Below are 72,089 nucleotides of genomic sequence, written 5' to 3' on the forward strand. Positions count from 1 at the left end.
TTCATGATATTACTAGTGTGAATGGGAGTGGTGTATCAACCACTTCTTCTCATACAAAAGAGAAAAGCGAAGGTAGGAGCACCACGCCCATTGGCATCATAGTTATCCGCCGTTAACTCGTTTGCAAACAGCTTTCACGTGTTCTGTGCAAAAGTGTTCAGATGTTCAAAAAAGCTAGTTTCATTCACCGAGGTGCTTGAGGGTTCCCTATCCTATGCAGTTGCGTTTAAGTTTTGGAAAAGACCTAAAGTTCAACTTGATGCAGGGACTTGCTGCCTCGCAGCTTCCCTTGTTTAAGAGTAAGACCATCAGGTTTTTCTGAAGTTTTTCTTGTGTTGTATATCATTGTTATTCAATCATTGTGAACTTAGAGTACACGATGGAAATGTTGGATTTCTTCATTTGTTCAGTGGTGGCATTATTTGGCCTTCCGGCGACTCTGTTGGGTTTCGTTGCAGAGGACGTCTGTATCCAGTCAATGAGCCTTCACTCCTATTTTATTTTGTTTTCATTGCACTGAGGCCAATGATGCTAGTTGGCTGTGAGTTGATTCCTCAATTTCCGTTTTTTGTTGGTGTTTGTGAATGTTTTGGATCCTGTTTTATCTCACCGAGCTGAATTTGTACGTTAGCGAGACTTTTTTAACCTTGTTTATCTCGTAGAGTTCAATGGAGGTTTTATTTTATTTATATACCCATGAATGTATATATATATATATATATATATATATATATATATATATATATATATATATATATATATATATATATAGATATATAGATATATAGATATTCCTGGTCTTGCACTTGTTTGGTTTTATTGATTCAATGCATTTTTGGCCGTGTATGCTTTTTTTTGCCAGGATACAAACCTAAGTGTATTATGTGTTATTGTTTAATTATTTATATTTATGGATTTAAGAGATCTGTGGTTTGTACTTTTCGAATTATTGACCGGAGAATCCACAGTATGAGTATTTTTGTACCAACGTTTCAAATCCCAAATGGGGTCCATCATCAGGGTTTGAGAATGATGATAAAAGAAGAGCAGAATGGATAGAATAAATACTTAAGAGGACAATTTTTAAGGAACGGCACATGGTCGGCTTGAATCTGAAATTATTTTAATTTTATTCTTATTTTTAATTTATTTTTATTTTTAATAAATTACCTTTATTTTATTGAAATTTTTATAAAATTTTTTAATTTTAATAATTAGGTTTATAACCTATAGATTAAAAAGGAAAAAGAAGAGATACTAAAATTTTTCGATAATACATTCAACTAAAATATATTAATTTCTATATAAATTAATTTAATGTATTAAATTAATTCATATTAATAATTATAAACAATAAATTAAAAATATTTATAATTTATCAATATAATAATTAATATATTAATTAATAGTTATATAGAAATTATTATATTAAAGAAATAAAAAAGTTAATTATTAGGTTAAAGGAGCTAAAAATGAAGGGATAATAAATTAACTATTATAGAAAAACTAGGGAATATATCAATTTCTACTAGGGAATATATCAATGCTAGGGAATATATCAATTTCCATATATAAATTAAATTAAGATATGAACCAAATTATATTAACAATTATAAATAATTGATATTTATAATTAATTAATATATTAATTAATCATTATGTAGAAATTAATATATTAAAGTATTTTTATGTTAATAATTCTAATTATGATATAGATAAAAAGTACTGACCAATAATAATAGGATAGGAGAGGGAGGGAAAACTTACCTGCTTGAAGGCTTACCTCGGGATGGGTTGATGCTTTTTGATTTCCCTGATCAGGGGAAGCCAGCTCCCACTAATCTCCATACCACTGTCTCTGTTCAGATTACAAGGATGCTTAATAATTTCAAGTGCTTCTCTGATCTTTCGTCTCTGTTGCTGCTCTTCTTTTGCGATAATTGATGCATTTTCCAGGCATATGTGGTGCTTAGTCTTCGAGGAGTGTTCTGCCAAGGCTGAGGTACGAGATCTTCCATTCCTGATGTCAGCGCCATGTTCCTTGAGTCTTGTCTGGAGGGAGCGACCTGTTTCGCCTATGTAGCTTTTTCCACAGGAACAGTCTATTTTATAGACTCCTTTAAGTTGCTGCTTGTCAATATCATCTTTAACAGACTTCAAACCTTGCCTGATAGTACCAGGAGCTAAGAATTTTGTTATAATGTTTTTCTTTCTTAGGATTTTAGCGATTTTGTCTGTAACCCCATGGATATACGGTAGAAAAACCTTGCCACATTGAGGTTGGTCTTGATCCTTATGTTTGGGAGATGACAACTTCCTTTCAGCTTTCTCCATGGCTTTTTTAATCTCATGATCTTTGTAGCCAATATTCTTAAAAGTTAAAACTAAATGCCTCTTTTCTTTGTTAATATGCTCTAAGTCAGAAATTCGAAGGGCTCTAATGGCAAGAGTATTCAGAACACCAAACTTTTGGGCTGGGTGATGGTGGGAATCCGCATGGAGGTAACTTTTGTTGTGGGTAGACTTCCTGAAAACCTTATGGCCCAAAGAGCCATCCTCTTTTCTGATGATTAGAATGTCCAAGAATGGGATGCTCATGTTTTCTTCAAGCTCCATTGTGAATTTTATTTCAGGAGAGATGGAATTTAGGTGAGTGAAAAACTTGTCAAGTTCTGCTTTACCATGTGTCCATTTTATATTGGTGTCATCGACAAAACGATTCCACCAGGCTGGCTTTAAAGGATATTGGGTGTTTATATATATATAAGCACCCAATATAAATATATACAAAATTTCAATGTAGAGTTATTTCTTTAAAAAAAATGTTTAATAAATTTAAAATTAGAATTTAAGGAAGTGTGGGAGGGGTAATTTTTAGCCAGTTTCCATTTTTTAATGGAGTCTTGGATTCATGTCTACCAACTAGCAAGAAGAAGTTAAGTTGAATTATTCATGAACTTTACACATGAGCAAAACAATAGGTCAAATTATCCATCAACTTATAAAGAAGGATGTTAATGGTATTTGATAAATAAATATATGGTTCAATATACATGTGGGGAATTGAAGCACTGAAGTGTTTGTATCTTTTAAGTGTTTAATTTAGTTGTTGATGAAAGAGAAAACAAGGATAAAAGTGAGAGTTCTATATATTAATAACCATAAGTATGATCATCCAATTCCATATCATTCACTTAGCATTACATGATTTTGAATCATATCAATAGTTGTCTTAATAACGTATATTAATAAGCATCACCCACTTAATAAAGTCAATGAGGACAAGATATAGTTATTTGTTACATGCTCCAAATTAGCTCCAAGTGATATAGTTACTTGTTATAGGATATAGACATAATATTATTAGCTTGTAATTCAAGCCAACACTATTTACCTTAAACAAAATAATATGTTTTCAATTATTTCTTCTCATGGTTTTACCAAAAAAAAACCATTTCAATAAATTTAAAAAGCTTATAATTTGCATATAATTTGAGTGAATTCATAAAAAGAATACAATAGATAGTTATTGTGAAACAATCATGCTTAAAGAAAAATTGTAAAAAATAATGTGAAATAGGATCCTCTATCTTGCATTTCTTTAACCCTATCAATTTCCATAGGGAGAGTTCCATCCAAAATAATCATAAATCATAAATATAACTTCAATATTTATTTGAAAAATTAACTCTATCAAATATAAAAATGTAATACTCCTTAAATCATTTTGTCTCACTTATTTACATTTAATTATTGACATTTAATGACCACTACATCCATGAAAGAGTAATTTCCACTACCTTAAATAATTTTCTTTCACTTATTGACATTTAATAACCACTACATCCATAAAAGAGTAATTTCCACCTTATTTTCTTCCTTACATGTCATCAAGGGAGAGTTTGAGTTTAAACCTTCAACCTATACTTTTAGATGATAATTAATATCCTTCTCCATATGTAATGTGTGTTATGTTTATACATTTTTTTTTCAATAATACTAACTCATATGACTACCATGCTTTTGGTTTGGGCTTTCTTCCCTTTCTAGATGAGATGTTACATAGAAACAAGAATTTTTTGTCTGTTCTATTTGATAATAAATTTGACACTAGAATAATATGTTGTAGTCGTGTAATAATTTACTTCAACAAAATATTTGTTTTAAATATCCTTTTATTTGGAAAAAGTTTATTAAAATTAATTTCTAACACATAATTGAATGTATATAAAAATACTCAATATAACTATCTCTAGATATAACTTAATAAATTTTTCTTACTAAATTCGTCAGAGTTTGATTATTAATCTCACCCAGAAAAGCTTCACCAAAAAAAATATGGTATATTCAAAATAGTAATTATTTTTTAGTTAATTTTATTTAGGATTCTTTGTAAAGACTTAATGGGTCTCTATCAATGTCTAAATTTCTTGATATTAATTTTTGTGTCTAAACTTCTTGATATTAACTTTTCTTTTATTGATCAGTGTGTTACATTGCTATTTTAATCATTTCTATTTTAATAGAATGATCAAATATGTTTTTTTCCGGAGAAAATAATCAAAACTTTTTATTAATGGTATAAAAAGTTACATTTTTCGGATAAGCATCATCGAACCACCAAGAAGTGGTATCTAAACTGATAGGTCTGTTCCCTATTTTAGAACTGTGAACAGAGAGAAGAGGGACCCATAGTCAACCTCCAACTTACAAAACCAAAAGTAAAAACGTAAGCAGAGGATCTGAAACTGTCGCTAGTGAGCAAAATTAACTGTTCTGGTTCTCTGAATCCATACAAAAACTTCTTCATGATCCATTTTGAAAGGACTATGTGGCCTCCTTCATATAAACATATAAACAGCCACGAATATACTGTAAACTTTTTTATGAATGTACAGGATGCAAAAACTCTGTTTCAGCATTTTATGAATGTACAGGATGCAGGAAAAAAACTCTGTTTCAGCATATTGTGTGAGAGATATAAAGAACGCGTCCCTCCTGAAGATGACACCATGGAAAGAAGATGACCATAAAGCATAAACGAGTTTCAGCTGTGAAATGTATTAGTAAAAACCATCAAAGAGGCGGAGCAAAAGGAGGCAGCTGTGATGTGGTAACCTGCCCCTGACATGTTTCTTCTATAGACCAACTCCCCGTCGCTTGCTGAAGGCCATTTTTTGAAAGCTGGTCTGCTGATGCATTGTGTTCTCTGTAAATATGGCAAATAGAACAGTTGTTAAAATGAGATTTTAGAGAAACTATATCATCTAGGATAGTCTTCAATATCTGGTTTTGACACATGGAATTGCCATTAACCCATTTGACAGCGTTCATGGAGTCACCAAAGATTTGAATGGACAAGATATTCTTTTTTAAAGCCCAGCACATGAGGAGACGTAATGCAGACATTTCTGCATAATTATTTGATCCTTGACCCAGACCCACAGAAGCTTTAAAAGACTGATCGTGGTTCAAATGAATACATATTCCAGCACCTGCCCTGTTTTCTTGGGATGCACCGTCGAAGAAAGCCCAAGGAGAACCTTCCTTTATCGTTGGAGGACTGTTTCGATTTTGTGCACTTTTTGGTTCAGGAGGAGGGATAGAAGAGTATATGGCCACACAGGTTGATGCAGTTGTTGTTGTGGTTATGGCCTGGTCTTGAAATATGCTATTATTCCTTGCAAGCCATACACCCCAGAAAAAGATTGGGGGGAGGTTTCTGAGGTTACCTTCGGGGTGGTTGATCCACCAATTTCTCCACGCATCTTCTAATGGAGCGTTTCCCCAGTGGACTTTTAATTTTAACAGATCTGTTATCTCTCCCCAAATTTTTAAGGAAACAGCGCAGGTTGTGAAAAGATGGTTAATCGTTTCCTCATTCGCCTTGCAGAGAGGACATCTCCCCGGCCCTATGAAGAATCTGGACTGAAGAGTGTCCCATGTTGGGATTTTCCTCTTCAGCATACACCATAGAAAGATCCTGGATTTCAAAGGACATTTGAGTTTCCATAAATTTTTCGACCACCACTCCGCGGCAGACCATCCTTTCTTCTCCATCAGGAAAGAGTAACCCTCTTTTGGAAAATAATTTCCTGTTTTTCCATGTGCCCACATCAGCTTGTCATGTTCATTATTTATTCTAACATGGGAGCGATGGAGTTCTTCAACATACGAGGACCATTCAGGATGCCATCTAATATTTAATCCAAGGTCTTCGGCACTTTTCCATGCCTGTCCCCATATGTTTGACTGACCCACTTTCTCCACTTGATTTAGAGTGAAAATGCCTCTACTTCCCAAATGTCTCAAGAGGCCAGGGGAGAGGGCAAATGATTCGTTACAGCCAACCCAAGGATCCCTACCAATTTTTACATTATTCCCATCGCCCACTTTCCACGCCAAACCCTGTTCTATCACTGAGAAGGCTTCAATTGTTGCCTTCCATATTACTGAGGTCTGTTTCGACTTCTTCTCCTGACTTCTGATCCATTCTTCCAGGGGGGTTGGATCAATATATTTTCTTTTGATCACCCGGGTCCAAAGGTTTTCCATTGTGATAAGTCTCCATCCAGATTTTGCTGCCAATGAAAGGCTGAATTCTGGTAGTCTCTTGATACCCCATCCGCCCCACTCCTTTGGTCTGGCAATCTTGTCCCATGCCACCCAAGGGAGAACAGATTTTTCATTTGAGCCTGCCCATAAAAATCTGCAACAGAGCCTTCTGATCTTCTCCATTATGCCCTTTGGGATCCAAGTTAGAGCAGCCCAATAAACAGGAATGGCCAATAAGACAGATTTTAGAAGTGTCGTTCTTCCTGCTCTCGAAAGCCATCTAAAGCTCCAATGGGATATTCTTGCTTCAATCTTTGCTATGAGCCAATTCCAGTCCTCATTTTTGTAAGCATCCGGTTTTAACCAGAAGCCCAGGTATTTAAAAGGAGAGGCCAAGGGCTGTAAATGGAAAGGGAAAAGATCGGACATTGTATTGCATTCTCTCCTGTTATATCCTGCAACACACACTTGTGATTTTCCATAATTTATCTGCATTCCTGTAGCTTTCATAAATAGATAATTAATAATTTTATATTCCTTGAGTTCGTCATAAGATCCATTAGAAAAAATCAGAATATCATCAACAAAGAGCAGGTGGGTGATATAGAGGTTTAAAGCCACCTCAATACCTTTTATCTTGTTTGTCCTTCTGACTTTGTGGATCAGTCTACTAAGTCCTTCTGCCACAAGCAGGAAGAGGAGAGGGGATAAGGGGCACCCTTGTCTGAGACCCCTTTGGCTTTTGAAAAAAGGGGATGCCGCTCCGTTGATCAGCACAGCAAAACTCACATTGGTAATGCATCCCATAATCCAGCTGGTGAAAGAGTAGTCAAAGCCCAAATGTGTGAGCAGCAATCTGATATATAGCCAGTTGATACGATCATATGCCTTTGAAAGGTCTATTTTAAGGACTACCCCTTTCTTCTTCTTTTGTTTGATGCTATGAAGAACCTCTTGGGTGACACCAATCGCCTCATGTATTTGCCTGCCGTCCAAAAAGCCAAATTGTTCCATTGAGATATTTCTGGACAGAATTGGAACAAGTCTTGTTGCTATCACTTTGGCGATGATTTTGTAAATGCAGTTACAAAGAGATATGGGTCTAAAGTCTTCAAAGGTCTCCGGCTCGTCTTTTTTAGGAATCAGAGCGATGAAAGTTGAATTAAAGGGTTTGTATATTTCCCCTTTCAACCTCGATTCCTCCACTACTTCAGTGATATCAGACCCTATCTGATCAAAAAAATGAAGGAACAGTTCAATAGTCCAACCATCCGGACCAGGGCTTTTGTCCTTACCCATGCTTTTCATTGCCGCCTCAACCTCCTCCTTGGTGACAGGGCTTGATAGCTCAGCTGCTTCATCCTCCTCCAGGAAACTAGGAAAACATTGAGCTGTCCTCATAACCTCAGCTATTGTAGCCTCTCCTGAATCAGAAAAGGTTCTTTGGAAGTGCCTCTGACCCAATCCCGAAAGTTCTGAGAAAGTTTTTACCACCCTACCTTCCTCATCGTTAAGGCTCCAAATTGTGTTAGCAGATTTCCTCCCTTTTGCATAGTTATGGAAAAAACTTGTATTTTCATCTCCTGATTTTAGCCATATTGCTCTGCTCTTCAGTCTCCATTCCTCTTCCTTTGCTAGAAGGATCTGATTTTGGGCTTTTTCCAGAGAGAGGATTCGGTCCTTAGAGTCCTGCGTGGAGTATCCATCTGTATCAATGCTTTCCAATGACTTCAATTCCTCCCTGATTTTTAACAGATCTTCATTTTGCTGTTTTTGTCTTTCTTTTGCCCAAGAGATGGTTGCTTTCTTTAATCTCTTCAGAGTTTCCATAAATAAGAAACTCTTACAGTCATTTGTAATTCTGTCAGGATGGATCCATGTGGATTTAAAAAGATTGATGAAAGAAGTTTCTTGCAGCCATGAGGAATTAAATTTGTAAGGTGCAGGAGGCTTTGGGGGGGGGAAAGAGAGATCCAAAAAAATCGGGAAATGATCAGAATTCCCGATCTCGTCAATCCATTGCCGAAAAAGAGGCACTCTTGTAATAAAGCCTTCAGAAATCAGAAACCGATCTAGCCTTTTTGCAATCCTGTCCTCCCCGGCTCGTCTGTTTCTCCAAGTAGGCTTTAAATTTATCGGGATTGGATCGATGAGTTTATTATCTGTAAGGGCTTTGAAGAAGAAGTCCGACAGGGGATCCTCCCTAGCTGAGGGACCCCATGCCTCTGCTCTGCCCAAAGAAAAATTAAGGTCCCCACCCACAACCATCAAGGGCTTGTTCATCAAAGATTTTGACAACAAATCTGTCCAGAAATGTTCCCTCCCTTGACATGGGCCATAAATATTTACAACCTGAAAGGAAGTAGGAAATTCTGGGCAGACTACTTCCATTCCCATAACATTCTTCAATCCCCACATGTTTAAACATTTTATTTTTCCTTCTCTATAGCCTATGGCTAGGCCCCCCGAATGGCCTGAGGAGTCAATAGCAGAGAAGGACCATCCTGGCAGCAATGTTTTCAGCACCAATTCCACCTCTTGTCCTTTCCCCAAGGTTTCTTGTAGGAAAAGGATGTCTGTTTTTGAGGTTTGAAGCCATTCCCTTAAAGCCAGTTTCTTGGGCTTGCTGGCTAAGCCCCTGCAATTCCATGAAGAAAAGATCATTTTTTAACATGTTCAGGGGTCTGCACTGCATCTAAGTACTCCACAGGAAAAGCTTTTGATGGAATTGACCATTCCCTTGCACATGAGCGATTTAATGTTCTTTTAGACCCTTTAGAATTTGAGATGCATTTTGTCATATTTCGTGGAGTCTATGGTTTCCGCCCGAATTGGGAAAAGTATTTTCAGCATGGAGGGGTCCAGTGCAGCTATGGTCCCCATCCAAATCTCAAGAGCCCTCTAAGCCTGAACCTTCCTCTGGAATGGCCATAGTGTCTGCAATAAGGGAAATTGACTAATACAAAGGTGACCCTATCGATTTTTGAGTAGACAAGGAGAATGGCCGAGTATGAGGCGCAGAGCCGAAGTGTAGCACCAGTTATCAGACCTTCCACCGCATGTATTTCTAGATTGAACAGCAACAGCCACCAGTTCGTAACGCCAAGATGTGTCCTTAACTAATATGTCTTCTAGAGCCGGGTCTAAGCCATACCGGAACGACAGCAATTCCCTTCGCACTGTCTGCGAGGAGAATGTTCTGTTATCCGCCAATAGCCACCGATCAGAATGCAATAGATTTACACTACTTAATTTTAATTGAATTCATTAAACATTTATATCAAAAATTATATTTTGTTACTCTTAGTAATATTAGAATTTAAGTATTACTATAGTGTGAATTTAAATCTATATTGTAAAAAAATAAGAAAATCTAATATATAATAACAAAAAATTTTAGATAAACATTATTAATAATTAAATTGAAAAATTAAATAAGATAATGTTATTAGTATTAATAATCAATTTGAAAAGTGTTCGATTTTTATTTATCTCTTTTTTATTTAATGAGTTAGTTAGTGTTTAATTATTTGATGAACCTAATTTTTTATGCCAATATAATAACGATTTCTTTTACAGGCTCATGCTAAGGCTACACTCGGAGGCGATGATACCACATGCTTATTTCCAAAGAGTCCTTCAAAGTTTTATGGAACAGGTTCATTATAGCTATTTTAGTGGCTCAGGTCATCATAAATGTTGCAGCTGGTTGGATTTGTCGTGGTGGTCAATATCGATCAAATTGGAAGAAGGTTCTCCCCATCATTTGCTTTCTATTTTTCTGGTATTTAACAAATTCTTCTCACCATTCTAAAGCTCCCTCATTTTGGGAGTTAATCGGAAACGCTCCAAAATGGTAGGAAGCTTCAATAGGTATTTTGGAGCTTCACTACAACTGATTTTTGACATTTTGGGAGCTTCACTGAGATGAATAAGTGCAAACTTAGGTGTATTTGACGTTGCCAGCTTGGGTGGAACTATGTGAAGGGAAGGGTATGCCACTGAGTTTAGATTTGGATATGGATCTCAAACTAAAAGAAACACCCTGTTTATGGAAAGCCCTTCTATTCAAATGAAGATGAGGCATATGGCCAATCCCGATTTTTGTCATTGGAAAGCTATTCATTCTCCTCATATACGCGCATGGATATAAAAGAATTTAGGAAGATTGTTGGCAACTAGCAAAACCATCATTAACACCATAGTTTAATGGACAAAAGATGGAATACTAAAGAAAAAAAAATAGTTGAATTTATGAAATATAAATATTATTAAAAAAACAATTTTTAATTTAATTTTCATATTTATTTAAGTATAAAATATATATTAACTTGGAAATTTATAATTTTATCATACAAACTCTTTTTAAAATAACATTGGATTTAAACTCTATTGTTTTAATTTTTTTAATTACTATTAATATATATTTTATTTTTTCTTATCTCTATTATAATTAGATGTAATATATATAATATTGGTGAGGTTACATGAAGGGCGAAGAATTGAACCAATGACTTAACATATAGCATTGCATGAAATCACCTAATAATAGAGTAATAACAACCTTTTTTCCGGTTTGGGAGTTCTGCATGTTTCTTTGCTGGGAAGAAATTTGATTGAGAAATCATTGATGGATTAATATTTTGATTTTTTTTGGCAAAGTTTCAAAGTTCAATCTTTTACATGTTTCTTTGCAAGATGGAATTTGATTGGCAAGTTTTGGATGGAAATAAATAAATTATTTTATTTTTATTTTAAAAATATTATATTATTGCCTCTCCCAACTTGACGTTTCTGTAAATTTGGGCAAATACTCGTCCCCGCTTATCAGAAGTACCGTAAATTTGTGTAGCATAGGGTGGAAGGATGATAAGATATATATATATATATTTGAAATAACTATATTATTATTATTATTTAATTTTAAGGCAAGTTGTTTCACTCAATGACTCAATGAATTTATGGTTTTAAGCAATATTTTTAATTTGATTATATATTGGAAAATATCCCTAAAAATCACATTATTTAACCCACTAACCCAATACACCTTCCTAATTTAAAAAATCCTAATTCCACTAAATATTGTAGGTATCCATTTTTTTACTAATTTTTTTTTTTCTTTTTTATATTTTTTCATTAACTTTGAGCTCCATTTTTAATACTCCCAACATAAAAACCCTTTACCCCAATATATCTCCCAATATATTATGTCATTTTTTCCTCAATATATATCCCGCAATATAAGCCCATAGATACTGCTAAGTCTAAAAAACACAGACACACACACACACACACACATATATACATATATATTCCTAATTATGTGTCAGTCTACAGGATTATTTTTTAATTCGGCGTTAGATTCCTTATCAATGGAATTATTTGGAGGTCTAAATGCAAACAACAACCATCATCATTAATGGTAAAGATCATCAACAAAGACCAAAAAACTGCCTCCGACACTTTGACTTGTGTCCGAGTGAAGATCTATGGGTTTACCAAACACTCTAGTATGGATAGGTGATCTAATATGACCATGTATAACAAATACCCCAACACTCCAATGGGTTAAGGTTGGGGGGTATAGGGGATATGACTCTGCAAAATGCATATAATACATATAAACTAATCAAAGAAAAAATTGTTTATATAGAAAGAATGTTTACAAGAAAACCATTGATAAACTTGAGTAGAATAAACTATGTTAAAGTTCTAAACTAAATAGAATGTCTATTTTGATAAATTATCAACCAAAGTTTTGAGTTCCATGTAAACAGAATAAAAAAAATGTGATTTTAAAAATCTAACATACACTTTTTCCCATTTATAAATAATGCATTTCATTCATAGAGCATAAATATGTAAAATATTGAAATAAAAATATTTGCAAAACTAATAAAACTTCATGCCAACGAAATACTCCATAAGACAAGTTATTATAATGTTTGATTTTGACACATGACATGTACTAGGTGCAAGCACATGTAGACAATGTTTCTCGTATGACACACAATATAATGAAACGGTATGGTACAAATTAGAAAAGACTCAAAATGATTATATATTCACTTTAAATGAATTTTTCATCATGGATTTAATGTATGTATTAATGATGCATTTTTGAACCTTAAACTTATATATATATATAATATATATATATATATATTATATATATATATATATATATATATCTATATATATATATATCTATATATATATATATATATATATATATATATCTATATATATATATATATATATATATATATATATATATATATATATATATATATATATATATATATATATATATATATATATATATATATATATATATATATATATTTGTTTTTGCTAATGCAAGAGTCGTGCCTTCTATTCAAAATGTCCAAAAGGATAAAATTACATAAAACACAAACAACCACAGGCTAAACCTTTTAGCCCTAGGTAGAATCCTCACCAAAAAATTAAATCGGCCAACTAGGTCCTAAAGACCCAAACAACAAACCCGAAGTAACTCAAATTCGAAATAAACAATGCATGACCCACCGCGAAGCTATACACGCTTCAAGACCCAGACCCACCAATATGCACACTGTTCCCTGACCATTGATTCTCCTCGCCAAATCCAATGATGGAGGATCATATCGCATGATCAAAAAGATCAGAGAATTACCACGCGATGAGGGCGGTATTCTCTCCCCAACCTTGGCCACATGTTGCGTGGTGTGTGGAATCATGTTCAACTCTGAGAAACTGCTCCTGACTTTAAGGGCATGCGGTAAGCCGGAAACCACCCCGAGGGTGGTATTGACACCACGGGAAATAATGCGGGGGGTTTTGGGTCTGCGAAGAAAGCTAGGACTCTGGCCCCTCACACAACCCCTACTCCTCAGGCACTTGAACCAAAGGAAGATGAAAATCTTCTTACCATTCTTGATGTTCTCCATCTGATCATCCGAGAAACATTGTCTGTCAAGCAACTTCCACTTGAGACTCCTGTGTTTGCGCTTACCTAGCTGAGGAAGCATACAAAGACCTGCATCCCCATTGTAACATCACTTCTGAAATACCCCTTCATACTGAATCCGAATCAACTAGACCCCATCTCTGCAATTGTTACCCAACTCTGTTTTGATAGATCGTTCTGTCCTAATCCGCCTATTTGAGACAATGCTCCCTCAATCTATCCTGAGGCATATCTTGCCATCTCAACTTGACACTAATTTTGGTGCAGAGCACCCCTTGATTAGCTAGAATGTCCGCCAATTTATTTTCCGTCCTTCGCACATGAGTGAAACTCATGGTTTTCAAGCACGGAAGGTGAAATTGTATCCTTTGAAAGACCTAAAGCAACCTCCAATGTCTTGAGACATTTTCTGGCTCCTTACCACAGCAGATTCTCTTGACCGAGTTAATAATTAACTCAGAATTAGTTTCGATTATTATATTCTGAAGATTGTCCTCCTTTAGGATTTCTAAACATTGCCCTAGTGCCATTAGTTCCACCATATTGTTTGTAGCTCTTCCCAAATTGCAATTAAAAATAAAAATGATGCAACCATTTTCATCCCTTAACACCCCTCCATAACCAACAATACTTGGGTTGCCTTTTGAGGCCCCATCAATGTTGCATTTCAAAAACCCTGAGGGGGAGGGTGCTAGCATTCTAGCTTATTGACCAGTTTCTTCACCTTCATGTCAAGGCCCTGTGGTATAAGCCCCTGCATACCCAAATGAAGAAGTATCTGCATTTTAGCTTTTGAAGGTGGAGTTGTTGGGGAAGTTTGCACTAAAATTCCCACTGTCTCCTTAAGCTGTCTTAAGATTTGCGCCATAATACTCTGGGAGGAACCTTTTCCATTTTTGATGATTATGTAGTTCCTTTCTTTCCAGACATTCCATATTATGAAGCTTGGAGTTAAATCCCAAAATGTGTGAAGAATTTCATAATCAAAGAAGTTTCCTCTCCAGTTATTAAGGGTATTGATAATGCTTCCTTTGTCCCTGTCTGTCTGTCTGAAAATTGTGGCAAAAGTATCCCACAACCTGGAGGTGAAAATGCAGTTATTGAGTAGGTGCTCCATCGTTTCCTCTTGAGACTCACAAAGCTAACATCTAGATGGTCCCAGAACACCCCTCTTCTGAATGTTTTCCTAATTCAGAATTTTCTGATGATGTACCAACCAAATGAAAAGTTTGATTTTCATCCATCCTTGATGCCTCCATAGGTTCTACCAAACCCTGTCTAGTTCATTAGAATCAAGCTCCAGGATTATGTGCTTTTCCTCCTTAAAATTGAAGGTGCCTTCATTATTGTTTCCCCATCTAAGTTGGTAATGCCCCTCTGATACCAGAATCTTCCTTTGGTCCAACATTGTTAGAAGTGCATCAGCTTTTACTTTCAAGGGGCTATCATCCCTGTATTACATATTCTTCCAAGTTCACCATTTTCCTTCACTATTGGTTTGATCCCAAAAATATTTTACCCTAAGTGACCCTTTGGTATCTGTTTCATTCTTGAGATCCAAAAAGTCCTCTCTTAGCAGTGTAGGTTCTTGTTGCCATTTATCCTCCCAAAACAAAGGAAGATCTCCCTCTTTGATTTCCTAGAAGCTATTTTTTTGCACTAAACCTCTATTCTCCTAGTCTTGATTCCAGATGTAGGAACCTTTTATGATGCCAGTCATCCTCATGTGATCACTGTCTTGCTAATTGCTAGCGTATTTTTCTTTCCAAATACAAGCCCACTAAACCTTTGGATCTTTTACCCAATGCCACCATAATTTTTCCCCTAAAACTTTGCTTAGCACTTTCGGATCATCCAGTCCAAGACCTTTGTGGTTTTTAGGTTTGCAAATCTTATCCCAAGCTACTAAGGCCCATTTATTTCTCTCCTCCCCCTTACCCCAAAGAAAGTCTCTTTGAATGGTTTTAAATTGTTGCAAGACTCCTTTTGGAGCTGGAAGGGCTGAAAGCATGAAGATGGGGATTGATTGAAGTATAGCTTTTGTAAGCACCAGCCAACCTGCCATGTTCAAAGATCTAATAGTCCATTTCCGGGTTTTGTCCTGCATCTTATTAATCATCGGCTCCCAAATACTCTTCTGCAAAGGTTTATCAGTTGCAGAACTCCCAAGTATTTGGAAGGAAGGATATCCCTTTGAAAGCCTAGAATTCCGGAGATATTCCTCTGAATAGCGATATTTGTGTCAAAGAAGAAAATCTTAGATTTGGAGAGATTTACCTCTATACCCATAGCCATGGCAAAGTCACTCAGGATTTGTTTATAAGCAAGCAATTCTTTGACCGTGGGGATGCCCTACAGCATGGTGTCATCAACAAATTGTTGATGGGTCAAAGCTTGTCCAGTCTCGGAGAGTTGGAGACCCTTGATGTTACCCACTTCTTTAGCATGCTTGATAGTTTGACCAAGTCCTTTCGTCACGAGGATAAAGAGAAAGGGGGAGAGTGGATCTCCCTACCAGAGGCCTCTTGTAGGTGTAAAAGTCTTGGATGGAGAACCATTAACCATAATTGAAAAGCTAGATGAAGTCACCAGGGCCATAACCCATCTTACCCAGTTATGGTCAAATCCAAAGGCTAGAAGGACCTTCCTGATATAGGTCCAATTCAACTTGTCATAATCTTTGGCTAGGTCCACTTGCATAATCATTCTCGCCTTCCTATTGCTTAATAATGAATGAACCACCTCATGCGCTTGGATGATGTTATTGAGAATTTGTCTACCCTCCACATATCTTGTTTTCTCCACAGAAACTATAGTAGGAAGAAGGGGTTTGAGTCTGTTGGCAATAACTTTGGATATTATCTTGTACACCACATTGCACAAAGCTATGGGTCTAAATCTATCTGGAGTCTGAGCAATGTCCTGTTTGGGGATCAAAGAGATGAAGGATGTATTGAGCACCTTCAAAATGGTTCTATTCATCCGGGAGTCCTCCACGACATTTAGAATATCTTGCTTGACAATGTTCCAGCAAGCTTTAAAGAAATCAACATTGAAACCATTAGGGCCTGGCGCTTTACCATTGTGCATTTCTTTGATGACCTCACTAACCTCCTCTTCAGTCACCGGCCTATTGAGATTGAAATTATCCTCTCTTGTTACTAGCTTAGGTATGTGCTTTGTTAAGTCCCTGATAAAATGAACTCTGTCTAAGATGGTCTCCTCTGCGATACTTCGAAAGTGCTGAACCAGCACAGCTTCTATATCTTCATGGGTATTGAGTAGTTGACCTCTGGAGTCCTTGATCGATGAGATCCTGTTATGAGACCTGTTCGCCATGGTGGATCTGTGGAAAAACCTAGTGTTTCTTTCCCCTTCTTTTAGCCATTGAACTCTTGATTTTTGTCTCCAAAATATCTCCTCTTGTTTACATAAGTTCTCCCAGTCTTGATGATGCTTGGTGACTTGATCATTTCTAACTCTATCAAAGCCATCCGTGATAAGGGCTTGATTGAGTTCCTGCATTTTACCTTCAAAAGCTTTTTTTACTTCAAAAATATTACCAAATTCATTCTTGTTCCAATCTTTGAGTCTGAGCTTGATGTGTTTCAGTATTTTGTGTAGAAGAAGCATTCTCGTACCCTGAATATGCAGATCTTCTATCCACCATTTTGCAATATCGCTAATAAAATCTGGGTGGGTGAGCCAGATATTCTCAAATCTAAAAGGTTTGTTCTTGGGGGTGCCAATTCCCTGAACCTCAAGTTGTACAGGCCAATGGTCCGAGCCTCCAAAAGGGATAATTCTCACTGTCATTTCCCTATCTGTGAGCATAAGGTCCTCTAAGATTATGAATCTGTCTAACTTTGAGGCTACTTGAGACTCTCCTCCTCTCCTATTGTTCCATGTAAAGAGGCCATTATTCATATCAGTGTCAACTAGCTTCTTATTGTTTATAAAATTCTGAAATGCTATAGAGTCTTTGCTTAAAGTTCTGGTCCCTTTTTTCTCCGACAGTGATTTGATCATGTTGAAGTCCCCACCCATAATCCATGGTACTCCTGCGTGTCTATCTCTTAGTCCCACAAGAGAATCTAGAAGCATGAGGTTATCATCTGGTCTTTGGGGGCCATAAACAGTTGTAATTAAAAAAATCTCCTTGTCTCCCACAGCCTGAATAACCACTGATAAATAATTCCTAGATGCCTCAGCATCTATTATGCCAATCTTTGGGGGTTCCAAAGAGTAAGTATACCTCCTACTATTTTATCTACTTTGACTTCTAGAAACTCATATTTATTGAGCTATTTACTATGTATTTCTTTATTTTTTGAATGGAACATTTAGTTTCCTAGATAAACATCATATCCGGAGCTTCTTGTTTCATTCTATTGCTAAGTATCCTTTGTTTTTCCTAGACCTCTGATATTCCACGATTTGAACTTCATTATGAAAGATTTGTAAAGGTGTAGCTGGTTAGATATTTCATATTACCTGAATCTATCATTAGCTTTCCACATTCCATCAATAACTCATCCTGCTTTTTTCTACCTCTTTTCCTTCCTCGATTTCTAGGAACTAATCCTCGTGTGGTTTTCATAGTTTTCACACCTTCGTTTCCCTGCCTTTCATTGTTTCTTTGCCTTTCCAACCCTTTAGCCTGAGTTCTCGATATGAACAACTGCTGTACTTTGTTAAACTCTTCTTGAGGTAGTGAGTCTACCCCTCCCATGGTCCCTTGTTTCAAGAACCCTTCCATTTTTAGGTGTTCTCTATCAAGAATATCCTGCAGTTCATGATCCTCCATTTCCATCTCACTCTGGGTCATTTATTGGTTCATTTCCAATACCCCATCACTCAGCGTAGTCTCTTTCTATTTATTAATATCCTGTGTTTTCCCACTATTTTCTTCCTTCTCCTTCTCCCCTGGGCTGCCTTCCATTACCTGATCTACCTTTGTTGTCTCTTCCTCTTCTTCTAGTACTTGGAACCTGTTCAGACTAGCTTGTTGCCCTTCTATTTGTTGTTTATTTGGCCCCATTTTGCCCCCGTTTCCTCTATATCCCACTTTGTGAAAGTTTTTACTGTCTTTCACCATGTAGCTTTACTTTTGTTCTCTATTTTACTAAGAGGGCAGTCTCTAAATAGGTGCCCATGCTCATGGAACCTACGACACCTGAAAGGAATATGTTCATAATCTATTGTTTGCACCCATTCTTCATCAAAAACTTCCAAGACGACCTCATCTGGTAGAGCTCTAGAGAGATCCATCTCCACACATATTCGTGCGAAGGAAGTGTATTTTCCCCTTCTGGTGGCCTCAGATGTTTTGACAAAATGCCCTAATTTATTGCCTATGGCAGATAAAGATTTATTTTGCCAGTAATCTAGAGGTAGTGAATAGAGTCTTACCCAGACTGGGACCGAAGTGAAAGTCTCTCCCTCCAGGACAAAATTCATCATCTAAGGCTGCATGTAGAGGCCTGCAGCTGCATAGAAGTAGGGCCCTCCTTCAAACACCCTGTCTTTGTCATCGATATTTGTAAAGACCACAATGAAGAAACCCTTTGACCCAAGGTGTAGGTCTATGCCTCCTTTCGGTTTCTAGTGGTATTTAATCCACGCTTGTAGTGCCTTTTCTGTGGGCCATAATCCCATGAATTTACAAATGATAGCATAGGTCCACATGTGGTCCATGTGCACCTGTAGAGCAGGATCATTTAAAACTACTCTAGGTGTGACCTCAACCTTAGGTTTACATGGACCCTTTTGCATTTTGTTTTCTGCTTCCTGTTTCTTGTCTTCTTCCTCATTTTCTTTTGTTCTATTATCCTCCCTTTTATTGGTCGAATCCTCTTCCTCCTCAATGTTCCTTTTCCCCTCTCCTGAAGGACCTCTGGAAGTTTCTATTGGTTTCTTACCTCGGCTGGCTACTGCCTGACTATAGGATGGAGTGTAGCTCCCCCCTTTGCACCCCTCCATGGATTTCAATGCTTGCAGAAGCTTGAAACCCTTGCTCTCACTAGTTCAACGTTTGCAAAAGCTCCCCTATTGATTATTTCATGCATTAACTCCATAAAAATCTCCTTAAACTTATATATATATATATATATATATATATATATATGCTATGTTTCATTATATAGTTAAATAAAAATATAGAAACTGTAAGTTACAAAATCATTACTCAATTATTAAATTTAATAAGGGTGGGAACTAAGAGATATATAGTTGTCATGTATCATTATATTAAATAATTTGACAAATATAAGTAATGTAAATTTTAAGGAGATTTATAGTTTATATATCAACTCAAGCCTTAAAAAGGTTGTGGAGCATCACCCATCTTATGTTAAATTATGAAGAGCACATTATGTTAAATTTATAAAACTATGTTAAATGTTAAATATATATATGTGTGTAAAATTTTATAATTATAACTATGTTATAATATCTAGTTATATAGTTATGTCACATGCTATGTTATATTATATAATTATATATCTAGTTATGTTGTATATCGATAATAGTTATTGTTATGATATACTTTACAACTTTATATATATATATATATATATATATATATATATATATATATATATATGCGTGTGTGTTATTGTTAACGAAACTTGTGTATATTAAAAAATAATTTTATTTTAAATTTTTATTTTCATCTATCTAAATATATAATCTAAAAAACACTAATATCTTCACAATATATATAATATTTAGCAATATTGGTACCTGCTATCAAATACTCTACCTTGGCCGATTTTAATGATAATGTGTGTATCTTTTCTGATGCAAGATGTTCTTGCTTGGTCTGGAAAAATTTGGCAAAGGTGACTGGAGGATCATCTCAAGGAATTTTTTTATTTCTTGAACTCCCACATAGGTGACTAGTCATGAACAAAAGTATTTTATTCGGTTGAATTCCATGAACACGGACAGGAGACGATCTAGCATTCATGATATTACTAGTGTCAATGGGAGTGGTGTATCATCACCATAAGGACCTATAACTGGTCAAGGAAATCAATCTTCAAGATCTGCAGGGCAATTCGCTAATCATGCTTGTTTCCTAGTGTATATGGAGCTATTATTGGTCAGCCCCTTGTTGGGCCTATGGTTTCCACTGTTGGCACTCCTGTAATGCTTCCTATGGGACATGCTCCTTATGTTGTTCGAGTTTCTTGCCCTATGCCACAACCAACTATGCATAGATAACTAGAGAGAAGGAGTTGAGCACTTTGGACTGCAAATCTTCATTTGATAATATGTTTGTTGTCATCATATTAATAGGAAATGATTTATGTTAACTTATTTGCTAAATGTTGATCAATTGGTGTATCATTGCTCAATATGCACCTCTTCCTGTGTGGTATGAAAGAGATCATTTTCTTCCTCCACTAAGATTATTAAAGTGGAGGGTGTTTATTTTCTTGCAAAGAATGATTTTGATGGGGATACATGTAAGAAAACAACTCAAGTTGTTATTCTTTTATTATTTCCTCTCTTTAGCCATAATCATAAAAGAGAAAGCCTCTCGATACAACTAGCAATATTATATGATAATTGTTACAATTTGGCGCAGAATACACAAAGATGGAGATTTCAATAATGTTGCTTTGTTTAGCATCAACATGATCTGGGATGCTTTGTGCACCTCTCTATTTTTCACTACATCATCAAGGATTGTAGTTGCTTCATGCAACATGCCCTCTACATGCAACATACTCTCTTTATAAAGGGAATTCAACACGTGCATAGATAGAAATATCAATGCATTTCCCACTTTGTACATTCCATCCAGGTGTTTTTAACAACAATCATTGTACCAACTATAGAAGATTTTTGATAAACATTCAATTTGTGGAACTCAAAATGCTTGCTTCTCAATCTATCTATATAATTTTCATTTTCCTCAACAAAGGCTTCATTAGAATCTTCTCTATTGCAGTATATTACCGTGGCAGGCACAACCAAATTTGTTTTTTTATCATCTAAGTCAATAAGCAAGGCTCTCCATATTCACAAATTTGTAGCAAAATGACCAATCTAAATTCCAAAACATGTATCCTCTATTTTTCAATTTTGGTGGCAAAATGGATGCATATGTGGAACATATGCTTTCATCTCCAATGTATTGCTATCCTCATTCTTACCATATGTATCTTCACATTGACACTCGGTTCTACTTACAACTACTTACTACAGCTATTCCAGAATACAAAAGTCAATTATAATGATGATAAGAATGTGGGTAGGTGCCTAATAAGCATGCGTTATGTTTGAGCCATGATCATCATCAGCTCAAAATAAAAAATAATTGCAACCATGTAGTGGAAGGCCAATATGGTTGCATCACTATGAGGTTTTATGATACTGGGAGGGTCCTTTGCCAATTTGATATTATGTGTCCCTTAAAGGAATCTTACAATTGAACATAAGACTTGGAAAACCACTCTAGCACAAACTTGAAGTCCCCACCCATAATCCATGGTACTCCTGCGTGTCTATCTCTTAGTCCCACAAGAGAATCTAGAAGCCTGAGTTTATCATCCACTCTTTGGGGACAATAAACATCTGTAATTAAATAAATCTCCTTGTCTCCCACAGGCTGAACAACCACTGATAAATAATTCCTAGATGCCTCATCATCTATTATGCCAATCTTTTGGGGGTTCCAAAGAGTAAGTATACCTCTTGCTATTTTATCTACTTTGGCTTCTAGAAACTCATATTTATTGAGCTATTTACTATGTATTTCTTTTATTTTTTGAATGGAACATTTAGTTTCCTGGATAAACATCATATCCGGAGCTTCTTGTTTCATTTTATTGCTAAGTATCCTTTGTTTTTCCTAGACCTCTAATATTCCACAATTTGAACTTCATTATGAAATATTTGTAAAGGAGTAGCTGGTTAGATCTTTCATATTACCTGAATCTATCATTAGCTTTCCACATTCCATCAATAACTCATTCTGCTTTTTTCTACCTCTTTTCCTTCCTCGATTTCTAGGAGCTAATCCTGGTGTGGTTTTCATAGTTTTCACACCTTTGTTTCCCTGCCTTTCATTGTTTCTTTGCCTTTCCAACCCTTTAGCCTGAGTTTTCCATAGGAATAGCTACTGTACTCTGTTAAACTCTTCTTGAGGTAGTGAGTCTACCCCTCCCATGGTCCCTTGTTTTAAGAACCCTTCCAGATTTAGGTGTTCTCTATCAAGAATATCCTGTCGTTCATGGTCCTCCATTTCCATCTCACTCTGGGTCATTTCTTGGTCCATTTCCAGTTCCCCATCACTCAGCGTAGTCTCTTTCTATTTATTAATATCCTGTGTTTGCCCACTATTTTCTTCCTTCTCCTTCTCCCCCGGGCTGCCTTCCATTACCTGATCTACCTTTGTTGTCTCTTCCTCTTCTTCTAGTACTTGGAACCTGTTCAGACTAGCTTGTTGCCCTTTTGTTTGAAGTTTCTTTGGCCCCCTTTTGCCCCCCTTTCCTCTATATCCAACTTTGTGAAAGTTTTTAGTGTCTTTCACCATGGTAGCTTTACTTTTGTTCTCTATTTTACTAAGAGGGAAGTCTCTAAATAGGTGCCCATCCTCATGGCACCTACGACATCTGAAAGGAATATGTTCATAATCTATTGTTTGCACCCATTATTCATCAAAAACTTCCAAGATGACCTCATCTGGTAGAGCTCTAGAGAGATCCATCTGCACACATATTCGTGTGAAGGAAGTGTATTTTCCCCTTCTGGTGGCCTCAGATGCTTTGACAAAATGCCTTAATTTTGTTTCCTATGGCAGATAAAGGTTCAGTTTGCCAATAATCTATAGGTAGGGAATAGAGTCTTACCCAGACCGGGACCGAAGTGAAAGTCTCTCCCTCCAGGACAAAATTCATCATCCAAGGCTGCATGTAGAGGCCTGCGGCTGCATAGAAGTAGGGCCCTCCTTCAAACACCCTGTCTTTGTCCTCGATATTTGTAAAGACCACAGTGAAGAAACCCTTTGACCCAAGGTGTAGGTCTATGCCTCCTTTCGGTTTCCAGGGGTATTTAATCCACGCTTGTATCACCTTTTCTGTGGGCCATAATCCCATGAATTTACAAATGATAGCATAGGTCTGCATGTGGTCCATGTGCACCTACAGAGCAGGATCATTTAAAACTACTCTAGGTGTGACCTCAACCTTAGGTTTACATGGACCCTTTTGCATTTTGTTTTTGGCTTCCTGTTTCTTGTCTTCTTCGTCATTTTCTTTTGTTCTATTTTCCTCCCTTGTATTGGTCAAATTCTCTTCCTCCTCAATGTTCCTTTTCCCTTCTCCTGAAGTACCTCTAGCAGTTTCTATTGGTTTCTTACCTCGGCTGGCTACTGTCTGTCTATAGGAGGGAGTGGAGCTCCCCCCTTTGCACCCCTCCATGGATTTCAACGCTGTCAGAAGCTTGAAACCCTTGCTCTTACCAGTTTAACGCTTGAAAAAGCTCCCCTATTGATTATTTCATGCATCAAATACATAAAACTCTCCTTAAACTTATATATATAGATATATATGCTATGTTTCATTATATAGTTAAATAAAAATATAGAAACTGTAAGTTACAAAATCATTACTCAATTATTAAATTTAATAAGGGTGGGAACTAAGAGATATATAGTTGTCATGTATCATTATCTTAAATAATTTGACAAATATAAGTAATGTAAATTTTAAAGAGAATTATAGTTTATATATCAACTCAAGTCTTAAAAAGGTTGTGGAGCATCACCCATCTTATGTTAAATTATGAAGAGCACATTATGTTAAATTTATAAAACTATGTTAAATGTTAAATATATATGTGTGTAAAATTTTATAATTATAACTATGTTATAATATCTAGTTATATAGTTATGTCACATGCTATGTTATATTATATAATTATATATCTAGCTATGTTGTATATATATAATAGTTATTGTTATGATATAATTTCCAACTTTATATATATATATATATATATATATATATATATATATATATATATATATATTATATGCGTGTGTGTTATTGTTAACGAAACTTGTGTATAATAAATTATAATTTTATTTTAAATTTTTATTTTCATCTATCTAAATATATAATCTAAAAAACATTAATATCTTCACAATATATATAATATTTAGCAATGTTGGTACCTGCTATCAAATACTCTACCTTGGCTGATTTTAATTATAATGTGTGTATCTTTTCTGATGCAAGATGTTCTTGCTTGGTCTGGAAAAGTTTGGCAAAGGTGACTGGAGGAGCATCTCAAGGAATTTTGTTATTTCTTGAACTCCCACATAGGTGACTAGTCATGAACAAAAGTATTTTATTCAGTTGAATTCCATGAACACGGACAGGAGACGATCTAGCATTCATGATATTACTAGTGTGAATGGGAGTGGTGTACCAACCACTTCTTCTCATACAAAAGAGAAAAGCGAAGGTAGGAGCACCACGCCCATTGGCATCATAGCTATCCGCCATTAACTCGTTTGCAAACAGCTTTCACGTGTTCTGTGCAAAAGTGTTCGGATGTTCAAAAAAGCTAGTTTCATTCACCGAGGTGCTTGAGGGTTCCCTATCCTATGCAGTTGCGTTTAAGTTTTGGAAAAGACCTAAAGTTCAACTTGATGCAGGGACTTGCTGCCTCGCAGCTTCCCTTGTTTAAGAGTAAGACCATCACGTTTTTCTGAAGTTTTTCTTGTGTTGTATATCATTGTTATTCAATCATTGTGAACTTAGAGTACACAATGGAAAGGTTGGATTTCTTCATTTGTTCAGTGGTGGCATTATTTGGCCTTGCGGCGACTCTATTGGGTTTCGTTGCAGAGGACGTCTGTATCCAGTCAATGAGCCTTCACTCCTATTTTATTTTGTTTTCATTGCACTGAGGCCAATGATGCTGGTTGGCTGTGAGTTGATTCCTCAATTTCAGTTTTTTGTTGGTGTTTGTGAATTTTTTGGATCCTGTTTTATCTCACCGAGCTGAATTTGTACGTTAGCGAGACTTTTTTAAACTTGTTTATCTCGTAGAGTTCAATGGAGGTTTTATTTTATTTATATACCCATGAATGAGATATATATATATATATATATATATATATATATATATATATATATATATATATATATATATATAGATATTCCTGGTCTTGCACTTGTTTGGTTTTATTGATTCAATGCATTTTTGGCCGTGTATGCTTTCTCTTGCCAGGATACAAACCTAAGTGTATTATGTGTTCTTGTTTAATTATTTATATTTATGGATTTAAGAGATCTGTGGTTTGTACTTTTCGAATCATTGACCGGAGAATCCACAGTATGAGTATTTTTGTACCAACGTTTCAAATCCCAAATGGGATCCATCATCAGGGTTTGAGAATGATGATAAAAGAAGAGCAGAATGGATAGAATAAATACTTAAGAGGACAATTTTTAAGGAACGACACATGGTAGGCTTGAATCTGAAATTATTTTAATTTTATTCTTATTTTTAATTTATTTTTATTTTTAATAAATTACCTTTATTTTATTGAAATTTTTATAAAATTTTTTAATTTTAATAATTAGGTTTATAACCTATAGATTAAAAAGGAAAAAGAAGAGATACTAAAATTTTTCGATAATAGATTGAACTAAAATATATTAATTTCTATATAAATTAATTTAATGTATTAAATTAATTCATATTAATAATTATAAATAATAAATAATAAATATTTATAATTTATCAATATAATAATTAATATATTAATTAATAGTTATATAGAAATTATTATATTAAAGAAATAAAAAAGTTAATTATTAGGTTAAAGGAGCTAAAAATGAAGGCATAATAAATTAATTATTATAGAAAAACTAGGGAATATATCAATTTCTACTAGGGAATATATCAATGCTAGGGAATATATCAATTTCCATATATAAATTAAATTAATATATGAACCAAATTATATTAACAATTATAAATAATTGATATTTATAATTAATTAATATAATAATTAATATATTAATTAATCGTTATGTAGAAATTAATATATTAAAGTATTTTTATGTTAATAATTCTAATTATGATATAGATAAAAAGTAGTGACCAATAATAATAGGATAGGAGAGGGAGGGAAAACTTACCTGCTTGAAGGCTTACCTGGGGATGGGTTGACGCTTTTTGATTTCCCTGATCAGGGGAAGCCAGCTTCCGCTAATCTCCATACCACTGTCTCTGTTCAGATTACAAGGATGCTTAATAATTTCAAGTGCTTCTCTGATCTTTCGTCTCTGTTGCTGCTCTTCTTTTGCGATAATTGATGTGTTTTCCAGGCATATGTCGTGCTTAGTCTTCGAGGAGTGTTCTGCCAAGGCTGAGGTACGAGATCTTCCATTCCTGATGTCAGCGCCATGTTCCTTGAGTCTTGTCTGGAGGGAGCGACCTGTTTCGCCTATGTAGCTTTTTCCACAGGAACAGTCTATTTTATAGACTCCTTTAAGTTGCTGCTTGTCAATATCATCTTTAACAGACTTCAAACCTTGCCTGATAGTACCAGGAGCTGAGAATTGTGTTATAATGTTTTTCTTTCTTAGGATTTTAGCGATTTTGTCTGTAACCCCATGGATATACGGTAGAAAAAACTTGCCACATTGAGGTTGGTCCTGATCCTTAGGTTTGGGAGATGACAACTTCCTTTCAGCTTTCTCCATGGCTTTTTTAATCTCATGATCTTTGTAGCCAATATTCTTAAAAGTTAAAACTAAATGCCTCTTTTCTTTGTTAATATGCTCTAAGTCAGAAATTCGAAGGGCTCTAATGGCAAGAGTATTCAGAACACCAAACTTTTGGGCTGGGTGATGGTGGGAATCCGCATGGAGGTAACTTTCTGTGTGGGTAGACTTCCTGAAAACCTTATGGCCCAAAGAGCCATCCTCTTTTCTGATGATTAGAATGTCCAAGAATGGGATGCTCATGTTTTCTTCAAGCTCCATTGTGAATTTTATTTCAGGAGAGATGAAATTTAGGTGAGTGAAAAACTTGTCAAGTTCTGCTTTACCATGTGTCCATTTTATATTGGTGTCATCGACAAAACGCTTCCACCAGGCTGGCTTTAAAGGATATTGGGTGTTTATATATATATATATATAAGCACCCAATATAAATATATATAAAATTTCAATGTAGAGTTATTTCTTTAAAAAAAATGTTTAATAAATTTAAAATTAGAATTTAAGGAAGTGTGGGAGGGGTAATTTTTAGCCAGTTTCCATTTTTTAATGGAGTCTTGGATTCATGTCTACCAACTAGCAAGAAGAATTTAAGTTGAATTATTCATGAACTTTACACATGAGCAAAACAATAGGTCAAATTATCCATCAACTTATAAAGAAGGATGTTAATGGTATTTGATAATCAAATATATGGTTCAATATACATGTGGGGAATTGAAGCACTGAAGTGTTTGTATCTTTTAAGTGTTTAATTTAGTTGTTGATGAAAGAGAAAACAAGGATAAAAGTGAGAGTTCTATATATTAATAACCATAAGTATGATCATCCAATTCCATATCATTCACTTAGCATTACATGATTTTGAATCATATCAATAGATGTCTTAATAACATATCTTAATAAGCATCACCCACTTAATAAAGACAATGAGGACAAGATATAGTTATTTGTTACATGCTCCAAATCAGCTCCAAGTGATATAGTTACTTGTTATAGGATATAGACATAATATTATTAGCTTGTAATTCAAGCCAACACTATTTACCTTAAACAAAATAATATGTTTTCAATTATTTCTTCTCATGGTTTTACCAAAAAAAAAACCATTTCAATAAATTTAAAAAGCTTATAATTTGCATATAATTTGAGTGAATTCATAAAAAGAATACAATAGATAGTTATTGTGAAACAATCATGCTTAAAGAAAAATTGTAAAAAATAATGTGAAATAGGATCCTCTATCTTGCATTTCTTTAACCCTATCAATTTCCATAGGGAGAGTTCCATCCAAAATAATCATAAATCATAAATATAACTTCAATATTTATTTGAAAAATTAACTCTATCAAATATAAAAATGTAATACTCCTTAAATCATTTTGTCTCACTTATTTACATTTAATTATTGACATTTAATGACCACTACATCCATGAAAGAGTAATTTCCACTACCTTAAATAATTTTCTTTCACTTATTGACATTTAATAACCACTACATCCATAAAAGAGTAATTTCCACCTTATTTTGTTCCTTACATGTCATCAAGGGAGAGTTTGAGTTTAAACTTTCAACCTATACTTTTAGATGATCATTAATATCCTTCTCCATATGTAATGTGTGTTATGTTTTTACATTTTTTTTTCAATAATACTAACTCATATGACTACCATGCTTTTGGTTTGGGCTTTCTTCCCTTTCTAGATGAGATGTTACATAGAAACAAGAATTTTTAGTCTGTTCTATTTGATAATAAATTTGACACCAGAATAATATGTTGTAGTCGTGTAATAATTTACTTCAACAAAATATTTGTTTTAAATATCCTTTTATTTGGAAAAAGTTAATTAAAATTAATTTCTAACACATAATTGAATGTATATAAAAATACTCAATACAAATATCTCTAGATATAACTTAATAAATCTTTCTTACTAAATTCGTGAGAGTTTGATTATTAATCTCACCCAGAAAAGCTTCACCAAAAATATGGTATATTCAAAATAGTAATTATTTTTTAGCTAATTTTATTTAGGATTCTTTGTAAAGACTTAATGGGTCTCTATCAATGTCTAAATTTCTTGATATTAATTTTTGTGTCTAAATTTCTTGATATTAACTTTTCTTTTATTGATCAGTGTGTTACATTGCTATTTTAATCATTTCTATTTTAATAGAATGATCAAATATGTTAATAGATTTACACTACTTAATTTTAATTGAATTCATTAAACATTTATATCAAAAATTATATTTTGTTATTCTTAGTAATATTAGAATTTAAGTATTACTATAGTGTGAATTTAAATCTATATTGTAAAAAAATAAGAAAATCTAATATATAATAACAAAAAATTCTAGATTAACATTATTAATAATTAAATTGAAAAATTAAATAAGATAATGTTATTAGTATTAATAATCAATTTGAAAAGTGTTCAATTGTATTAGTTTTTATTTTTATTTTTTATTTAACTGGTAACTGTATTCGATTTTTATTTATCTCTTTTTTATTTAATGAGTTAGTTAGTGTTTAATTATTTGATGAACCTAATTTTTTATGCCAATATAATAACGATTTCTTTTACAGGCTCATGCTAAGGCTACACTCGGAGGCGATGATACCACATGCTTATTTCCAAAGAGTCCTTCAAAGTTTTATGGAACAGGTTCATTATAGCTATTTTAGTGGCTCAGGTCATCGTAAATGTTGCAGCTGGTTGGATTTGTCGTGGTGGTCAATATCGATCAAATTGGAATAAGGTTCTCCCCATCATTTGCTTTCTATTTTTCTGGTATTTAACAAAGTCTCTTGTCACCATTCTAAAGCTCCCTTATTTTGGGAGTTTGGGAGCTAATCGGAAATGCTCCAAAATGGCAGGAAGCTTCAATAGGTACTTTGGAGCTTCACTACAACTGATTTTTGACATTTTGGGAGCTTCACTGAGATGAATAAGTGCAAACTTAGGTGTATTTGACATTGCCAGCTTGGGTGGAACTATGTGAAGGGAAGGGTATGCCACTGGGTTTAGATTTGGATATGGATCTCAAACTAAGAGAAACACCCCGTTTATGGAAAGCCCTTCTATTCAAATGAAGATGAGGCATCTGGCCAATCCCGATTTTTGTCATTGGAAAGCTATTCATTCTCCTCATATACGCGCATGGATATAAAAGAATTTAGGAAGATTGTTGGCAACTAGCAAAACCATCATTAACACCATAGTTTAATGGAAAAAAGATGGAATACTAAAGAAAAAAAAATAGTTGAAATTATGAAATATAAATATTATTAAAAAACAATTTTTAATTTAATTTTCATATTTATTTAAGTATAAAATATATATTAACTTGGAAATTTATAATTTTATTATACAAACTCTTTTTAAAATAACATTGGATTTAAACTCTATTGTTTTAATTTTTTTAATTACTATTAATATATATTTTATTTTTTCTTATCTCTATTATAATTAGATGTAATATATATAATATTGGTGAGGTTACATCAAGGGCGAAGAATTGAACCAATGACTTAACATATAGCATTGCATGAAATCACCTAATAATAGAGTAATAACAACCTTTTTTCCGGTTTGGGAGTTCTGCATGTTTCTTTGCTGGGAAGGAATTTGATTGAGAAATTGTTGATGGATTAATATTTTGATTTTTTTTGGCAATGTTTCAAAGTTCAATCTTTTACATGTTTCTTTGCAAGATGGAATTTGATTGGCAAGTTTTGGATGGAAATAAATAAATTATTTTATTTTTATTTTAAAAATATTATATTATTGCCTCTCCCAACTTGACGTTTCCGTAAATTTGGGCAAATACTCGTCCCGCTTATCAGAAGTACCGTAAATTTGTGTAGCATAGGGTGGAAGGATGATAAGATATATATATATATATATATATATATATATATATATGAAATAATTATATTATTATTATTATTTAATTTTAAGGCAAGTTGTTTCACTCAATGACTCAATGAATTTATGGTTTTAAGCAATATTTTTAATTTGATTATATATTGGAAAATATCCCTAAAAATCACATTATTTAACCCACTAACCCAATACACCTTCCTAATTTAAAAAATCCTAATTCCAATAAATATTGTAGGTATCCATTTTTTTACTATTTTTTTTTTTCTTTTTTATATTTTTTCATTAACTTTGAGCTCCATTTTTAATACTCCCAACATAAAAACCCTTTACCCCAATATATCTCCCAATATATTATGTCATTTTTTCCTCAATATATATCCCCCAATATAAGCTCATAGATACTGCTAAGTCTAAAAAACACACACACACACACACACACACATATATACATATATTCCTAATTATGTGTCAGTCTACAGGATTATTTTTTAATTCGGCGTTAGATTCCTTATCACTGGAATTATTTGGAGGTCTAAATGCAAAAAACAACCATCATCATTAATGGTAAAGATCATCAACAAAGACCAAAAAACTGCCTCCGACACTTTGACTTGTGTCCGAGTGAAGATCTATGGGTTTACCAAACACTCTAGTATGGATAGGTGATCTAATCTGACCATGTATAGCAAATACCCCAACACTCCAATGGGTTAAGGTTGGGGGGTATAGGGGAGATGACTCTGCAAAATGCATATAATACATATAAATTAATCAAAGAAAAAATTGTTTACATAGAAAGAATGTTTACAAGAAAACCATTTATAAACATGAGTAGAATAAACTATGTTAAAGTTCTAAACTAAATAGAATGTCTATTTTGATAAATTATCAACCAAAGTTTTGAGTTCCATGTAAACAGAATAAAAAAAATGTGATTTTAAAAATCTAACATACACTTTTTCCCATTTATAAATAATGCATTTTATTCATAGAGCATGAATATGTAAAATATTGAAATAAAAATATTTGCAAAACTAATAAAACTTCATGCCAACGAAATACTCCATAAGACAAGTTATTATAATGTTTGATTTTGACACATGACATGTACTAGGTGCAAGCACATGTAGACAATGTTTCTCGTATGACACACAATATAATGAAACGGTATGGCACAAATTAGAAAAGACTCAAAATGATTATATATTCACTTTAAATGCATTTTTCATCATGGATTTAATGTATGTATTAATGATGCATTGTTGAACCTTAAACTTATATATATATATATATATATATATATATATATATATATATATATATATATATATATATTTGTTTTTGCTAATGCAAGAATCATGCCTTCAATTCAAAATGTCCAAAAGGATAAAATTACATAAAATACAAACAACCACAGGCTAAACCTTTTAGCCCTAGGTAGAATCCTCACCAAAAAATTAAATCGGCCAACTAGGTCCTAAAGACCCAAACAACAAACCCGAAGTAACTCAAATTCGAAATAAACAATGCATGACCCACCGCGAAGCTATACACGCTTCAAGACCCAGACCCACCAATATGCACACTGTTCCCTGACCATTGATTCTCCTCGCCAAATCCAATGATGGAGGATCATATCGCATGATCAAAAAGCTCAGAGAATTACCACGCGATGAGGGCGGTATTCTCTCCCCAACCTTGGCCACATGTTGCGTGGTGTGTGGAATCATGTTCAACTCTGAGAAACTGCTCCTGACTTTAAGGGCATGCGGTAAGCCGGAAACCACCCCGAGGGTGGTATTGACACCACGGGAAATAATGCGGGGGATTTTGGGTCTGCGAAGAAAGCTAGGACTCTGGCCCCTCACAGCACCCCTACTCCTCAGGCACTTGAACCAAAGGAAGATGAAAATCTTCTTACCATTCTTGATGTTCTCCATCTGATCATCCGAGAATCGTTGTCTATCAAGCAACTTCCACTTGAGACTCCTGTGTTTGCGCTTACCTAGCTGGGGAAGCATACAAAGACCTGCATCCCCATTGTAACATCACTTTTGAAATACCACTTCATACTGAATCCGAATCAACTAGACCCCATCTCTGCAATTGTTACCCAACTCTGTTTTGATAGATCGTTCTGTCCTAATCCGCCTAATTGAGACAATGCTCCCTCAATCTATCCTGAGGCATATCTTGCCATCTCAACTTGACACTACTTTTGGTGCAGAGCACCCCTTGATTAGCTAGAATGTCCGCCAATTTATTTTCCGTCCTTCGCACATGAGTGAAACTCATGGTTTTCAAGCACAGAAGGTGAAATTGTATCCTTTGAAAGACCTAAAGCAACCTCCAATGTCTTGAGACATTTTCTGGCTCCTTACCACAGCAGATTCTCTTGACCGAGTTAATAATTAACTCAGAATTAGTTTCGATTATTATATTCTGAAGATTGTCCTCCTTTAGGATTTCTAAACATTGCCCTAGTGCCATTAGTTCCACCATATTGTTTGTAGCTCTTCCCAAATTGCAATTAAAAATAAAAATGATGCAACCATTTTCATCCCTTAACACCCCTCCATAACCAACAATACTTGGGTTGCCTTTTGAGGCCCCATCAATGTTGCATTTCAAAAACCTTGAGGGGGAGGGTGCTAGCATTCTAGCTTATTGACCAGTTTCTTCACCTTCCTGTCAAGGCCCTGTGGTATAAACCCCTGCATACCCAAATGAAGAAGTATCTGCATTTCAGCTTCTGAAGGTGGAGTTGTTGGGGAAGTTTGCACTAAAATTCCCACTGTCTCCTTAAGCTGTCTTAAGATCTGCGCCATAATTCTCTGGGAGGAACCTTTTCCATTTTTGATGATTATGTAGTTCCTTTCTTTCCAGACATTCCATATTATGAAGCTTGGAGTTAAATCCCAAGCTGTGTGAAGAATTTCATAATCAAAGAAGTTTCCTCTCTAGTTATTAAGGGTATTGATAATGCTTCCTTTGTCCCTGTCTGTCTGTCTGAAAATTGTGGCAAAAGTATCCCACAACCTGGAGGTGAAAATGCAGTTATTGAGTAGGTGCTCCATCGTTTCCTCTTGAGACTCACAAAGCTAACATCTAGATGGTCCCAGAACACCCCTCTTCTAAATGTTTTCCTAATTCAGAATTTTCTGATGATGTACCAACCAAATGAAAAGTTTGATTTTCATCCATCCTTGATGCCTCCATAGGTTCTGCCAAACCCTGTCTAGTTCATTAGAATCAAGCTCCAGGATTATGTGCTTTTCCTCCTTAAAATTGAAGGTGCCTTCATTATTGTTTCCCCATCTAAGTTGGTAATGCCCCTCTGATACCAGAATCTTCCTTTGGTCCAACATTGTTAGAAGTGCATCAGCTTTTACTTTCAAGGGGCTATCATCCCTGTATTACATATTCTTCCAAGTTCACCATTTTCCTTCACTATTGGTTTGATCCCAAAAATCTTTTACCCTAAGTGACCCTTTGGTATCTGTTTCATTCTTGAGATCCAAAAAGTCCTCTCTTAGCAGTGTAGGTTCTTGTTGCCATTTATCCTCCCAAAACAAAGGAAGATCTCCCTCTCTGATTTCCTAGAAGCTATTTTTTTGCACTAAGCCTCTATTCTCCCAGTCTTGATTCCAGATGTAGGAAACTTTTATGATGCCAGTCATCCTCATGTGATCACTGTCTTGCCAATTGCTGGCGTATTTTTCTTTCCAAATACAAGCCCACTGAACCTTTGGATCTTTTACCCAATGCCACCATAATTTTTCCCCTAAAACTTTGCTTAGCACTTTCGGATCATCCAGTCCAAGACCTTTGTGGTTTTTAGGTTTGCAAATCTTATCCCAAGCTACCAAGGCCCATTTATTTCTCTCCTCCCCCTTACCCCAAAGAAAGTCTCTTTGAATGGTTCTAAATTGTTGCAAGACTCCTTTTGGAGCTGGAAGGGCTGAAAGCATGAAGATGGGGATTGATTGAAGTATAGCTTTTGTAAGCACCAGCCAACCTGCCATGTTCAAAGATCTAATAGTCCATTTCTGGGTTTTGTCCTGCATCTTATTAATCATCGGCTCCCAAATACTCTTGTGCAAAGGTTTATCACTTGCAGAACTCCCAAGTATTTGGAAGGAAGGATATCCCTTTGAAAGCCTAGAATTCCGGAGATATTCCTCTGAATAGCGATATTTGTGTCAAAGAAGAAAATCTTAGATTTGGAGAGATTTACCTCTATACCCATAGCCATGGCAAAGTCACTCAGGATTTGTTTATAAGCAAGCAATTCTTTGACCGTGGGGATGCCCTGCAGCATGGTGTCATCAACAAATTGTTGATGGTTCAAAGCTTGTCCAGTCTCGGAGAGTTGGAGACCCTTGATGTTACCCACTTCTTTAGCATGCTTGATAGTTTGACCAAGTCCTTTCGTCATGAGGATAAAGAGAAAGGGGGAGAGTGGATCTCCCTACCATAAGCCTCTTGTAGGTGTAAAAGTCTTGGATGGAGAACCATTAACCATAATTGAAAAGCTAGATGAAGTCACCAGGGCCATAACCCATCTTACCCAGTTATGGTCAAATCCAAAGGCTAGAAGGACCTTCCTGATATAGGTCCAATTCAACTTGTCATAATCTTTGGCTAGGTCCACTTGCATAATCATTCCCGCCTTCCTATTGCTTAATAATGAATGAACCACCTCATGCGCTTGAATGATGTTATTGAGAATTTGTCTACCCTCCACATATCTTGTTTTCTCCACAGAAACTACAGTAGGAAGAAGGGGTTTGAGTCTGTTGGCAATAACTTTGGATATTATCTTGTACACCACATTGCACAAAGCTATGGGTCTAAATCTATCTGGAGTCTGAGCAATGTCTTGTTTGGGGATCAAAGAGATGAAGGATGTATTGAGCACCTTCAAAATGGTTCTATTCATCCGGGAGTCCTCCACGACATTTAGAATATCTTGCTTGACAATGTTCCAGCAAGCTTTAAAGAAATCAACATTGAAACCATTAGGGCCTGGCGCTTTACCATTCTGCATTTCTTTGATGACCTCACTAACCTCCTCTTCAATCACCGGCCTATTGAGATTGAAATTATCCTCTCTTGTTACTAGCTTAGGTATGTGCTTTGTTAAGTCCCTAATAAAATGAACTCTGTCTAATATGGTCTCCTCTGCGATACTTCGAAAGTGCTAAACCAACACAACTTCTATGTCTTCATGGGTATTGAGTAGTTGACCTCTGAGTCCTTGATAGATGAGATCCTGTTATGAGACCTGTTCGCCATGGTGGATCTGTGGAAAAACCTAGTGTTTCTTTCCCCTTCTTTTAGCCATTGAACTCTTGATTTTTGTCTCCAAAATATCTCCTCTTGTTTACATAAGTTTTCCCAGTCTTGATGATGCTTGGTGACTTGATCATTTCTAACTCTATCAAAGCCATCCGTGATAAGGGCTTGATTGAGTTCCTGCATTTTACCTTCAAAAGCTTTTTTTACTTCAAAAATATTACCAAATTCATTCTTGTTCCAATCTTTGAGTCTGAGCTTGATGTGTTTCAGTATTTTGTGTAGAAGAAGCATTCTCGTACCCTGAATATGCAGATCTTCTGTCCACCATTTTGCAATATCGCTAATAAAATCTGGGTGGGTGAGCCAGATATTCTCAAATCTAAAAGGTTTGTTCTTGGGGGTGCCAATGCCCTGAACCTCAAGTTGTACAGGCCAATGGTCCGAGCCTCCAAGAGGGAGAATTCTCACTGTCATTTCCCTATCTGTGAGCATAAGGTCCTCTAAGATTATGAATCTGTCTAACTTTGAGGCTACTTGAGACTCTCCTCCTCTCCTATTGTTCCATGTAAAGAGGCCATTACTCATATCAGTGTCAACTAGCTTCTTATTGTTTATAAAATTCTGAAATGCTATAGAGTCTTTGCTTAAAGTTCTGGTCCCTTTTTTCTCCGACAGTGATTTGATCATGTTGAAGTCCCCACCCATAATCCATGGTACTCCTGCGTGTCTATCTCTTAGTCCCACAAGAGAATCTAGAAGCATGAGGTTATCATCTGGTCTTTGGGGGCCATAAACATTTGTAATTAAAAAATCTCCTTGTCTCCCACAGGCTGAATAACCACTGATAAATAATTCCTAGATGCCTCAGCATCTATTATGCCAATCTTTTGGGGGTTCCAAAGAGTAAGTATACCTCCTGCTATTTTATCTACTTTGACTTCTAGAAACTCATATTTATTGAGCCATTTACTATGTATTTCTTTTATTTTTTGAATGGAACATTTAGTTTCCTAGATAAACATCATATCCGGAGCTTCTTGTTTCATTCTATTGCTAAGTATCCTTTGTTTTTCCTAGACCTCTGATATTCCACGATTTGAACTTCATTATGAAAGATTTGTAAAGGAGTAGCTGGTTAGATATTTCATATTACCTGAATCTATCATTAGCTTTCCACATTCCATCAATAACTCATCCTGCTTTTTTCTACCTCTTTTCCTTCCTCGATTTCTAGGAGCTAATCCTAGTGTGGTTTTCATAGTTTTCACACCTTCGTTTCCCTGCCTTTCATTGTTTCTTTGCCTTTCCAACCCTTTAGCCTGAGTTCTCGATAGGAACAGCTGCTGTACTTTGTTAAACTCTTCTTGAGGTAGTGAGTCTACCCCTCCCATGGTCCCTTGTTTCAAGAACCCTTCCATATTTAGGTGTTCTCTATCAAGAATATCCTGCATTTCATGATCCTCCATTTCCATCTCACTCTGGGTCATTTATTGGTCCATTTCCAATTCCCCATCACTCAGCGTAGTCTCTTTCTATTTATTAATATCCTGTGTTTTCCCACTATTTTCTTCCTTCTCCTTCTCCCATGGGCTGCCTTCCATTACCTGATCTACCTTTGTTGTCTCTTCCTCTTCTTCTAGTACTTGGAACCTCTTCAGACTAGCTTGTTGCCCTTCTATTTGTTGTTTCTTTGGCCCCCTTTTGCCCCCTTTCCTCTATATCCCACTTTGTGAAAGTTTTTAGTGTCTTTCACCATGTAGCTTTACTTTTGTTCTCTATTTTACTAAGAGGGCAGTCTCTAAATAGGTGCCCATGCTCATGGAACCTACGACATCTGAAAGGAATATGTTCATAATCTATTGTTTGCACCCATTCTTCATCAAAAACTTCCAAGACGACCTCATCTGGTAGAGCTCTAGAGAGATCCATCTCCACACATATTCGTGCGAAGGAAGTGTATTTTCCCCTTCTGGTGGCCTCAGATGCTTTGACAAAATGCCCTAATTTATTGCCTATGGCAGATAAAGATTTATTTTGCCAGTAATCTAGAGGTAGTGAATAGAGTCTTACCCAGACTGGGACCGAAGTGAAAGTCTCTCCCTCCAGGACAAAATTCATCATCTAAGGCTGCATGTAGAGGCCTGCAGCTGCATAGAAGTAGGGCCCTCCTTCAAACACCCTGTCTTTGTCCTCGATATTTGTAAAGACCACAATGAAGAAACCCTTTGACCCAAGGTGTAGGTCTATGCCTCCTTTTGGTTTCCAGTGGTATTTAATCCACGCTTGTAGTGCCTTTTCTGTGGGCCATAATCCCATGAATTTACAAATGATAGCATAGGTCCACATGTGGTCCATGTGCACCTGCAGAGCAGGATCATTTAAAACTACTCTAGGTGTGACCTCAACCTTAGGTTTACATGGACCCTTTTGCATTTTGTTTTCTGCTTCTTGTTTCTCGTCTTCTTCCTCATTTTCTTTTGTTCTATTATCCTCCCTTTTATTGGTCAAATCATCTTCCTCCTCAATGTTCCTTTTCCCCTCTCCTGAAGGACCTCTGGAAGTTTCTATTGGTTTCTTACCTCGGCTGGCTACTGCCTGACTATAGGATAGAGTGTAGCTCCCCCCTTTGCACCCCTCCATGGATTTCAACGCTTGCAGAAGCTTGAAACCCTTGCTCTCACTAGTTCAACGCTTGCAAAAGATCCCCTATTGATTATTTCATGCATTAACTACATAAAACTCTCCTTAAACTTATATATATATATATATATATATATATATATATATATGCTATGTTTCATTATATAGTTAAATAAAAATATAGAAACTGTAAGTTACAAAATCATTACTCAATTATTAAATTTAATAAGGGTGGGAACTAAGAGATATATAGTTGTCATGTATCATTATATTAAATAATTTGACAAATATAAGTAATGTAAATTTTAAGGAGATTTATAGTTTATATATCAACTCAAGCCTTAAAAAGGTTGTGGAGCATCACCCATCTTATGTTAAATTATGAAGAGCACATTATGTTAAATTTATAAAACTATGTTAAATGTTAAATATATATATGTGTGTAAAATTTTATAATTATAACTATGTTATAATATCTAGTTATATAGTTATGTCACATGCTATGTTATATTATATAATTATATATCTAGTTATGTTGTATATCGATAATAGTTATTGTTATGATATACTTTACAACTATATATATATATATATGCGTGTGTGTTATTGTTAACGAAACTTGTGTATATTAAAAAATAATTTTATTTTAAATTTTTATTTTCATCTATCTAAATATATAATCTAAAAAACACTAATATCTTCACAATATATATAATATTTAGCAATGTTGGTACCTGCTATCAAATACTCTACCTTGGCCGATTTTAATGATAATGTGTGTATCTTTTCTGATGCAAGATGTTCTTGCTTGGTCTGGAAAAATTTGGCAAAGGTGACTGGAGGATCATCTCAAGGAATTTTGTTATTTCTTGAACTCCCACATAGGTGACTAGTCATGAACAAAAGTATTTTATTCGGTTGAATTCCATGAACACGGACAGGAGACGATCTAGCATTCATGATATTACTAGTGTGAATGGGAGTGGTGTATCATCACCATAAGGACCTATAACTGGTCAAGGAAATCAATCTTCAAGATCTGCAGGGCAATCCGCTAATCATGCTTGTTTCCTAGTGTATATGGAGCTATTATTGGTCAGCCCCTTGTTGGGCCTATGGTTTCCACTGTTGGCACTCCTGTAATGCTTCCTATGGGACATGCTCCTTATGTTGTTCGAGTTTCTTACCCTATGCCACAACCAACTATGCATAGATAACTAGAGAGAAGGAGTTGAGCACTTTGGACTGCAAATCTTCATTTGATAATATGTTTGTTGTCATCATATTAATAGGAAATGATTTATCTTAACTGATTTGCTAAATGTTGATCAATTGGTGTATCATTGCTCAATATGCACCTCTTCCTGTGTGGTATGAAAGAGATCATTTTCTTCCTCCACTAAGATTATTAAAGTGGAGGATGTTTATTTTCTTGCAAAGAATGATTTTGATGGGGATACATGTAAGAAAACAACTCAAGTTGTTATTCTTTTATTATTTCCTCTCTTTAGCCATAATCATAAAAGAGAAAGCCTCTCGATACAACTAGCAATATTATATGATAACTGTTACAATTTGGCGCAGAATACACAAAGATGGAGATTTCAATAATGTTGCTTTGTTTAGCATCAACATGATCTGGGATGCTTTGTGCACCTCTCTATTTTTCACTACATCATCAAGGATTGTAGTTGCTTCATGCAACATGCCCTCTACATGCAACATACTCTCTTTATAAAGGGAATTCAACACGTGTATAGATAGAAATATCAATGCATTTCCCACTTTGTACATTCCATCCAGGTGTTTTTAACAACAATCATTGTACCAACTATAGAAGATTTCTGATAAACATTCAATTTGTGGAACTCAAAATGCTTGCTTCTCAATCTATCTATATAATTTTCATTTTCCTCAACAAAGGCTTCATTAGAATCTTCTCTATTGCAGTATATTACCGTGGCAGGCACAACCAAATTTGTTTTTTTATCATCTAAGTCAATAAGCAAGGCTCTCCATATTCACAAATTTGTAGCAAAATGACCAATCTAAATTCCAAAACATGTATCCTCTATTTTTCTATTTTGGTGGCAAAATGGATGCATATGTGGAACATATGCTTTCATCTCCAATGTATTGCTATCCTCATTCTTACCATATGTATCTTCACATTGACACTCGGTTCTACTTACTACTACTTACTACAGCTATTCCAGAATACAAAAGTCAATTATAATGATGATAAGAATGTGGGTAGGTGCCTAATAAGCATGCGTTATGTTTGAGCCATGATCATCATCAGCTCAAAATAAAAAATAATTGCAACCATGTAGTGGAAGGCCAATATGGTTGCATCACTATGAGGTTTTATGATACTGGGAGGGTCCTTTGCCAATTTGATATTATGTGTCCCTTAAAGGAATCTTACAATTGAACATAAGACTTGGAAAACCACTCTAGCACAAACTTGAAGTCCCCACCCATAATCCATGGTACTCCTGCGTGTCTATCTCTTAGTCCCACAAGAGAATCTAGAAGCCTGAGTTTATCATCCAGTCTTTGGGGACAATAAACATCTGTAATTAAATAAATCTCCTTGTCTCCCACAGGCTGAATAACCACTGATAAATAATTCCTAGATGCCTCAGCATCTATTATGCCAATCTTTTGGGGGTTCCAAAGAGTAAGTATACCTCCTGCTATTTTATCTACTTTGACTTCTAGAAACTCATATTTATTGAGCTATTTACTGTGTATTTCTTTTATTTTTTGAATGGAACATTTAGTTTCCTGGATAAACATCATATCCGGAGCTTCTTGTTTCATTCTATTGCTAAGTATCCTTTGTTTTTCCTAGACCTCTGATATTCCACGATTTGAACTTCATTATGAAATATTTGTAAAGGAGTAGCTGGTTAGATCTTTCATATTACCTGAATCTATCATTAGCTTTCCACATTCCATCAATAACTCATTCTGCTTTTTTCTACCTCTTTTCCTTCCTCGATTTCTAGGAGCTAATCCTGGTGTGGTTTTCATAGTTTTCACACCTTTGTTTCCCTGCCTTTCATTGTTTCTTTGCCTTTCCAACCCTTTAGCCTGAGTTTTCCATAGGAACAGCTACTGTACTCTGTTAAACTCTTCTTGAGGTAGTGAGTCTACCCCTCCCATGGTCCCTTGTTTCAAGAACCCTTCCAGATCTAGGTGTTCTCTATCAAGAATATCCTGCAGTTCATGATCCTCCATTTCCATCTCACTCTGGGTCATTTCTTGGTCCATTTCCAGTTCCCCATCACTCAGCGTAGTCTCTTTCTATTTATTAATATCCTGTGTTTGCCCACTATTTTCTTCCTTCTCCTTCTCCCCTGGGCTGCCTTCCATTACCTGATCTACCTTTGTTGTCTCTTCCTCTTCTTCTAGTACTTGGAACCTGTTCAGACTAGCTTGTTGCCCTTTTGTTTGATGTTTCTTTGGCCCCCTTTTGCCCCCCTTTCCTCTATATCCAACTTTGTGAAAGTTTTTAGTGTCTTTCACCATGGTAGCTTTACTTTTGTTCTCTATTTTACTAAGAGGGAAGTCTCTAAATAGGTGCCCATCCTCATGGCACCTACGACATCTGAAAGGAATATGTTCATAATCTATTGTTTGCACCCATTATTCATCAAAAACTTCCAAGATGACCTCATCCGGTAGAGCTCTAGAGAGATCCATCTCCACACATATTCGTGTGAAGGAAGTGTATTTTCCCCTTCTGGTGGCCTCAGATGCTTTGACAAAATGCCTTAATTTATTTCCTATGGCAGATAAAGATTCAGTTTGCCAATAATCTAGAGGTAGGGAATAGAGTCTTACCCAGACCGGGACCGAAGTGAAAGTCTCTCCCTCCAGGACAAAATTCATCATCCAAGGCTGCATGTAGAGGCCTGCGGCTGCATAGAAGTAGGGCCCTCCTTCAAACACCCTGTCTTTGTCCTCGATATTTGTAAAGACCACAGTGAAGAAACCCTTTGACCCAAGGTGTAGGTCTATGCCTCCTTTCGGTTTCCAGTGGTATTTAATCCACGCTTGTATCACCTTTTCTGTGGGCCATAATCCCATGAATTTACAAATGATAGCATAGGTCTGCATGTGGTCCATGTGCACCTGCAGAGCAGGATCATTTAAAACTACTCTAGGTGTGACCTCAACCTTAGGTTTACATGGACCCTTTTGCATTTTGTTTTTTGCTTCCTGTTTCTTGTCTTCTTCCTCATTTTCTTTTGTTCTATTGTCCTCCCTTGTATTGGTCAAATTCTCTTCCTCCTCAATGTTCCTTTTCCCTTCTCCTGAAGGACCTCTAGCAGTTTCTATTGGTTTCTTACCTCGGCTGGCTACTGCCTGACTATAGGAGGGAGTGGAGCTCCCCCCTTTGCACCCCTCCATGGATTTCAACGCTTGTCAGAAGCTTGAAACCCTTGCTCTTACCAGTTCAACGCTTGCAAAAGCTCCCCTATTGATTATTTCATGCATCAAATACATAAAACTCTCCTTAAACTTATATATATATATATATATATATATATATATATATAAATATATATATATATATATATAGATATATATATATATATATATATATATATATATATATATATATATATATATATATATATATATATATATATATATATATATATATATATATATATACTATGTTTCATTATATAGTTAAATAAAAATATAGAAACTGTAAGTTACAAAATCATTACTCAATTATTAAATTTAATAAGGGTGGGAACTAAGAGATATATAGTTGTCATGTATCATTATATTAAATAATTTGACAAATATAAGTAATGTAAATTTTAAGGAGAATTATAGTTTATATATCAACTCAAGTCTTAAAAAGGTTGTGGAGCATCACCCATCTTATGTTAAATTATGAAGAGCACATTATGTTAAATTTATAAAACTATGTTAAATGTTAAATATATATGTGTGTAAAATTTTATAATTATAACTATGTTATAATATCTAGTTATATAGTTATGTCACATGCTATGTTATATTATATAATTATATATCTAGCTATGTTGTATATATATAATAGTTATTGTTATGATATAATTTACAACTTTATATATATATATATATATATATATATATATATATATATATATATATATATATATATATATATATATATATATATATATATATATTATATGCGTGTGTGTTATTGTTAACGAAACTTGTGTATATTAAATTATAATTTTATTTTAAATTTTTATTTTCATCTATCTAAATATATAATCTAAAAAACATTAATATCTTCACAATATATATAATATTTAGCAATGTTGGTACCTGCTATCAAATACTCTACCTTGGCTGATTTTAATGATAATGTGTGTATCTTTTCTGATGCAAGATGTTCTTGCTTGGTCTGGAAAAATTTGGCAAAGGTGACTGGAGGAGCATCTCAAGGAATTTTGTTATTTCTTGAACTCCCACATAGGTGACTAGTCATGAACAAAAGTATTTTATTCAGTTGAATTCCATGAACACGGACAGGAGACGATCTAGCATTCATGATATTACTAGTGTGAATGGGAGTGGTGTATCATCACCACAAGGACCTATAACTGGTCAAGGAAATCAATCTTCAAGATCTGCAGGGCAATCCGCTAATCATGCTTGTTTCCTAGTGTATATGGAGCTATTATTGGTCATCCCCTTGTTGGGCCTATGGTTTCCACTGTTGGCACTCCTGTAATGCTTCCTATGGGACATGCTCCTTATGTTGTTCGAGTTTCTTACCCTATGCCACAACCAACTATGCATAGATAACTAGAGAGAAGGAGTTGAGCACTTTGGACTGCAAATCTTCATTTGATAATATGTTTGTTGTCATCATATTAATAGGAAATGATTCATCTTAACTGATTTGCTAAATGTTGATCAATTGGTGTATCATTGCTCAATATGCACCTCTTCCTGTATGGTATGAAAGAGATCATTTTCTTCCTCCACTAAGATTATTAAAGTGGAGGATGTTTATTTTCTTGCAAAGAATGATTTTGATGGGGATACATGTAAGAAAACAACTCAAGTTGTTATTCTTTTATTATTTCCTTTCTTTAGCCATAATCATAAAAGAGAAAGCCTCTCGATACAACTAGCAATATTATATGATAACTGTTACAATTTGGCGCAGAATACACAAAGATGGAGATTTCAATAATGTTGCTTTTTTTAGCATCAACATGATCTGGGATGCTTTGTGCACCTCTCTATTTTTCACTACATCATCAAGGATTGTAGTTGCTTCATGCAACATGCCCTCTACATGCAACATACTCTCTTTATAAAGGGAATTCCACACGTGTATAGATAGCAATATCAATGCATTTCCCACTTTGTACATTCCATCCAGGTGTTTTTAACAACAATCATTGTACCAACTATAGAAGATTTCTGATAAACATTCAATTTGTGGAACTCAAAATGCTTGCTTCTCAATCTATCTATATAATTTTCATTTTCCTCAACAAAGGCTTCATTAGAATCTTCTCTATTGCAGTATATTACCGTGGCAGGCACAACCAAATTTGTTTTTTTATCATCTAAGTCAATAAGCAAAGCTCTCCATATTCACAAATTTGTAGCAAAATGACCAATCTAAATTCCAAAACATGTATCCTCTATTTTTCTATTTTGGTGGCAAAATGGATGCATATGTGGAACATATGCTTTCATCTCCAATGTATTGCTATCCTCATTCTTACCATATGTATCTTCACATTGACACTCGGTTCTACTTACTACTACTTACTACAGCTATTCCAGAATACAAAAGTCAATTATAATGATGATGAGAATGTGGGTAGGTGCCTAATAAGCATGCGTTATGTTTGAGCCATGATCATCATCAGCTCAAAATAAAAAATAATTGCAACCATGTAGTGGAAGGCCAATATGGTTGCATCACTATGAGGTTTTATGATACTGGGAGGGTCCTTTGCCAATTTGATATTATGTGTCCCTTAAAGGAATCTTACAATTGAACATAAGACTTGGAAAACCACTCTAGCACAAACTTGTGCAAAATCCAAACACATATGCAAGTTTCATTGGAAATACTTACGACATTTTCTTTGCAACATCTGGTGCAAATGCTAGTATAATTTTCCTTGTGTAAAGGATTAAATGAAAGCAATTTCTTATGCTATCATTGAAAATGTATTTGGTTAATAATTCAATGATCAAATGTTGTTAATACTTGAATTAGAAAAATGTCCTCCTAAATGGGTTGTTGAGTTAGGATCATTCGATGACTTTACAATCTAAATGTGTCTATGTGTTTTGATTTTTATTATGGGATTCAAGGTAGAACTAAACTTCAAGAAAATTCATATGAAATGGCAACGCACATATACATAGTTCTTTTCATTTTTGTTGGGTATAATTTTAATTCATCTAGTTTGGCCTTGGTTAAACGATAGCAAATCCCAACATAAACCATCTATTTATTTCTTGGAAGTGCATTTGACATGCCCAAAAATCTTTCATATCTTTGACTACGTATTTAAATTTGACAAGAGTCACCTTGCATTTTTCATATTGATATGATTTAATGTGAATCTCAAGATAATTTTTCACATGAGTTTGTTATAATGTTGTCTTCGAAGTACATTTAACAAAGTCATTCCTACCTTTCGCTATGTAATTAAACTTGACAATTTGGCATTGTGGGATGATTTTACAAGATACTCTTTCACACAATTTTGATATGATAATAAAAACTCACCATTGAATTACATCTATTGTTGATGGTATGATTTATCCTAATACATGGATTAGCTTTACACATTATTAGATATCGCGAGGTTGATTTTATATATATTTTTTTATTTTTATTTTTTATTGTTTTTAATTTTTTAATGTTTTAATTAATTAATTTATTTATTTTTGTTCAGAAGGGGAACGAAAGGGCTTACCTAATGGATAACCTTTTCCTACTAGAGGATCTTCCATTTGTTCAATGAGAGGAGGAAACATTGTTGTATATGTAATGTTGAGACCAAGGGGCACATCTTCAGTGGGAGGAGGCAGGGGGTTGTATGTTGGATCTTCCAATGAAGCCTTGGGTGATCCTTTAGAGATTTTTTTGATTCCATCTCTGATGCTTGAATCCATTCATTCACTCTAAGCTAAGGTTTTCTTAAGAAATTCCAGCTCCCATACTTCAAGGGAATTCCTTCATAGCCCACCTCCTAGTTGAGAATAGAAGAACCTTGAGGAATAAAGATTAAGTGAGGGAGTCAATTAGGAACATTAATTTCCACATGGGTTTTTTCCATTGCCATGTATTCTATGCTTTAAAATGAGAAGCTCATGTCATAGTAGAAGCTAAAGAGAACTATGATTTCCCAAATGACCTCATTTAAACAAAAAATAATAGGAAGGCTTAGAAATCTAACCCTTATAGGAATAACCTCCAACCACTCAAAATGGGCATCAAATTTGATAGTCCATTTTTCAAAAATAGGGCTTGTGAGCCCCAAATCCATCTTTCTTGAAGTAGTAAGGCTGCATCTTCATTGGAATTGGTTAAAAACAAAGTTACCAACTTAACAAAAAATGTACCTCAAAATGAGAACTCTCGGCAAAAAACACCTATTTTTGTGCAAAAAACAAGAAAAAACACCCCAAAAATGAAAAGTGTTGATGTTGCATCAACATTTTTTTAGCAATAAAAATAAAAAACACCTTTTTTACACAAAAAACATGAAAAGACACCCTGAAAATGAGAAGCGTTGATGTTGCATCAACACCTTTTTTTCAGGTTAAATTTCTAACATTTTTTAGTAATGATGTTAAAGATAACATATCATGATGCTAAAAAACCTTAAAATTCCAACAATTCCTAGTCATGGCATTAAAGATAAAATATCACGTTTCCAAAAAACTTTAAAATTCCAACAATTTTCAGCCATGGGATTAAAGATAAAATATCATGACTCTGAAAAACCCTAAAATTGTAATTCTTTCCAACCATAGCATTAAAGATAAAATATCATGACTCTAGAAAAACCTTAAAATTTTGACATTTTTCAACCATGGAATTATAACCAAATATCATGAAAAAAACTTAAGTTTTCAACATATTTCAACCATGGCATTATGGAAAATTATATAACTAAAAAAAAAAATTAAAAATGAACACCTAAATGAAAGAGTCACTACACCAAGAGTATTTTTTATTTTAAAGGCTAAAAGTATAGTTCTTTTGAAATCTTAGACTAAGACAACTTGTCTCATTAAACCGAAAACATAAAAATCAACCATCAAAATGAAGTATCCCTTTTCAATGGGGCATTAAAATTGCAACATCTTTTTTAACTATGGTATATCAGATGATAACAATAAATAATTTCATGACAATATCACTGTATAATTTAAAAATCAACATTAATTCCTAATATATTTTTACTTTTTAATCAAAATATCAATACTAGTAGATTAAATGAAACATAAATTATTTCTCGCAATTATTGTTGCATTGTGGATATTCTAAACAAATGAATTCTACGGTAATTAAAACATATAATCCAACAAACATAGAAATGACTCATAACTTCATGTAGGATCATATTGAATTTAAAATATTTATTTCAAGTTACCATGCAAACATCATTTACATAAAATGTCTTAGGCAGTTATTCAAAACCACTCATAGGTTCTGGTACACCATCATAATATACGACATCTTCAGATGAATGACTAGATGCGGATGAAGATGACCCATATTCTTCTCTTTCATCAACAAGTGCCATATCTGATTCAACATGCATGCCCACCATTTCATATTTCAAAATTCTTCTAGATCTATGACTAGGTTGAACAAACTCTCATCTTAACACTATTTCTTGTGGAAGAAACCTCTTCATAATGTCTATGGTCCTGAAGAAAAGGTTTACTCTTTTTGTTAAATTGAATTCATAAACAAGTATGTCAACATCGTCCACTTTTAATAGGTCAATGTGGCAATGATTTATATTTGTACCATTTATTTTTCTCCTTCTGCAAATTTGTTTATTAACTACCATCTCTGGCTTGTACACCCCATTGAATGAGTGTGTACCTATGGCATACCAATGTACTTCAACTGATAGAACATCTTCATTTTATTTAAAAACCTTTATAACCTTTGAAACCCAGAATGATAACCATGTGGATCTCCATCCGCTAACAATGTGATCAGGCAACCCTCCTTAACATCCTGCATAAAACCCCTGTAAAGGTCTTCCATGGTTTCATCCCCTGTTAAGGTCTTCCATGGTTTCATGTTGTGCACGTGATCTTCTATAACCAATATACATTTCTCTTCCTCTACCTATGAAGAATTACTAATAACTTGAGATTGTTTTATTCAACAATCTTTCTTTCCTTGTGCTCATTTGACATATTTTGTGGCCAAATAAATGGTGTCTTCAAAAGTGTATCTTCATTTCTTGATCTTGAAATGATATGTCTTTGATTATTGAAAAAAGACTCCCACCAAACTGAATTAGCAACATCAAAGTACTCATATGTATCTTAATCAATTCTTTTATTTCTTCGAGACATTCAGAATAATTTATATATCTCTTATGCCTCCGTGCATTACAAATTTTAGCAAGTGATTATAATAACATTATATTTGATGCAAATATTGGACGATCTGGAATGAAATTCAAAACCGATAAACCTAATGACGACCTTCATTATGTAGTAGTTGAACACTTCATGCCCATGTAAGTGTTCTTCCATTGATTCTTTTGATACGAAATTGATGTTGGAAGCTAACATCATTAAGTTGTTCAATGTTTTTCTCTTCACCATGCGATCCTAGAATCAACCTTTGCATGTCAATAGTTTCTTCCACCATGTGAAAATTGGGCTCTCGAATATATGATTTCTTAATACATTCAATTAATTTTGGTGCTCCCTACATCCTTTCTCCTCATCGAGAACACAATCAACATGAGACTTTCACATTCAAAAGGTTAGTTTTCTTTCTATTTTGACCATTTAAAGAGGAATTTGGGTAAATATTATTTCATTGTATTTATGCCGAAAAATATTTTCTTTTCTTTTACTAATTTACATTTTTTTAAAATATATTTTAGGGCTGAAACTACAAAAAATATCATTTTCTAAATATTTTTATAGGAAAAATACAAAAAAAAAACACATTTATAGGATTTGAGGAGAAAAATAAGAAAAATCATATTTTTTAGGACTTTGAAATGGTAAAATCAACTTTTTATTTATTTATTTATTTTTAAAATTCATTTTTTTGTAATTTTTTATGGTTCTTTTGAAAAAAAATGTTCAACTAAAGATGAAAAAAAAGCACATGTTTTTTTTACTTTTATTTAAAAAAAAAAAAAAATTAGGAATAGAAATTTTAAAATAAAAAATAAAAAATTAAATAATTTAAAATTTAAAATTTGAAATTTGAAATTTTGATTAAAAATAAAAATAAGAAACACAAATTTAAATTGAAAAATATATAATTAAAAAATAAATAAAAAAACTTAAATTTTAAAATTTAAAACAAATTTAAAAAAAAAATATTAAAAAAATGTATGCTGTGAGTCAGACGCCAAAGATCGCGGCATGGCTAATAGAGTGGTGGGTTATGCCACTCTACTAGTTATGCCACGACCCTTCGATGCCCGACCAGAATCAATCCTTAACCAACCAAGTGCTAAAGGGTTGTGGCATCATCGCTCCGCTAGTTGAATCGCGGCCCTCGGCACCCATCTAAATGAATGGATTTTTTTATTTTTATTTTTAACCTTTAATTAACGTATTCAAATTTTTTTTTTTTTTTTTTTTTTTTTTTTTCTAGTTAAGACTAACCTAAGTACCCACGGGGGATTTGAACCGGTGACCTATCGCAAGGAGTGCGTTAACAGCGCACCCATTCACCATCAATCCAAAGCCCCGTGGGCTTAATTTTTAATTTTGTTATTTAAATTCTATTATTTGTTTTTTTTATTGAAATTTTGTTATTTTAATTTTTTTTTTGTTATTTTAAATTTTAATCATTTTTTTATTTAGATTTTATTTATTTGTTTTCAATTTTTATTTATATTTTTGTGATTTATATTTTAAACTTATATTTATTTATGTTTTTCAAATTAAATCCATTACTTATAATTTTTTTAATTTTAGTAATTTTTATTTTTTAACTTTGTTATTTAATTTCTTTTTTTATTTGTTAATTTTTATTTCTATTTATTTATTATAGCTATCAAAGCAGAGTATATTGTAATCAGTTTTTGTCAAATTTCTTTGACTCAAATTAATTTGCAAATTTTTAGAAACTATTTCTAAAATTTATTAAAGTTTTGGTAAAATTAAATATTAAATTTATTTTTTAAGAAATCGAAAATTATATTTTGAATTTTTAAGAGATGAATTTCTATTTTTTGATTGGTGGATTAGTAATTTTATGTGGTTTAAGATTGAAACATTAAAATTAAAATAATTCTAAAAAAATAAAAAATAAAAAAACTTCTAACCACCAAGTGTCCTCATAAATTAATTATGTTTTTTTTTCCAAATTTATGGATTTTTCAATAATTAATATTTTATTTTCCAAAAACAATAGTTCCTCTAAAGTAGCAGCATATTACACTGATTTTTCCCTTGCTGATTTTTATTATTGAAAGGACTTATTTCAATCATTTTCCTCAATAAAGCTTAACTATATTATATATTTTCACAATTCAATTTAAATCATGATGCAATATAAAAGTTAAAATTAAAGTCAACACTACAATAAATAAGATTTTCTCTAATTTCTTCCCAATTTTAACCATAACTTGAACATATAAAATAAAAAATATTTTTTAGGAATCTTTTGCACTCACACTTAAGCCTTTGTGTAACTAATTTTTTTTAAATATACTAGACATCTTATTTTTTGTGTTATATATTTTATTACATATGAAGTTTTTGTCAGGCGATTAAGATGACACAAGATACTTCATATCAATTTGATTTTTTTGACATAGAAAATCTACCATAGATTATTTATTTGCTAAATAAATAAATTTAAAGTTAAATAAATAGTTTGTTACAATAATTAGCTTTATATATTAATATACTAGACAATGTAATTTTTTATGTTATATATTTTATTATATATGAAGTTTTTGTCACACGATTAAGATGACACAAGATATTTCATATAATTTGATTTTTTCGACATAGAAAATCTACCATAGATTATTTATTTGCTAAATAAATAAATTTAAAGTTAAATAAATAGTTTGTTACACTAATTAGCTTTACACACACACTAGACATTGTAATTTCTACTCCTTATTAGGTCTCAAAAACTAAAGATGGAATGAAATGTGCACAAGCACATTTCAATGAAGTCTTAACTTTTGTAATAAACGATGATGTTGGGATTAATGTTTCATCCAAAATTATCTATGCACCTATCTCTAGTTTTCTCCAAGGTTATATAGTCTATTAGTTATTTTTGTTACTTCCCTATGTCGTATTCAAATGTGTTTCATTATTAGATATATAAATTTCTTCAAACATCCAATAATTGTTATTGATTACTTTTTGCATAAGAGGCAAATACTAAGAAACAACGATGCATATTACACTTATTTTAATTTTGTTTCTTTTTTAATTAATGTTATTTTTTTTAATTATAATTTTATGTTTTTATAATTATGTTTTTTTTTTGTTTTAGTTTTTTTTTTTTTTTAATATTATGTATTTTTTTTTTTTTTTTTTTTTTATAATGTGTTTTTTTGGGATGTCATAATGTGTTTTTGTTAACTTTACTTTTAAAAGAATTACTAACATAGTTAACTTTTTTTTTTTTTAATTCATAATAAATAATTTTTATTTTTTAACATCACAATAGTGTAATTTTCTATGATAATAAAATATAAACTTATATTAAAAAAAAAATAAGAAGAAAATGACATCAAAGATGGTATCTATGAATGTTTCTAGATCAAGGATAGCAATTAAAACATCTAAAATTGTAGTTGGTGACACAGGGTAATCCCCGCTATACCCACAGTATGCACATAAAATGCATAATCTCATTTGTCCTAGGAATATCACTGATATGCTTGGTCAAACCTTCTTAAGCGAAGGTTAAGGCCCCTTCATTTAATCCTCAAGCGGAAACTTTTGTTTAGGCTTTCTGTAGTCTAAACCTTCATTAATCCTTCTATCGGGACTCTATACTCAACCCTTCATTAAACTCAACCCAATCCTTAAGCCCACAGATATATAACCAACCCCACTCTATAACTATGGTTATTCGCATTTTCCTCGGTCTTCACACATTACTCAAATCTTCCCTTTATTGCAATATCGCATTATCGCATCAAGCCATCCTATGCCTCCATCGCCCCTCGCATGCGACATGCGACAACACACCCAGACTTCAAATAACTTAAAGTCATGTAAATAACCTCCTTAGGTCCACCTTCATCACAAATCTTTATCGCGATCTTTCTCCACCATCGATCTTGTCCTTGATCCGACGACTGATGTCTTTTCCTGATCACCAAACTAGCCCGATGTTTTGTGACTGTTGATCTAGATCCGCTTAATATGTCGGTCCAAAATGATATCGGGTGGAACACTTACGCGAGGTTTAACGCCTTTTCCGGACCCGACGGGAATTATAAACACTCGATCTATAGAAGTTTGGGTCCAGTTTCGGGATTAACTTCCTCACTTTTTCCAACCTGATATCTGTCCGATCATGCCATCTGTAGAACTGACGATCCAGATCAGTTCTCGTCTTCCTCCTTCTGCCAGTACTTAGATTGAATCTCCGCCATTCATTTCTTAACTATATCTTATGCGACTTAATCCTAGCCATCCATCACGAACAAATCTCGTTCCTTCTTCTAGATCCAATGCTACTGTGTATCAACACTTCACTTCTTCGCTCTTCTCTTCACTTGGGTTTTTATGCTAGTTCTTTAATGTTCTTCTGTGGTTTTGGTTTTCTTCAGGGTTTTTGTTCCTTCCACTATTCTATTGCTTGACTCCCTCCTGAGCTTAACTCTGTGAGTTTTTAACACAGCCACTCTAGAGTCTTGACTCTGATCCTTCAAATGGATTCAAATGATCCATTAGGATTCTTCATATCATTCTTCTTTCTCTGTATCTCGCCTCCGATTCTGCTGAGCTCCACCTGCATATATATATGATACAAATCTCTAATTCACACACGGATTATAATTAACCCATTCCAACGCACACATAACTCATAATTGAGTTGTTTGGATTAATAAACATGTATTTACATAGAGAATTCCTTCTCATCCTGATCTTCTATATCAATGGCCTTTCTTCTCTTCTTGTTGTAGGCTTATAGTCTGACTGACTCACTCACTAGCTACTCTCTAGCTACTGACTAACTACCGACTGACTTGTTCTTTCCTTTTAGGCTTATCTTTATACAAAAAGGTTATGTTGAACTAATTCTAGTTCAGATCCTTAATCTGTTGAACCAACTCCTCAATATTCTCTAAATCTACTTTTAACTCCTACTTATCCCTAAGATTCCTCTCTAGTTCCTTAAATCATGAGACCTATAAGAGTTACAATTTATTTCTAACTCTCTCATCATCATTAACCACTCATGTTCTCCTACACTTGATACCATTTACAATTATCCTCACACCTATCTAATTAATTCCTACTTTAACCACTCAAAACATGAATAATTACATACATTGGAATCCAACTTCCTTGAAAGCACAAGACCCCCTATGTCTACTAAAATACAATGATAGTTTCGAGCTAATGCTCCTGCATCAGACTCCCAATGTAGAAAACATTCATGATCTCCTGATCATGTGTCTTCGTGTGTTGATAGGAAACCTCCAGGGTCCCAAACTTTAGTTTGTATTTGTCTAAATGCTATGCATATTTGTTATTGTTGTATGTTTGTTGTCTTCTGTTTCATCTTCCCCTCCTTGTCAATCAGTTTCAAGTTCTAATTGATCATTCTTCCTGTTGCTGTCAACTTCTTCTTCTTATTCTGAGAAATTTTCTTTGTCACCTTTTACTTCTAAATCTTCATCTTTTATGAAGACATATTGAAAAGGATTCTTTTCTCCTGCAATACCTGCAATCATATACAAACTATTAGCCTTACCAACATAAGACCCTGTGGTCTCACTTGATGCTTCAGTCATCATCTCTCCTTGCTATTCTGAATCCTTCACATGATTCATAAGATCTTCCACAGATCTCTAGTCTTCATCTTCACCCAGAATTTCACCCTGTTTTGGTTTACAAATGGACTCTTCCATTTCCAACTCAGCCTCTCTGAGTTCTTCCACGAGGCTCTTCACTTGCCTCTGTTGTAGTCTTCTTTGTAACTTAGACCACTTCACTACCTTTTTCCTCAAGGCCCAACCTTGTCTTTGGCTTTCCTCCAGTATCCTTCTTAATGCATTGAGTTGTTCTTTTAACTCTGCAATATCCTTGTCACGTTCCTCTTGACTTATCCTCTTGACATTTACCTTAGCATTCTCCTTCTTCACTTTTCTTTTGTTGTGGTCTTCTTCAGAACCTCTATTATCTCTATTATGACTATCAGTAGTCATCTTCTTCTCCATCTTCATGAGTTCCTCACTCACTTACTATGAGTTGTATTAAAGCCTCTACAACAGCAAGTCCTCCCTGCTGCCACTTACCTCACCAAGATTTCCTTTGTACTTGGTCTTTTGGTGAGCACTTGGTTCTCTATTCTCTAGAACCTCTTTGAGCACATCTCTCTACTCTTTCTAGGCTTCAACTCATCTGCACCTTTTAGAACACAATTGTCCTCTTGTACTAGGTTCTGACCACCTCTCCTTTCACTTAGAAAGTCTTACCAGCTTTCTTCATCCTTTAGCAATTCTACCCACATCCTTTATGGAATTGCCTTTATGATCTTCCTGTGATTTGCAACAATACCTCTGTAGTAACAAGTCTCCTTCTTGCTACATATGCCTCACTAAGCTTATCTCCTCTGAGCTCAGTCTTTTAGCATTTCTCTGGCTCTTTCCTCTGGAACCAATTGAGCACTCCTTGCTCTAGGTTGCTGCAATATTCTCACCTTCCTTTGTTGTCACCTGCATATCAATGTTATTCAAACCAAATATCATTCCCAAGCTTTCAAAAGCTTGCTTCTCAGCTTCTTTCTGAGAACACTTTTATCCTCTCTGTCCAACCTTCAATTGGATTCTTCAGGTTCACTGCCACTGCATGGCTTCACAAGTAGTTTCCATCCATTCTTCACATTTGAATGAACCTCCATTTTCCTCAAGAAAACAAACATCATTGTGTTTCCTTTATGCTTCTGCAATATCTTCTTAAGAGTGTCACTTACTGTCATCTTATCTCATGTCTTCTACTTATCAGATTCAAATAACTTAATCTCTTCTTTCTTCTGCAATCACTCTTGTATTTTGCACAATTCTTCTTTAATTCAAAAGAGCTTTAACTTGCTTTGATACCAATTTGACACAGGGTAATCCCCGCTATACCCATAGTATGCACATAAAATGTATAATATCACTGACCTGCTTGGTCAAACCATCTTAAGCTAAGGTTAATGACCCTTCATTTAATCCTCAAGCAGAAACTTTTCTTTAGGCTTTCTATAGTCTAAACCTTTGTTAATCCTTCTATCGAGACTCTATACTCAACCCTTCATTAAACTCAACCCAATCCTTAAGCCCACACATATATAACCAACCCCACTCTATAACTATGGTTATTCGCCTTTTCCTCGGTCTTCGCACATTACTCGATGCTTCCCTTTATCACAATATCACATTATCACATCAAGCCATCCCGTGCCTCTATCACCCCTTGCATGAGATGTGCAACAACACACCCAGACTTCAAATAGCTTAAAGTCATGACTATAACCTCCTCGGGTCTGCCTTCTTCACAAATCTTTATCGCGATCTTTCTCCACCATCGATCTTGTCCTCGATTTGACAGCTGATGTCTTTTCCCGATCACCAAACTAGCCCGATGCTTTGTGACTGTTGATCTAGATCCGCTTGATCTGTCGGTCCAAAACGATATCGGGTGAAACACTTACGTGAGGTTTGACGCCTTTTCCGAACCCGATAGGAATTATAAACACTCAATCTATAGAAGTTCGGGTCCAGTTTCGGGATTAACTTCTGCGCTTTTTCCAACCCAATATCTGTCCGATCATGCCATCTGTAGATCTGATGATCCAGATCAGTTCTTGTCTTCCTCCTTCCGCTAGTACTTAGATTGAATCTCTACCATTCATTTCTTAACTGTATCTTATGCGACTTAATCCTGGTCATCCATCACGAACAAATCTCGTTCATTGATCTTCTAGATCCAATGCTACTGTGCATCAACACTTCACTTCTTCGCTCTTCTCTTCACTTGGGTTTTTACGCTAATTCTTTAATGTTATTTTGTGGTTTTGGTTTTCTTCAGGGTTTCTATTCCTTCCGCTGTTCTGCTACGCGACTTCCTCCTGAGCTTAACTCTGCGAGTTTTTAACACAGCCACTCCAGATTCTTGATTGTGATCCTTCGAATGGATTCAAACGATCCATTAGGATTCTTGATATCATTCTTCTTTCTCTGTATCTCGCCTCTAATTCTGCTGAACTCCACCTACCTATATATATGATACAGAATCTCTAATTCACACACAGATTATAATTAACCCATTCCAACACACACGTAACTTAGAATCTAGTTGCTTGGATTAATAAACATGTATTTACATAGAGAATTCCTTCTCATCTTGATCTTCTATATCAATGGCCTTTCTTCTCCTCTTGCCCGTAGGCTTACAGTCTGACTGACTGACTCACTAGCTACTCTCTAGCTACTGACTAACTACCGACTGACTTGTTCTCTCCTCTTAGGCTTATCTTTATACAAAAAGGTTTTGTTGAACTAATTCTATTTCAGATCCTTAATCTGCTGAACTAACTCCTCAATATTCTCTAAATCCACTTTTAACTCCTACTTATCCCTAAGATTCCTCTCTAGTTCCTCAAATCATGAGACCTATAAGAGTTACAATTGATTTCTAACTCTCTCATTATCATTAACCACTCATGTTCTCCTACAATTGAGACCATTTACAATTATCCTCACACTTATCTAATTAATTCCTACTTTAACCACTCAAAACATTAATAATTACATACATAGGAATCCAACTTCCTTGAAAACACAAGACCCCCTATGTTTACTAAAATACAATGATAGTTTCGAGCTAATGCTCTTGCATTAGTTGGATCCTCTATGAATATCATTGAAGCAAACGGAACTCACACATATAGTAAATGTTATATGATATTATTGATTAAATTTAAGTTATGCTTGAAAATCAAGCTTAATTTTGAGAACTATTCATTAGTTATACTTGTAATATTTTGACTTTGAGATCTTATGATAAGAATAAGTATTTAATTATTGTTTTCATATGTTTAATGTTTTTATTGTCTTATTTTCACTTTTATTTTTCCGTGAATCATTATTTTTTGAAAAAAATATTGGAATATTATTATTTTTTGAAATAAAATTCATAAAAAGACTATTTTTTAATTTTATTTTTTCTAAAATTCTCATTAAAATTATTTATTTGACATGTCATTTTTAACAAAAAAAAATCTCAAAATGTGTATTTTTTTGTAAAATGTTTAAAATTATTGATTTTTAGTGACAATTATTTATATACATTAAAATATTAATTAACGAAACATAGATATATAGAAAATCCTAACTTTAAAATATTGACCCTTTTTTTAACTATGCAAAAAAACGAAGATTTAATTACAAAAAAAAACACAACCCTGCAAAAAAGTTTAAAAAAACATCTCAGGGAAAAAGAAGAAGAAGAAGACTACTTCAAATAATTTTAAATAACTCCCCGATTGGGGTGAGTGCTTGTAGTGTGGCAATGATGGGATATGTTTCCCTATCATGCAATTAATGATAAGGTGAGGTGGGTGGTTGTGCGGTCACCCTCACTTATGCTCTCCCATGTGAAAGGTGGCGAGGAGATTAGGTATCTTTATCCATTGACATTTGGACAGACTTGTAGACACGATAGTCAGTTTCTATGTAGGTAGCGCCAAAGGGTTTCCTCGAAAAAACCATGCTATTTCAGGCCCTCTTAGCCAAGGATTTGGCATTTGGATTGAAGTGAACCTAGTCACTGTTGGAATAGGCCACTCTCATGGTTGTTGTATTTGTGGGTATGTTTACATTGTTAAATTTTTGCATCCCATTCTCCTTGTAATTTGCTTAGGTCTTATTAGTCTATGGATGAACACTCATGGGCTGAAGTGCTAGTCTAGAATAGTATTGTTTCTGATATTGGGGGACGTAAGGGTATTCCTTTTTGTTGGGATGTCTAGGGACCTGCGGCTCGTGCCCAAAAAATTGTCTACCTATTTTAGTATCTTGCCAATCTATGTGCTCTTGCATCTTTGGAATGTTTATTTAGTTAATTCATCTATCAAGTGTTGGGAGATCATGTTTATTCTCTTTGAAATTTAGAAGAACCCTCACACTAGCCATCTTGGGGAAGGTCTTGAGGGGATAACCCTGTGTTTTAGTATTATCTTTTATCTATCGACATATGGTGTGTTTTGGACCTCTGTTATTGGAATTTCTGGTCAATACTAGGTAAAGAAGACGGGCAGTACTCTTTTGGTTCAGTCTAATGTTCATTGTTCCATTGCACATGTTTTCCTAACACCTGCAGGACTTCACCTTAATTTAGTCTAGTGGTATCTCCCTTTGGGTCATTTTCTAGTTTTGTGGTTTGCTTCCTAGACGAGATCTCTAGGGGTCGTGGTTTTTGAGTCAGTTTTCAATTGCATTTCACATCCTCATTATTATCACCACCAAGAAATGGCTCGATCGACCTCGCTTCAAGAGATAAATGCTAGGGGTGATCAAGGTCGTGAGAATGGAAGGAGTCAGACCCAATCACGACCAACTAGGAGCTGGGGTCATATAACCAATCATTACCACATTATGGAATCTTCCATGACCTATTGGACCAACACACACCCTCGGGCTCGTGAAACCATCATAGCTTGGGAAAATGAAATTGGAAAGTAGGCAGAAAATTATGAGATGGATTTATATGAATGGAAATATCTCATCCTAGGCCTTCGTCAAACCAAAGGTTGTTGCACACAATATCAACTCCTTTTTGGATGATGAAGTCTCTATTGACAAAATCCTTGACCTCAACTTTTGTAAGAATCTCAGAGCCAGCAACGAAAATTCAAGAAATCCACAAGGAATTCCAGCTTATAAAACATCAGATCCAACAACATATGCTCGCTTAACTTGCATAAAGAGGCACATTCCATGCCTCCCACAGACTGAGCTTTCAGGATCTAGTGTTAAAGACCCAACACTAATAAAATCTTCAAATGATTAGAATGTTTCTAAGTATAGTTTGGATAATATTTTTTATTATGTATAGATGAGTAGCAAGATGTTTTTGTTTATATGTTATAGGTGTATTGTTAGTAAGAGGCACAAAGACACTCAAGTTCATTTAGCTTTGTTAAACAATCTCATATTATTCAGATTTTTGATGGCTAATAAAGTTGTTAGATCGCCAATAGACCTGGTTTCCCACTAGGCAGGTTGAGGTCATTTGATCGTGGCTAATATTTTGTAACACTTGCCTATTTTTTTAAAAAGAATAGAAATGATCTGCCAAGCTTACAAAAATAAAAATAAAAAAATGTTAAATAACCAACATTTAAAAAATAATTATCCATACAAAATACATTTGAAGTGTCCAAAATAAGCTCCTCCAAAAAATGAGTTGATGTTGTATCAACACTTTTCAAATTCAGCATGAAAATCACTAACATTTAAAAAAAAATGTCCATACTTATTATATATATAAAAATAAAGTGTCAGAAATATGGTTCAAAAAAAGAAGGATGATGCTACAACAATACTTTTCAAAATTGGATGATTTTTTGCAACCTCTAAGCAAAAGAGAACTCAATACAATTCTCGTTAAATTGGTAACTTTGTTTAAACATATTATACAACCGCTTTACAAGATAATGCACTATGGAGAGTAGCCCAGAACCTTAGTGAAAGAGTCCAAAAATTTAAATTGTCAGAAATATGGTTCAAAAAAAGAAGGTTGATGCTACAACAACACTTTTCAAAATCAGATGATTTTTTGCAACCTCTAAAAAAATCAGAACTCGATACAATTCCCGTTAAGTTGGTAAATTTGTTTAAACATATCATATCATACATATCATACTAGTTTAGATCCATCTTAACTCTTGATTTATCAAACTGTGAGAAGGATCAAATCTCTAAAGTTGCAAACATATCCTTTGAGTGCAAAACTTGAGGAAAAGTTTGCACCTCAAGAGATTTGATCTCTCTTGACACTTGATAGATCTAGATTTAAAATGAATCTAGACTAGTTTAACTATTAATAATTATTTTATTTTTATTTTTATGTATTTTGATCGAGTCAAAATGTTTGCACAACATAAGATTACATCATCTATTCCATAGTAGTTGGAGAATACCTCCTCAAACACAAAATTAAGTGAATTAATATAAATACATAAAATATATTACATCAATCCAAAAAATCTTACATAATTAAATTTGTTTGAGAAAAAAATCTAAATTATATTTTAAAGTAAAAAATAATTATTAAATCAATAAAATATGAAGTCAGCGATATTTTAGATCTTAGAATTTAGTTAACCTACTCGCATATAGAATTATAAATTAAATTAAATTTTAATCAATTTAATATTTAGATGGAAAATAAAACTATAATAACTACAATAGCCGTACTCATTAAATAGACAAAAATGAAATCTTAATTAATTATAATAAATATTAATACAAGAAACCTTATAAATTATAAATTAAATCTAAAATAGTTATATTCAACGATTTAAAAATAATAATAACGCCCCACACGTTTGGTGTGGGATCTAAACTAATTGTAATCAATTAAGGTAAAAATAAATAATAAAATCGAAAGTAACATAATAGCTATTTTAATGAAATTATTATAATGTCCCGCTAGTTAAAATTACGTCTCAATTAGACCTAGTCAAACGAAAATAATTAAGACAATCTTTTGTAACATTATAATTATTTTAATAGCATTGAAATTTCTTAGAAAATAATATCTATTTTAATGAAATTTCAGGAATGTCATATAAGTTAAAATTACGGTTTAAATTTGAGCTAATCAAACCAAAAAGTAATTAAAACAATTTTTTGTAATATTATAACTATTTTAATAGCATTGAAATTTCCCGGAAAATAATAATTATTTTAATGAAATTCTAGGAATGTCATGTAAGTTAAAATTACTGTCTAAATTTGACCTAGTAAAACCAAGAAATAATGAAGACATTTTTTTAACATGAGTTGTTTTTGTGAGATTTTTTGAGCTAGTAAAAAAAAAAAATAATTACGACAATTTTTTTTTACATTTTTGAGTTGTTTTTAGTGAGATTTTTAAAAACAATTGAGTTGTTTTTGGTGAATGCTATAAACCAAAAAAATAATTAAGACAATTTTTTTTAACATTTTTGAGTTGTTTTCAGTGAGATTTTTAAAAACAATTAAAAAATTTTTTTGTAATAGAGTAAAATTTTAAAGTTAAATGGTTATTGATATATATATATATATATATATATATATATATATATATATATATATATATATATAATTTAATTTGATTTGTGAATGGGTTTAATTTGTGAATATGGTTTTATTTTAGGATTGGCTATTATAAAATTAATAAGGTTTTAAAATTTTATTATATTTAATTTAGAAAATTTTTATTTTAAGATAGGTTATTAAAATTTTATTATATTTAATTTAGGAAAATTTTTATTTTAAGATAGGTTATCACTAAATGAATAGGATTTTAGATTTTATTTTATTTTTATTAATTTGAATTTGAGGTTAATTTTATTAATTTTAATTTTAATTTAATTTAATTTGTGAATAGTGTTTTAGAATTTTAATTTAATTATTATTAATTATTAGATAAATGTTATATTAATATGTAATGAATTGAAATATTAATTAATACATTAATATATTAATTAAGATATGAATTCGTTAATACAATATTTAATGTGTAATTGATATATTAATATTTAATATTAGGTTTTATAATTAGGGCTTATAATATTGGGTTTAACAATTTTTTTTTTTAAATATCATTTTATTTGGAAAAAAATTATTAAGATTAATTTCAACACATAACTAGACATATATGAAAAGACCTAATATAACTATATTTAGATATAACTTAATAGATCTTTCTAGAGTTTGATTATTAATCCCATCCAAAAAACTTCACCAAAAAATTATGGTATGTTCAAAAAAAGAGTGAAGTTTTGAACTAATTTTATAGAGTTTTTAGTATGGCATACATGTCTTTGTCTCTCTACATTTCTTGTTATCAATTTTTGCCATTGTTATTTTATTTATATTTGTTTTTAATAAAATGATGAAACAAGCTTAACGAATTTGCACTACTTAATTTTAATTTTAACATCTTAATTAGACATTTATTTCAAAAAAATATATTTTATTATTAAATTTATATTATAGATTAAAATAAATAAATAAATTTAAAAAATTCTAATATATAATAAAAAAAAAATATAATGGTAGATTAATATTACCAATAATCAAATTGAAAATTAAATAAGATAATGTTAAATTAGTATTTTTAATAATCAATTTAAAAAGTGTTTAGCTGTAATTTTTTTTTTTTTTTTTGCTTATTTCCAAAAAGTCGTGCAAAGTTTTATGGAACAGTTTCATTATGAGCTCTTTTAGTGGCTCAAGTCATAGTAAATGTCGCAGCTGGTTGGATTTGTCGTGGTGCTCAATATCGATCAAACTGGAAGAAGGCTTTTGCCATCATTTGCTTTCTTTTTTCATGGTATTCAACAATTTCTTTCGCTATAGTTAATTAAATATTAAATTAGTGTTAAATTAGTGTATAAAGTTTTTTTGTTTATAAGATAAGTGATCATCTTTCGCACAATTAAGTCTATAAATATACATGTTCTACCTTTCTGGTTTTGAACCTGTAACATCTTAAAATAAATACATATTCTTAACCATTAAACCCACTCAAAATATATATATATTCTTGATTTATATATTACTTTATTAAATTCCTGGAATTATTTGGAATTCTAAACATCGCACAACAACCACCATCATTATCATTAAGGGTAAATGTATATTTAAAAGGCCGGCAAAAGTTTTTGTTCGAGGTTTCTTGACCTTAAACATATTTTGGGAAATTGTATTACCTCTATGTTGTGGTTGTCCTTGTGGCAGTTACATTTGGTGGTTGTGTAATGTTCAAGTATTAGAACGGTTAGTGAATATTGGATTAGTCTTTAACAAGTTTAAATTTTATGAGTATTTTCGTGATGTTAAAATATTAATTTATAAAGGAAAAATATATATTTTTATTTTTTTTGGTTGTATATTGAATATTTAATTTGAATTGAGAAACGAATTGAAAAATAATCAACTTGTGATATTATGGATTTTATATTTAATTGCATAGATATTTAGGATAGTAGAAGAGTTGAAAATGTTTACAAATACGAAAAAACATTATTCGTGAAATGTTTATAAATATATTTAATTAAATAAATTGATTGAGGATGATATAAGTTAATCATGATTTTTCTTACTATTACTCTAAATATAAATATGGAAAAAAACAATCTACAAACTTGAAGTGATGATTTGAGTATTTTTATAATTAATTGGACTATGATGTAAAAAGATGAAATATGGAAATAATATTTTTTTGAATAGATAAAGATGAAATATGGAAATAATAACTTTTTGAATAAATAACTTTTATTTATATAATTTGTATATAACTATATGCAATTGAGTCTTTTTAATACATGCTTGTTATTTTTTATGGAAAATATAATATATATTTTCCATAAAAAGAGTGAAGGGATCTCTTCTTGAATGGTTCATGAGGCACAATACTTGCTAAGGTTTTGCAAATGGGGTAGCAAGCTAAGTGGGCTTGATTGTGGGGAAAACTCCACAGTTAAGCGCGCTTGAGCCAGAGGCGATCTGGGATGGGTGACCTCCCGGGAAGTCCTGGCTACTAGGTGCAAGCCTCGGAAGTGATGATTGACGCTATGTGATTCATTTCACTGGTTTCAATCCCACTTCTTCACCCCTGTGAGCATCACCCGATGTAATGAGTGCTAAGTGAACTATTCAAAAATCATGAGAAATTAGTCAGTTATGACTACCTCTCATAGAAATGGTCATACATGAATGACTTACTTAACGCAGTTGAATCCCAAAAATGATATCTAATATAATATATATGTTTTTTTTATTGTACATGGTGAATATATAAATAATAAAATTTCCATAAAACAATTTATAAAATTATAGAGAACACATTGTTCTCATATAGGGTTATTTTTCAAATTTTATAAAGTCAATTTTATTTTATTTTTTTTATTATTATTATTATTATTATTATTATTATTATTATGGAAGTCATTATATCTTTGAAATTACAAAGCCTTGTGTTAGTGCAAAGTTCAAGAATCTTAACATTATTAAACAATTTTAAATTTTTTTAAGTTCAAGATTTGGATTTTTACTAGTGAAGTGTATAAATTATTTTAAAAATGATATAGGTGATAAAAAAGTTGTAACAAAAATAGAAGATGTATATATTTTAAGATTTTGATATCTTTCATGTCAAAATAGTAAACAATATTAATTTCTCTTAAAAAGTTATATATTTGGTTATACAACATTATTATGGATGGATTTGTGTAGCGTATATAAAATAATGTGAAGAATACACATATGGAAAGTCATTAAGATAAATTAATATTTGATGTATTTGCAACCGAAACCACTAGGTTTTTCATTTCGAACCTAACTCCAAGATAACCAAATCAGTGAAAACATATCATAAAGCTGCCATATTCACCTTGCTTGAAAAATAAATAAATAAATAAGGAAATGAACGTTGTAGAGTTTGTACCCATTCTAGAGTGTGTGAATATTCTAAAGTGCATGCATGTTCTAGAGCACATGCACATTTGAGAGCATGTGCATGTTCTAAAGTGCATGCACGTTCTTAGAATGCAAACACTTTTGTACTAGCATTCACAAGGTCAGATTAATAAGAATGTGACAAAGGAATTTTGTATGCATCTAAGGCCATGAGCAACATTTTGACCTACCACAAAGGACCTTTCAAGGGCATCCTTGCTCTCTTAATCGGGATAGTCAACATTATAAGTTTTTGAACATTGAAAATGAGTCTCTACAACTTGGATATGGTCACGAGAACAAACATAATAATTAGGCCCTAAAGAATCTTATAGGCTTCTAGGCCCAAGAAATGATAGTTTGAATGACTACAAATTACCTGTTGAGGGTATCCTCTTCGTCTAACTAGGTATATATATACCAATAATATTTTTGAGCACTAGGTATGGGTTTTGGGGCCTTGGACATGGGTAGGAGAGGAAACATGATCTTTACACCCTAATAATCTTATACCAATTTAGGACTATGAAGAATGCCACAAATAATTATTCATGACTTCTTGAGGGTATCATTGGCCTTTTATTATGGATGTAAATGTCATCAAGAGGTTTTGAGTAGAAGGTAGGTGTCGTAGGGCCCTAGAAATGATATAGGGAAGAAAGATATGCCTTAGGTCCTAAAGAAAACTTTAAGGCATCTAGAGCCCTGAAAAATACCTCAAAACATGACACATTACCTTTGGATGGTATCCTTGGCATCTAAGAAATATGTTAGTGATCCCTCACATATTTTTTGTCATCAGGTATGGGTTTTTAAGGAATTCATTTGGTTGAGTGAATAAACTTAATATTTTTCTGAAGTAACCCTCTATCTTGAACCCCATCCACCCTTAAGACCCTACCTCTACATACATCCCAATCTTCCCCTGACCCAACAATTCCCTCTTCCATTAGACCCTTCCCTCTACCCTAACCACCTTCACACTATGGCCATAGCCCCTCCCTTGGTACTTCATCAACTCTATTATTAGATCCTCTTCCTTAGAGACTTATTCCTTAGTTATTCATATGGCCCTATTCCTACCCCTAAACACCTTTTCACCATTTAACCCTATGTTTGGCTCCCCTTCACCATATGCCCCACATTCCCTTGAGGCATAACCTTAGCCCCTAACCCCTCATCTATAAGCCTAGCTTGAACTAGAATCCTTGGCCCCCAATTCCCTAGACCTTATCCTCCTAACCTGATATATTTTACTAAAGGATCCCAAAACCATTTTACATCATCTATGTATATTTGGTCACCATTTCTATATCCCCCTCTTCCCTTGTATCCTAATTTCCCAACTAATCCCTTGGCACCTGTTGACGGTATTAGACTCGCCAACATGTCAAGAAATCTCCCTGGTAAGAAGTCCCAATTAGACCTCAGACTGTTTGGTGTAGGAGTCCCAATAGTGGGTCGTACAATAATTCCTTGACCGCGATTTCGCACAGAGGCAAGTAAGATGTTCCTGTTGGTAGCAAGGGTGTGACAGCTACGGCGAGTCAAGGAAGTTGCATGAGAGGTTCTAACACACAGAGGGTGGGCTGAGTGCGCCCCTTGGAAACCTGTAATAGTACTCGACTTGGAAGGGAACACACGAGAAAAGATGTATCATAGGCTGGAAAGAAAGACAATGAACAATCCAAAGTGATGTTTAAACCAACAACACATCTGCAGCAAGATTCATACAATTGCATACAAAATAGTTCATACGCAAATGCATAAGTTAAATAAAATACATTTCTACAGAAACCAGAATAGTGCAACTACAATAACAACATATGCATGAAAACATGCTAGCTCTATTATATTAAGAAGTGTAAGTTCCAGTCATACAATACATCCATGTCCAACCACTAGTTCCAATAGTGGAATGTTACATCCACAACCGCCTACTCCTCCAAAGAGATATACTAGCTCTGCGCAGTGGAGAAGCCAAGGCACGTTACAATAATATCCAAGCTTTCTCTAAGATACTCCTATCGAAGCTTGGCTGACCAAAATCCTTTATAATGAGTTATGAGGGGCTATTTATAGCAAAGGGTGGGGTGACCCTTGACATTCCCCTTTGTGAGAGTTCATATACCCTCATGACTCTTCATCTACTCTATGACTATTACATCCAACTATGAACACTTGAACTTACACTTGACAGGACGTTACATTACAATGCACTTGTACCCATGTGAGACAAAAATGGCTTGAGAAAGCCATGCAAGACATCACTATGACTCGAACAACCGTGGGAAGTCCAACTCTTTGACATTCTCATGATGATCGACAGTAGCGAACTGATGCCAAGATTGGTAGTCTACGATGGTGTCCGTGTACTCTAAGGTGACATCTTTCTGGAACCTGACTCTTGCCTCCATATCATCCGGGTACACTGCTCGAGCTCCTCTGTCCAACTAGTCTGAAAGCATGCACATCATTTTATTTAGCATGGTCGGACCAACAACATACTTGTGCATGATGTCTGCACTGATTGGCAAGTCTGGGTTGGTGGTTATGCGCATCAACTCATCAAAGTACTAGTTAAACTCTAGTCAGACCTATACCTTTGTCTTCGCCTGGGTGAGAGTTCCAATAGATGGGATCGCATGTGCGCACACCAAAACATCCATACTCTTGAATACACATGCATGGGAAGCCTATAAACTAGTCATGAGCTGCAGGAGCTCTTCATAGTTCCGGACATGACTCCGGATGCGTGCCTTCAGCTTGACCGCTATGGGATTAATCATCTTAGGAAAGTGAAGCGGGGCTTCCTTGTATCTCATTGTCCATGTTTGCATGTAATCAACATCAACATCCACGTTCGACAAAATACGTGCTCTTCTAGCACATCGTTGCTGCCATCTGTTGAGATGGATGACTGCCTTATGCATGGTACCAAACTTGGAATACAACACCCGCATGACTGTGTGAAGGGAAAATACTTCATCCAGTATTGCCTTATTCAATTTTTCTCGGGCGGATGTTGTAACTAGTTCTCCTCCCTGCTTGGCCGTTTGTAGCTCCTTCGCCATTCGCTTGTTCTTAGCTATCAAAAAGCGAACACTCGAGCTAGTGGCTTCAGCAAAAGATCTTGTAGCATCATCCAATGCAGTTGGATGTTTGTGAATGTCAAACATGATCACTCGTTCCTCATACTGCACAAGGGATTTGTGATCTTCAAGAGTCAACACCCTGCAAGATTGCACAACTCTATGTTGAGACTCGTCGAATGAGATCTTGTGCATCTCTCCTTCTGGCTAATATCCAAGGATCTCAATGTCTCCTTGGTTGCTTGGGACTTTCTTGTCTTCTGGATGTGGTGAAGCTGGTGGGTCGACCTCTTGGCGGCGAGGCATGAGGTCGGTGTCCTACTCTAATTCCTGCCACTCCATATCCATATCCATTTGTTCAAGTGATCACTCTATCTCCTGAGCAAAGTCCTGCTCCTGCAATGGTTCACCTTGTTTGCTTGATGCCATATGTTCTGATTAGTCCACTACCTGTATGGGCACTGTTTAATCCGTCTACATAAGATGTGCCCCCTGTTGTACCTATTCTTGCTACGCTTCCTTCTCCTGTCTGCACATATCCTGTTCCTTTTGGAGTTGCTCCTTAAACTCATGCAACTCCTTCTCAGTTTACTCCATTCTCTATTTCTCTCTCTACCTTTGTGTGTTTCTCTTACCACATTGTTTCTGCTTCGCCTCTATAGCCATAGATTATTTCTTAACAAGTGGATCTCCTCAAAACTTGCATATTTTCTCTTCCTCCATGCGATCGACAATCTTCCTCTTGCCCTTGTTGCACACTGGTATGTTCACCTCTGCTGCTGCTGCTGCTTCTGGTGCTCTCTGGGATACTGCTTCACGTTACTTCACTAACCATTACACAGCAAAGTCATTTGGTTCATTGAGTCTGGAGGAGTTGTAATAATATCTCCATGGGTCCTCCTCCACCCAATGACATGCCCCATGGATCCAGTTGAATTGTACTCTCGTGCAATGATCTTTCACAAGATAATGTGGGTCATACAGATTGTAACTTCGGAGGTCGAATGGATACTTCTTCATCTACTCTGCTTTGACATCTGCATGCTTGAAACTCCAGATCTTGTATAACCTAATGCATAGCGGAAGAGCGGGCCAAGGTGCCTTCTTCTTCCGGTGCAGCTTAGTTTTCAATCCTACCAAGATGTGATATGCTACTTCCTGCATGACGATTATGTCCAAGGCAAACTTTGGTAGAACATGTGGAGGCTTCTTCGTGTTGTACATCCATATGAAGGTGTCGGATGGATAGGCATACCAATCAACAATGTCTATCAGTGCCTCCATTGCTGCCTTCAACATGCAGGGTTGATCCTGTTCGAATATCATCTTGTAAATCGGGGTGAAAAAATGATCAAATAGTCATGTGATAACCCCTCTGAAGCTTCATTCAGATGACATCTTACAATAAGTGTTCACAGCAGTTTCCACTGGTGTCCATGCCCACTTCAAGCCTGGGAACTCCTGTCGGGCACAAATTTCATCCAAGATGTAGGCAAACATGTAGATCTCTTCTTTTGTACCTTTGGGTGGTTGTCGAGCCCTTGTTACCTATTCCTTCAGCTTATGAGCCAACATGCCAGACCAGTTACATGCTTTGCCCTCTTTGGCTAGTTGGTCCAGCATGAGCACCCAACTCTGTGGGAAGGTTTCCGTGATTTTTTGGCCATATAGTCGACATGCAAATACGACCAAGTATTGATACACCTTCTGCAGTATCTTCATCTTGTATACCTAGCTAGGTGTCATCCTGAATTTAGCCGACTCCTTCACCCAGTTCTTCAAAATGTCTCTAGAGTTAGCATTGCTACTAGGTAAGCTGAAGGGAGTCTCCATGATGGTCACGAGCTCTGACATCTGATACATCTCATCATAATCCTATGCCCTGAAGGTAGTAATCTCCATCCCGCTGACACTGCTCAATGTCATCGTCTCAGGATCAGTGTGCAAGACGATCCAATGTATCATGTCCGCGCATGGGAACACGGGGTATCTGCATGCAATCCGATACAAGCTGGACTTATGGATGTTCACATACACCTAGCAGTCTTCAAGGTCCTCCCCAAATGTGCCTACAAATGCATCATTGACCTCTTGTCATTTCAGCTTGATGTCCTTATCTAGAATCAACTTGTTATCTTCATAGATTGGTAGACTTGTGAACACTCGCTCAATTTCTGCTCTAGTTGCACTTTCGTTAGTGTCCTTTGATCTTGCTCTCTTAGAGGCCATTGATCGTGAACTGCAAAGAGGCGGAGGAACAACTGCTAGATCTGGAGACAAGGAGACATGCATGGCAAGAAATTTGTCAGTGAAAACCAAAGAAAACTTGAGGAAAGACATGCAACATACCCAGGGATTGATAAGCAAGGTTTGCACAATTTATTCTAGGAGGCTGGCTGACTGGCTTCAAGAACTGTGCAAAAGGAAGTTTGGGATGTCTGGGGAGGCTGACTGACTACTGGAATTGTGCAATGTGCAATCTAGGCTAGTTGATTGGCTGTTGTAATTGCACAATGCACAATTTTAGTTGGCAATGGTTGTAGGCTCAATGACTGCATTGCACAATTTTCTGGGCCAACAATCATTGTCCCTCAAGATTGCACAAAGTAAGACTGGAGGACAACTCTTGGGAAGAAATGCACATTTCTTGAGAGGAAGATAGAGCCTTCCTTCTCAGGATTACGCAATGTTGTCTTGGTGAGGCAGAGTCCGGGCCAAGGCTGCATAGACC

The 72,089-nt window shown here is 34.2% G+C and overlaps 1 protein-coding gene across 1 annotated transcript; it reads right to left on the minus strand.

The window, feature by feature from the left end:
• Window positions 1-5,076: 5,076 nt before the first annotated feature.
• Window positions 5,077-33,998, minus strand: LOC149252732 (uncharacterized). Its single transcript, XM_089454255.1, has 4 exons — window positions 33,893-33,998; window positions 32,710-33,199; window positions 9,605-9,754; window positions 5,077-9,193 (listed from the first exon to the last, which is right to left on the minus strand). The coding sequence occupies exons 1-4, from the start codon at window positions 33,996-33,998 to the stop codon at window positions 5,077-5,079; spliced, it is 4,863 nt and encodes a 1,620-aa protein (XP_089310381.1).
• Between the last annotated feature and the right edge of the window lie 38,091 nt (window positions 33,999-72,089).

This window comes from Pinus tabuliformis, chromosome 7, assembly GCF_031772625.1.
Source record: "Pinus tabuliformis cultivar Carrire ecotype Pingquan chromosome 7, CPIR1, whole genome shotgun sequence".
In the NCBI taxonomy this organism is placed as follows: domain Eukaryota; kingdom Viridiplantae; phylum Streptophyta; class Pinopsida; order Pinales; family Pinaceae; genus Pinus; species Pinus tabuliformis.

Excerpts from the sequence above, each read along its gene's own strand:
- LOC149252732 (XM_089454255.1), bottom strand. The coding sequence starts at position 33,998 with ATGGCGCAGATCTTAAGACAGCTTAAGGAGACAGTGGGAATTTTAGTG. Across the intron at positions 33,200-33,892 it reads GCAGATACTTCTTCATTTGG|GTCTTTGTATGCTTCCCCAG; the intron begins GTATGCAGGGGT and ends ATGGGGATGCAG. Across the intron at positions 9,194-9,604 it reads AGAAATACATGCGGTGGAAG|GGGCTTAGCCAGCAAGCCCA; the intron begins GTCTGATAACTG and ends ATGGAATTGCAG.